Source organism: Etheostoma spectabile, chromosome 11, assembly GCF_008692095.1.
Source record: "Etheostoma spectabile isolate EspeVRDwgs_2016 chromosome 11, UIUC_Espe_1.0, whole genome shotgun sequence".
NCBI classification, from domain to species: Eukaryota; Metazoa; Chordata; class Actinopteri; order Perciformes; family Percidae; genus Etheostoma; species Etheostoma spectabile.
The window spans coordinates 2,577,241-2,634,115 of NC_045743.1; the positions used below are offsets into that span (position 1 = coordinate 2,577,241).

Sequence of the window (56,875 nt, forward strand, 5' to 3'; positions counted from 1 at the left end):
CACTCTGTGTGTGATGAATGAATATAATATGTAAATTTTACTTTTTGAATGGAATTACTGACATAAAACAACTTTTTCATGATATTCTAATTATATGACCAGCACCTGTAGATACCCTGGTCCAGGCGACTCGACTGAGGTATTTTTTAAGCCTTGGCCTGTGTCAAAGTAGGATTCTACTAGCCCCACTGGACACTCCTTTTCAGCAAGTGTCACAGGGTGAGTACAGTGGGGTACCTTCTGCTTCAATTTTAATGATCTAATTGCCTTAGCCCCTCATATAATACTATAATGAATTGCTTAAGAGTTAAGCTAGTTACTATAGCCTAAAGAAAGAAACATTAAACACAAGATGGATGACTCATCCTCAAACACACACTGACCCAACACCACATTTTTGCAAAGGGGGACACTTTAAACCCATTCAATTGTTACTGATTTAACAAACTGGATGCCAAATATAACCCATTCAAGTATTGTTAACAACAAAAATAATAAAGATTTAATTTTTGGAAGTAGGCCTATAGGTGCAGAGAATACAGATTTTGTTCTCTGCCTTGTTGGGATCATTTTCATCGCCATACCTGGTTTTGCAAATATTGCAAATGACATGGCCATCTGAGCTTGTACCCTCCTAAGATAAAAACGATGAAGCTTAACTGTCCCACTTTACCACTATTCACCGTACTGTAGATGCTTTCACTGCTGCCTCCACATTACTGTTGATTGTTTTCTCCTGCTTGGTTCCGCGATGCCCAGCTTCCAGGCCTTGCTGAGGGAATGACTTACAAAAACCTGACTGCCCACCTCCCGTTCTTGCGTCAATTCTCCACCTGGTATTTCATCCTCTTCCTCTCTTCTCCTCATCCATCCTCTCCTTTCAGGGCACTGTTAGTTCCAGCAAGATGAGCCGGCTTGTGGCCTTTAGAGACCAAAATGATGTCGGGTCTTAACTAAGACTGGGTGATATTTGGTGTAACTTTTAGCTCCAGGTAGAACTTGGTAGCCTTGATGGATGGATTTGTGTCCTTCAGGCAACAGCTGAAGACCTTCCTGAGTCTCTTCACTGGTTTTTCCCTGAAGGACAGGACATGGTCTTCTTCCACCCTGAAGTGGAACTTGTTAAAAAGTCTCCCTCTATTCAGAACCAAGCGCTGGCATTTTGCGTGTTTGAAACTCATGCGTGACTTTAATGCATCCTTGACCAGCTTGTGGGGTATTGTGCCATAGGTGTTGATAGGATCTAGATACCGTACAGTCAGGTCCCCTTTTGCCCTCTCTTGCCTCTCTGAGCTGGGTCACCACGCCTGTGTGTTCAAGGCATCCAGGAGTTTTAATGGGTAACATACTGTATATTGTTTAATATAGCATTTAGTGATTCATTTTGTCATGGGCCGTTTGTCTTTTTTTTTTAATTCGTTACATGGACCTACTCATACTCAGTCATATGCAGTCATGGAAACTAAGTAGGCTACATTTACTACTTCTACTGCACTACATTTCAGAGGGAAATGTACATTTATTTGATACAGTTAGTTTACAGATTCAGATTTTGAATACAAAATGTAACCAACAAACAAAATATTTTATGTATTAAGCAACACAGCAATATATAGGCTAAAGTAATTGAAATTAGTCCCACCTTTACCAGTTGCAACATAAAGCGAAACCTACATCATCCGTCAATGATTATAATCCCAAAATATCATAGCCCCTTCTGAAATAGCTCTGAAATAGGTTATTCTGCACTATGCTAGCCTACCTTTTTTGTACTTTAATTGTAGTTTTGATGCTAATAATACTTTTGTACTTTTTACTTAATTTGAGTATTCTTCCACCACTGGCCATCTGTTACCAGGGCAACGGATTAGAGAAGGGGTTAATGAATAAATGATGGACTGATTGAAGCTATCAAGCTTAGCTAACCCTGTAAACACACAAGCACATTTCTGGCATTGTAAACCGGACATACAACAAATTGTTTGGTAAGTTACCCCAGTCGGGGAACCAGTTACGTTGATGTCAAACACAATAATGAGGAGACATCACATTCATGACTCTCATTCCTCAGGGCTCTTGTCTGGGTTTTCTTTCCCACCGGACCCATTCCCGACAGCAAAGATGGCGGCTGAGCGGCGTTGAGCCTTCTCCGTAATGTGTTACCAAATTTGGTGCATTTGTTGAGTTTTCTGCCGAACAAGGAAACCAAGTCCATGTGGAAAAACTCGTCCCGTGAAAGAAATGTTGTGAGACTGCGAAGAAAATCTTTTCATAAGGAATTAGCTAGCTAATACAACTTGATAGTTTCCAGTTGTAGCGCTTGGTGTTCATCACCGTAACGTTAGCTAACTAGCCCGAATCGTCATTGTAAAATGGCTCCGGTGCAGATTGGGTCAGATGGGCAGCTCGTCCCACTCGGGGGTCCGGTAGTTTCGGGTCCACAGCCACCACCACCGGGGGCACCGGCCACACAGGGGGTCCGACTGAGTCTGCTAATTGAATTTCTTCTCCAGAGGACCTACCATGAAATTACCCTGCTGGCAGAACTGTAAGTAGCGTTGTAGGCCTTAAAGCTAAGTAACTGGCGGGCTAATCAGCTAACATAAGTAAACTCGGAGGATGTACTTCTTTCAGCCACTATAATAAAAACCAAGGTGGTACCAATCTAGATGTTAGGTTAAGCTTTCATGTTTTGAGCACTAACAAAGTGGATAGCACATATATGTGAGGGGGCGTAACGTTACCGGGTAAACATCACATCAGCATATGTCTGCAGATCCTTAAGTTAGAGCCATTGTTTTATTATTTAAGGTAAGTGTTTGTGTGGAGCGGTACATATGTGGGTTTATGATTGATGACTTGAATCAGTCCGTTGTCCAAGATCCAGTTTTTTCTTGTCTTGGTGCCCAACTACTAACTGAAAAGATTAACATTTCCATTTGCTATCAAAGCAGACTCATACCAGGGATGCAGTTTAGGCAGGTGATATGTTGGACTGTTGCTTTACTTTCACAATAAGGACCATAACAGTAATTCAAGTTTTAATGTTTTTTTACTAGACTTCCCAGAAAAACGGACATGGAGAGGTATGTTTATATGAATTCTATTCACAACTTATTTATCCCTTTACTTCATTAGTTACTCATTCTGTTAAGCTATTGTATTTAAATTTTTGCCTAAACCTATATCCCCTGTTTGTTTGTTTGTTTTCAGGAAAATTGAGATTGTACAGTTTGCCAGTCGTACCAGACAGCTATTTGTGCGTTTGCTAGCCCTGGTGAAGTGGGCAAGCAATGCAGGGAAAGTTGAGAAGTGTGCGGTATGTTGTGTGGAATTTATGTTGTGGATTTTGACAATACACTGCAAATGTGTGCGTCTGCAAACTTATGTCCATTGGAATACAAATCAACTGACTCTTACCTCTCTTTATGATATCAATGGTCACAGATGATTTCCAGCTTCTTGGATCAGCAGACCATCCTATTTGTGGATACAGCTGATAGGCTTGCATCGCTGGCCAGAGATGCCCTGGTACATGCTCGTTTGCCCAGCTTTGCAATCCCCTTTGCCATTGATGTTCTCACAACAGGGTCATACCCGCGCTTGCCCACATGTATACGAGTAAGTCGGTTGAACTTCCTCCTCTGCATGCTAAAACTGCTAATCTATATGAAAAGATGTAAGGAGATCAAACTTGTGGTTTGGCATGTCATCATCAATTGTTTCTGTGTCCCTTTCTGTAGGATAAGATCATTCCTCCAGACCCCATCACTAAGGTTGAGAAGCAGACCACCCTGAGCCAACTAAATCAGATTCTACGACACCGCCTGGTCACCACAGACTTACCCCCCCAGCTAGCAAACCTCACAGTCGGTAAGCAGCTTGCGTAAACCCACTTTGGTATACTTTAACTGATAGCCATTCCAACATATTTAGCCATTTGTTTTCCTTCATATTGGTTAAGAAAATATCTTGCTTGTATGTAAATATTGTAGCTAATGGGCGAGTAAAGTTTCGTGTGGAAGGAGAGTTTGAGGCCACTTTGACAGTGATGGGAGATGACCCTGATATTCCCTGGAGGCTGCTGAAGTTGGAGATTCTGGTAGAGGACAAAGAAACTGGAGGTAAGGCATACACTCCTTCAGCTATGCAGCGATACTTCATTGTCATGCTGATTAACAATGTACATCATTGCTAATGTGTTTCTTTTTTCTATTTCTTCTCAACTGGTTTGTCTGTTCCCCCATTTCCACGCTCCTCCTCTTCTCCCTCCACATTGACAGATGGCCGAACCCTAGTTCACAGTTTGCAGGTGAACTTCATCCACGAGTTGGTCCAGGCACGTCTGTGTGCTGATGAAAAACCCCTACAGGACATGTACAACTGCTTGCGTATCCTTTCTTGGCCTCTTGCATTTTGTGTTTGGCCTGCACAAAACCACTTGGCTTAAGTCCCACACCGATGTGAACTACTGCAGTAGGGAGGGAGGGAGCGAGGGTGTGTCAGAGCATATAGAGTATTGACTGGTCAAGCAGACACTTGCAGCATTCCAATGAGAAACACAGCTGCAGAATTGCACCCTTTTTAACCCCTCTAACAACACAACCACCTTTTATTACTGACATGGAAGAAGCAGTGCTGTTCTCACTACATCCTGTCACCCAGTCAGGTCATATGAGGTGTAATTAATTTATGATGGAGATGTGTGTTGCTAACACCTGTTGATACTGTACTAAGAAACTGATAATTTTTATGTTTACAGGCTTTTGTGAATTAAAGCTAAAAAAAAAAATTGTTGTATAGTCAGGCAGTGATAATTGTACCATCCATAATGTAACCCATACATATATAGGAAGGAAAGGATTTGTTATGCTCACACAGTCACAGGCCTGTTACACTTGTGGTTAAAAAATATAGAGAGAAACAACTGTTGTTAGCATTCATGCTAATAACAAAGACCCTAATCAAGCATGCGAGATAAGCAGGACTGTGCTAATCACAATGCTAATCAGTACATCTCAGCTCTGCCTTTCCCCCACCATCACCACCAAGTGCAGCTCACCGTGTCAAAGAGCAGTCTGTGTTGGGCACAGATACCCCCTTTTACCAACAGAGTGTATGTGTCTTGAAGATATCTGTACAAGTGTGTTTTGAATTTTAATGGAGAAGTGTGTAGTACTTTTTTATCTCTATTAACCTGGACTTGGTATTTTCCCACATTCCCCTTTGTGTTCTCTTTAACTGCATTGTTTCCAGACTCCTTCTGTCTGTCACTGCAGCTAGAGGTGCTCCACTCTCAGACTCTGATGCTGATTAGAGAGCGATGGGGAGACCTAGTGCAGGAGGAGAGATATGTGCCCGCAAAATACCTCACACTCACTGTCTGGAAGTAAGACTCACATACTGTATTTATAATTTTTAAACATAATTTTTCTCTTTTGAAGCACTTTGTGACTTTGCCTGGGACAGGTGCTATATTAAATAAACTTATTATTATTATTATTATTATTATATATTGATGACACACTTCTAAAAATAAGAAAAAGGGAAAAAAAGCTATACCATTATGTAGTTTTTATTCCTTCTCTCTGTTTTCCCTTTTCTTTGTTTCTCCAGCCAACAGGTTTTGGGTAGGAAAACAGGTACAGCCTCAGTTCACAAAGTCACTATCAAGATTGACGAATCAGATGGATCTAAGCCATTGCAAATATCTCATGAGCCTCCTCTTCCTGCCTGTGACTCCAAATTAATGGAGAGAGCCATGAAGGTAAGGTGGACATGTGAACTCAGTGTATAATATAATAGATAGTGTAATATAAAGAATGGAGATGTGTGGCATACTGTACAAATATATCTCTCTACAATTTAATAATGTTTGTCTCATTCTTTAGATTGACCATCTGTCGGTGGAGAAACTTTTGATCGACAGTGTGCATGCCCGGTCCAATCAAAAGTTACAGGAACTGAAGGCCATTCTAAAGACCAGCAATCCCAGTGACAACTGTATGTATATACTCTATTTTGTTGTCAGTTAAATACATTTTGTAAGTGAATATTAAACAAATTACCAGAGACCAGTTTTTCCTACCTACAGCAGATGCAGTCATGTGCTAATCATTCATAACACTTGATAAAAGAGACATGGTTTAGGATAGAGTCATTGTAGCTCTGGAAAAACTCTTTTTAAAACTCTAATTATAATGAATTGCATTTCCAATGTTCCCATTAGCTCATAGATATGTGCTCTCTCACACATGCCTCATTCCCCTTCTGGCAATTGATGTACTGTAACCATGGTTTTGTGTCCTCTGCAATAGAAATACTTAATCATGTTTGCTTATTTCAGCGTTCATCGAGACTGCTTTACCCACACTAGTTATTCCAATACTCGAGCCCTGTGGTCGTTCAGAGTGCTTACACGTTTTTGTAGACCTGCACTCTGGCATGTTCCAACCCATGCTCTATGGATTAGGTAAGTAATAGGCAACCATTAACTCCTGACTAGTTTCTGATTTATGTTTTTCCATTGTGTTGGTCCTAAGAAAGTGTTGTGTTCAGGTTGAGTTTATATAATGGTTTGTTTTAGTGTAACAATAAAGGAATCCACAATTTGTTTCTCTGTGATTCTAGTTTATTATTTTGTATGCTCAGCTCTGTGAAAATATTACCCAGGTCTGTTCTCTCCCTAGATCAGTCCATGCTGGATGACATTGAAAAGACCATCAATGACGATATGAAGCGCATCATATCTTGGCTTCAGCAACTGAAGTGAGTCCACCTTCTCAATTTTTAAATGGCTATGGGCATTAAATAATGTATATTTTGGAACAGGCGAAAGATAACAGAGTCAACAGTAGACGCCAGAGTCTAACGCCTGCTTATAGCTTGTCAAAATTTGCTAATTGCTGTCAATAGCAACACTGGCTTGGCAGGTGCCAAGATGGGTGTTGAGAAGGATTACCACAGTTGTGTATTGAGTTGATTTTGGGTTTTGCACTAGTGAAGAGTGTGAATGCCGTGAGTGACAGAATGGGCTGTGAATCTGGGACTTTTTGTAATTTTGACTGGGACTTTTTGAATTTGAAATTTCATTGAGTCACCAAATCTTTCTTTTTTCTGGTAAGGTTCTGGTTGGGGGAACAACGCTGTCGACAGTCTGTGAAACACCTTCCCACTGTGTGTACTGATGTCCTTCACCTGTCCAACTCAGCTTCTCACCCTTTTGGCAACCTGTCCAAACACAAGCTCTTCATTAAGCTCACACGTCTTCCACAGTACTACATTGTAAGTTTCTCTAACAATATGTTGCTGGATAGTGCTAAACCAAAATTGCTTAAAGAAAATGCATCCATAAAGTTATGATCTACTTTCATTTTTAAAAACATCCTCATAGTCTCTTTTTTTCCTACTCCTATTCTCCTTTTTGTAGGTGGTGGAAATGCTTGAAGTGCCTAAAAGTCCCACAGCGTTGCAGTACAAGTACTCTTTCCTGTCAGTGTCTCAGTTGGAAGGGGATGATGGACCCGTTTGCGCTCAGCTCTTGCAGCATTTTAAACCCAACCTAGAACATCTTGCCCAGGACACAACAGGCAGAGCGGCCCGACCTGCGACTAAGAGAAAGGTAGTCAGTGCTAGAGTAGTTATACACCAAATGTTTTTTTGTGTATGGTGAAACACAGTATTTTTCATCATACACAAATGAAGGTTTTGACAGATGTGGTGCTGGCCTTGAGGTTAGAACTAGACAGGAACAGTAAATGCTCTCTACCCACCATCAAAAACAGCTGACAAAGACATATCACACATAGATAACGTTCCATATGCATTTTTATTTTGTTTTTGCTGCTTTTTAGATAATTGGTGACCAGGGGGACCCAGAGCCAAAGAAGCCTAAGCGGTCTGGAGAAATGTGTGCCTTCAACAAGGAGCTGGCTCACCTAGTAGCTATGTGCGACACCAACATGCCCTTCATTGGCCTCAGAACAGAGGTAAGTCACAGTGCTCAGACAGTTTGAATCTTTCCTGCCAGTCATAGATGTGTCAACATCAAGCATGGCAATCTCAGTGTTGTTTGCTGGCTAATTCTGTGTGTCTGTCTGTTTGTCTGTCTTTGAGTAGCTGTCCAACATGGAGATCCCAAACCAGGGTGTCCAAGTGGAGGGAGATGGCAGCAGTCACGCAATACGTCTACTAAAGTAATACACTCAGTTGCAAGCACACATGCATACATTTATGCACACAGTGGGATGATAAACTTTGCCAAAACTATTGTGACTATACAGTGTAATTGTTTCATCTTGTAGGATTCCTCCTTGTAAAGGTGTAGGAGAGGAGACTAGGAAAGCTTTAGACCGGTCTCTACTGGACTGCACCTTCCGACTGCAGGGCAGGAACAACCGAACCTGGGTAGCTGAACTGATGCTGGCCAACTGCCCTCTAAACAGCACACACAGCAAGGAGCAAGGTAGACATCACATACGGAGTGTTCCAAGTTCATCACTACAAGTTTACAACATGGCCCAGTGTATAAACAAACCCACCTGTCCCCCTGTATTAGCCTCCACGCGGCATATATATTTGACTTATGAAAACCCTCTGTCGGAGCCAGTGGGCGGGCGGAAGGTGGTTGAGATGTTCCTTAATGACTGGAACGCTATCAGTCAGCTCTACCAGTGTGTCCTCAACTTCTCACGAGCAATGCCAGGTACGTTCATGGTCATCTGTGAAGCAAACATTGCTACGTTCATTCTCAAAGTAAAACAAACATTGTTTTATTGGCCTGGTTTAACCAGAGTAATCAGATTTGCTTTTGTAAGTTTGAGTCGTGTGTGTTTGTGTGTGAAAATCTGCACATAGTTAAAGTTACAGTTAGTTCATGCTTGCATTCATCAGTGTTACCCACACTGTTGAAATAATACTTGGCAAAAGAAACACACATATTTAATACAGCTGCACATTGTGACTGCTTCCCTCCAGAGATGCCATCTTACCTGAGCCTGTTTTCAGAGGTTCGGCTGTACAACTACCGTAAGCTGGTGCTGTGCTACGGTACCACCAAGGGCAGCTCTGTCACAATCCAGTGGAACTCCAACAGCCAGCGTTTCCACCTCGCTCTTGGCACTGTGGGGCCCAACTCTGGCTGCTCCAACTGCCACAATATCATCCTCCATCAGCTACAAGAGATGTTCAACAAGAGTCCAAATGTGATGCAGCTGCTGCAGGTACACAGAAGCACAGTTATGAAAATGCCTATGTTTGTGTGAAATTGTTATATCTGTTTCAAATGATAATTTCAAGTGACCTTTTGAGGTACCTTTCAATGTACTTTCCTGGGTAATGTTACTATTTATCCTTTTCTCAGGTGCTCTCTGACACACAGGCCCCTTTGAATGCAATCAACAAGCTACCAACAGTGCCCATGCTGGGCCTTACCCAGCGCACCAACACTGCCTACCAGTGCTTCTCCATCTTACCCCAGTCCCCCACACACATCCGCCTGGCATTCAGAAATATGTACTGCATCGACATCTACTGCCGCAGCCGTGGTGTGGTGGCCATCAGAGATGGAGCCTACAGTCTGTTTGACAACACTAAGATTGTAGAGGGCTTCTACCCTGCTCCTGGACTCAAGGTATAGAAGTCTTATTGTCATGGTAGTGGTGTCAATAGGCTTAATCTGAGAAAGAGAATGTGTTTCTAAACTACCTAACAAGAAAAACTGCCACATTAAGTTCTAATGGACATGAAGCCGAGAGTGTAAGTATACTAATCAGGGTCTGTCCAAACCAATAATTGTGACCTGTTATGAGTTAAAGGAATAGTTGAAATACACTTATTTGCTTTGTTTTTGCCAAGGGTTAGATGAGACGTGAAGTCACTTTGTCTGGCCAAGAAATAGTCTGGCACATAACCCTCCATAAAACCATAAAGTTTTAATTAGTTAGCTTTAGAGGTGCTTTGGGTGTCAGATTTGATTATCTTTGGACCACCAGGCCGGCTGTTTCCCCCTGTATCCAGTGCTAAGCTTATTGCCTTTTTCCCTTGCCATCACTCCAGCATGGAAAGCTTTTTGTCGAGAACTGGAAGGTGTTTTTATAATCAGCACAACCAAAGAATCCTACTTGATTAGGAAATAAATAATAATAAAATTCTGTCCTCTTCTTGCCCCTGTCTAGACGTTCCTAAATATGTTTGTGGACAGTAATCAAGATGCTCGCAGACGCTCTGTCAATGAGGATGATAACCCACCCTCGCCGGTGGGTGTAGATGTGATGGACAGTCTGATGAACCACTTACAAGCTCAACAGCAGCAACAAACAATAAGGGGGGGTGCAGGAGGTGTCTATCCTCCTCTCACTTCACCACCACCAAATTACCATGCCAACGTAACTCCCTCACCATCCATGATGCCCACCCAGTCGCCAGGTAATAGCAAGCTTAGTGTTTGTCTGTATGTGTACTAGGAGTGGCACGGTTCACAAAACCAACAGTTTGGTTCGTATCACGGTTTTAGGGTCATGGTTTTCGGTTCTTGTTATTTTTTTTTTAAATCTTTAACACTCCAGAAATATACTTTAGCATATGATATATATATAGCTTAATGATCCACAATGTAGGATATAGTAGTAAAAAATTGTTCATATCATGTAATCGTGTACAAACTGAATTTAACTGATGTTAAGCACATTATTGGAACCATCTCTGAGGAAAGCTAGGTGAGATTTTGATAGAGTAAGAGGAAAGTCATTGATAATTTCAACAAGCTTTTCAGTTATTCGGCAAAAAAAGGAGACTGTGCATTGCCGTCTACAGGAACGTATGTGCCTTTTTAGCACACGAAGATTGAAATATTACAATATATCAATTGAAATAACTTGTATTCATCAAACTGCCAACTTCAGTGTAGCTCTTACAAAAATGTACAAAAAAATAGAACTCTTAAAGCTTTGAATAAGTAAAAATATGTTACACATAAAAGTTGCAATTTTGTTTGTATAGTTCCTTTAAAAATAAAAAGGAAACTTGTTTTGGGGAGAATAAAATTACTCTAGCCTGAGTTTTCCTAGTAACCTTACCATAAAGCCTCTGGATGCTGCAAATGTTGGTATATTATAAAAATGGCTGGTGAATTTAAGACAAAAAATAATAATAATTTATTGAATGAATCAAATTTGAACATGTCTGTCAGTCGCTTGTTGATCTTTACAATGTTAGTTAATTTCCTCTACTGTCCTGGGCTGGGACACACATTCATACAGTTTGATAAAGGACTTATTGGACTTTAACTTATTGCACTTACAATAACAAGCATAGCTGTCCCAAATTTAGGTCATCCTGTACGTCTCATCTCTGTTTTTTCTGGACGGTCTGAAATGTTTTGCATCGTCTTTTGCTGTACGTTTTGATGATAACTTGTCAACACCTCTAACCCTGAGGTCACATAAGGGCACAAGGCTACATTACGCATGTGTCGAACCGTGCTACGCGCACACACACACACTGAGCAAACTGAACGGTTCAGATATTTTTTTCATGAACCGTGCCACCCCTAATGTGTACGTGTACACGTACGTGTAACTTAATGATATCCTTTGTTTGTGTCTGAGCTTTGTGTCAAGCTGCCATACAGGGTTATGACCACAACAAATCATTGTTTTTGAATATTTCACATTGCTGTCATCAACCTCCCTGCTGACTTATGTATTTTTATGTAAGAGCAAATTGTTTGAATGGGACGGAGAACGAGGAAAAGCAACCATGTGTGCCCATTTTGATTTTGTAAAACCATGAGATCAGTTGTGTTTCTCATGCAACATACACATATCTCACAGCTGAGAGGAAACAAAGCATGCATTTAGTCCTGCTCCTTCCATTCCTCTCCATCTCAGCCCAGCCAGAGACTACAGCCCTTCCGCCCTGCTTTAGCACGTGTACATGAGTGAGTGAGTGAGTGAGTGTGTGTTTGTAAGGAGAAGTTGTCAACCTCAAAGTCTGATGTGTGTGCGTGTGTGCAGGGAACATCCATGCCTCTGGCTCCCCTAGTGGAGCTCTGAGGGCACCTTCTCCTTTCGGGCCCACCCCGTCTCCGTCTTCTCTGGGCATAGCCATGGGCCAGACCAGCTTTGCCAGTCCCCACGGTAAGCAGCAGGGTGGCCGTAAGTTCTGGTCTGCTGGACGAGGGCTGGAATGGGCTGAACTGAACATCTTAACTTGGGACTTCTATGCTGCAGAAAATAAAAAGCATACGACAAACGGCTTGTAGTTAGTGGGCACACAGTGGTGTATTCATTAAAGTGTTTATTGTTGAACATTAAGTGTTGTTTTGTTAATGATGGCTGTCTCTCCTTCACCCTAGGTGCTCTGGATCCCAGCTCTCCATATGCCATGGTGTCTCCCAGCCATAGGGGCCAGTGGCCAGGTTCACCCCAGGTCTCGGGGCCTTCTCCTGGGGCAAGGATCCATGGCATGTCCCCTGGTAACCCATCTCTGCACTCACCTATCCCCGACCCGCATTCTCCACGTGCTGGGACAAGTAAGTACTGCTTTCTCTGTGTTGTTGCACGTTTTTTTGTTTGTGTGTGCGTGCGTGTGTGTGTGACCTATCCGTGCTCTGTGCTGCAAAACACAAACTAGGTGTTTCTAAATAATCTCAAACCTAGTTCATCGGCTGCAAAACACAGATACCGATATATCTTCAATAAAACAAATATTTGTTGATATAGTAGTCTAGCGCTATTAAATTAATTGATTATTTCACTAAAACCTCTCTCCCTCTCTGTCTGTGGTTTAGGTTCACAAGTCATGCCTACCAGTATGCCTCCACCCCGCAAGCTACCTCAACGCCCCTGGGCTGCCTCCATTCCTACCATCCTTACCCACAATGCCTTGCATGTGCTTTTGCTCCCTTCACCCACTCCCTGCCTGGTGCCAGGCCTGGCAGGAAGCTACCTCTGCTCGCCACTTGAGCGTTTTCTAGGTTCAGTTATCATGAGACGGCACCTACAGAGAATCATCCAGCAGGAGGCCAACGTAAGTGTTGCACAAATCAACCTGATTTTAGAAAGATAATTCTTTGGTGTTTATTACCTCAAATTACATTTGGTGTTCTGCTCTCTCCTAACTTCTCTAAATCTATCAACTCTTCTCCAGTTATCTATTGTGAATTCTAATGAGCCGGGTGTGATCATGTTCAAGACGGAAGTACTCAAGTGCCGCGTGGCTCTCAACCCAAAGAACTACCAGACACTGCAGCTCAAAGTCACTCCAGAAAATACAGGTCCCTGGTCCCAGGAGGAGCTTCAGGTGCTGGAGAAGTTCTTTGAGACAAGGGTAAGGAGAAGGAAAAGCCATTTAAAGTCTAATTCATAAATCATACAAACGCATACATTTAAGGCATGTGAACATTAGGGCTGTAACGATGTGGAAAACAAAACTGAAATTGTGACACTCAGCGCCACGATCCTGTGTCGCGGTGGTCCAGTGCTACCACATCTTTAACTTACTAGTAATCCTTTTGGTGCCTTATTCCTGTTTTGTCTGGTAAATTTAGCTAACTGTACAGACGGCTAAAAGCGAAAGAGGAGGCACCGGTAACGCTAACGGAGGTAACATTATGAGTGGCCACTGTTCTGAGTTGGGTGCCTGGGTCTGTTTCCCGACGGATCAGTAAACTGACGTTAGCGTCCTTAACGTCAGAGTTAAGGGCTGACTGGGATTGTTGCTAGCTGGCTTGGGACTGACTGTGGAATGGATGTGTCCCCGGGGCTGTTGTCAGCTCTCATACCGACTGAAGCCTCGCAGCGCCAGGAGACTGAGGCAGAAGACAGAGGTGTGCTAGCTAGATAAATTACTATTAGATTAGTTGTCTATCCATACAGTTAACGTTACTGATGACTTTGTGGGTTAGCCCAGAGTTGTTAACCGTGGTCAAAACAATCATACTAACAATAAATGAGCGTGTTGGACATTGTCGTACTTTGACGTTACCCACCACATTAGCATTAGCTACTTGTCAACCAGCAGCTTTACAGTAGGCATCAAAGCACTTTTACTCTTCGTTCCCTCTACAGGTTGGGAGGGGAATTGTTACCATTATTCTTATGTCTCATTCCAACGAGTTAATAAACCACTGAAACAATTTTGGAGACTTTATTTTTAGGTACAATAGAATCTTTGGTGTTGGATCAATCAACATTGAAATCAATCAGTATCAATAAATAAGGTATATTTTGTATTACTGTGTTGCAAACTGGGATGTAATCAATGACAGAACGATGTGGCAGAAAAATTTTTGTATTACCCCCCCCAAAAAAAATAAATAAATAAAAATAAATAAAAAATTTGAATCGAATTGTGGGGCAAAATTCGTGAACTGAATCAAACCAAAGTTTGGTGTATCATTACAGCCCTAATGTACATTCATAGTTATTTGACCTATGCATGAAAGAAATGTATTTTGTGTATGTCTGTATTGATCATAATTTTGAATATTGTGTTTAAAACTTAATTGAAGTGTTGTGCTTCATTTAAAAGACTTGTCAATTCATTCAATAGGGATACGCTCTAAGGACACTCATAGGAACACATGAGTGCACTAATGTTATTATTCCATTGATCCATCTTCTATTGTCCTCTTTTCTAGGTTGCTGGTCCTCCCTTCAAATACAACACTCTGAATGCCTTCACAAAGCTGCTTGGGGCACCCACCAACATTCTTAGGGACTGTGTGCGCATCATGAAGCTTGAACTGGTGGGTAGCGGTTTCTTTTTTTAAGAGGGTTTGTTGGTTGTATTCAACCATGATTGGGAATGCTACCCAGAAAATATCGGAATTTATGAATATGCAAACTGAATGAGACTTTTTGTTTTACTAGCTGTCAAATAATAGAACCATTGCAACAAGTACACCATATGCCCTGATAAAACTGTCTATTTCACTGCAGTGTGACTTGTGTGTCCACATTACACATGTTCTAGTTGTGAAAAATGTATTGTTGTGTACTTAATGGCAGTTTAGACATCCTTCTTATATCTTGATGCATGTCTTTACCTTCATTCAAAGCACTTGGAATAGCCTCTGTGTTTTATATTATATATTGCCTTTCTCTAAAGTTTCCTGACCAGGCTGCACAGCTGAAGTGGAATGTCCAGTTCTGTCTCACCATCCCTCCCAGTGCTCCCCCGATAGCCCCTCCTGGGACCATCGCTGTGGTGCTAAAGTCCAAGATGCTTTTCTTTGTAAGTCTTAGCAGAGACTCACCATTAGCTCTACATAACTAGGACGCAAGTCGTATACCGGCGTAGCATCATTTGAAACAACCTGACCCTGTGTGTTTTTCCTCACAGTTGCAACTGACCCAGCGTATCCCCGTGCCCCAGGAGCCAGTGAGCATTATAGTGCCCATTGTGTACGACATGGCAACAGGCCTCACTCAGCAGGCCGATATCCCCAGACAGCACAGCTCCTCTGGGGCCGCAGCGCTCATGGTTTCTAATATCCTTAAGAGGTTCAATGAACTGCACCCCGCCAGACCGGGTAAGACCTTACACACTTACGACCACTGAATAATTTACTAAACAGAAAAAGTGAAACGGGTATCAACTGAATATTAGTGTTGTACTGTATAGTGTTGTTATCTATACTTGACGCAAAATGCCTTTGCTAAGACTGGGTATTTGCCATCTTTCTTTCAGGTGAGTGTACAATATTTGCTTCTGTTCACGAGCTGATGGCAAACCTCGCTCTACCCCCCGGCACTCGTCAGTAGAAACAACAAATTCAGTCTGGAACTTAACTGGAGTCCCTTTGAGACCGAGGATGGGTCTATCTCTGAGCTAAGAAGAAAAAGGAGAGTAACAACTGTGGTCCCAAGATGTCAAAATTATGTCTTTTTTTGCGTCAGCCCCTGGACAATTGCTGTAATGGCAGGGTGTTAAATATGCACAGTTGTGGACCCCAGTCTTTGATCTTAATAGAAGCTCAGAAACCAGATTTGCGAGGGGGGTGTTTGATGCAAAAGGATATAAATGTTATTTTTTCCTCCAGGTGCACTTGTAAACAAGATTATCTATTGAAATTAAGGTTGTTTACGAAAATATGTATATTGTTGTATATTTGAGTATTGAAAAGAATCAGGTGAGTTAGATTTTTGCTAGAGAATTGTATTCAGTTTCTTTTTTTATAACGCCAGACTGATATTATAGTATCAGGAGATATATTCCTTAGCACACTATTTAAATGTTTTCTTGCCTTTACTTTGTCAAGACCTCTGCATTTTTATTTCAAACGTTCACTTTGGATACTGTAAAACAAACTTTGTAAGCCAGTTGTATTTTATTAAGACCTATTTTGAGTCCTGATTGAAGGATTTGAGAATTCCTGTCTGAATTTGCTATTTAATAAACCAAGCCCAAAGTTGGTTTGTGCTCTGAGAATCTTCCACTGGCAGTACTAAACTAATCAGAATATTTACTAAAGTAAAAAACAGCCATAATACTAAGTCAATGTACTGCTTAGAAATGTTTACTCAAGCAAACCTCCAGTTTAGTGGCAACAAAATGTACGTAAAGAATCAAAAGAAAACACTGCAGAACGGTCCTTTCCAGAGTGTCGTATATCATTATTTTCATAAAGTGACATGCTGCTTTTTATATCCACTCCTTTCAGCACTTTTACCTCAACTGATACTCGAACTTCACTAAGTGCACACAGCTATGGGATTAAAACAAATAAGAAAACCCTGTAAAAAAAAAACTTGAGTAAAAAGCACAAAATGTCCCTTTCAAATGCAGTAGTAGTATAACCTATGATACAAGTATAAAGTAGTACAAAATGAAGATACAAGTAGCTGAAAGTTGTACGTGACTAAATGCACTTTAGTTAATGTTTAACATTAAATCCGGTGTGTCTTTGTTAGTCCTGTATTAAACCTGTAGAAAACCGTTTTCCATCCTCATCCCCTAAAACATGACATCATTCAGAAAGGCTGTGTACGGAGGGTTGAGGAGGCGTTCAAGACTGCAAATCACGGTTGACTGCACGGCTGTTGTTGCAAAGGGCGTGGGCATTGTCTTTTGTATTATTGCATAGCTACATGGATCCTCCGGTTGTGAAGGATGAATTTGTCACCTCGCAGCTATGTGTGAGCATCGACACCTTCAAGAAAATGGCCATTTACGGATGAAGACACACTGTCGGCTTTTATTCACCCTGACTGAACGTATGACATTTGAACGCACCCTGTGCGATACTTCCGACAAAATGCCGAAGGATAAATAAATAGACTGAGCCGTATCTATTTTTGTCTATAGCCTCAACAAAGCTGCTGCCTCTGCTTTCATTAGGCTCTTATGGCTTTTATCAGTGCTACCAATTTAGGAGAATAGTGCGATAATCACAGCCGGTTCAAGTCCGATATGGCTGTGAGCACATCCGAGCCGCTCTGTCAGCCGTGCGGTTACCATGAAGCTTTTAAAGGTAAGTCCCAGAATTACACACTCGATTTTATTTCGGTTTGTAGCTGCGATACGTTGATATCATAATAGTGTTTGAGTTGGATATTGGAGGAGTCTTTATCTCATTTAAATACATTGACCACTCCCCTTCAGTCCCCATACATCTCCATCCTGCCGGGGACTTGTAAAATAGATTACACATGCACGTTGGTTCAAAGGCAGTGATGGTGCCCCCTGTGAGTTTGTGTTTGTTGTTAAGGGAATGAAGAAAAAAAAAAGGGGGGGGGGGGGGGGGGGGGGGGGAGATGTCAGACAGGCCTATTGATTTGATTGCTGTGTGGTCAGTGGAGCTACAGGTGAAGAGACCTCTGATGCCTGTCCAGCTGAGTCCAGATCAGGTGGGCCTGGAGATGTTGTGTCTTTGTGGGCAGCTGGACCTCCTCATCAGGGCACAGATGCAGCAGGTAGGGTGACCTGGGCGCCAAATGCGTTACTTCCACCATTGCTGAGTCCGATCAAAGATAATGTTTATCTCCTCCACTTTCTCCTTAGTTTTCATCAGCTGAACCAAAGCAATTAAACAAGTAGGCCCAAGTAGGTGTTCAGCGTGTTAATAATACAACTTGTTGCAAACATCAAGCATTTGACAAAGGGCTGATGTACAGATATTTGTCATCTTTGATTTTTCCTTCAGTTTTAAACATAATAAAGCCTATCTTTACATTTGATACATAATTTACATTTACATTATACTTCTTGAATGGAAACCCATCAATAAAAAAATCCCAATTCAGCAAAACTAAAGGATTTGTCTCTGCATTTACTGTTCTTAAAGCCAGGAGCAAAAATCTAGAAAATGCACAATAAGGTCCTCAAATTTCAATGTTACATTTTTCCCTTTTATTAAATCATGAGCAATAGTCCTCTGCACACACACGCGCACACAAGCTTTGGGCTCTGTCAAATTCACATTATTATGGATCTATTTACATCTTATGATACTGTCCCATATTGTAACTCTTTGATTTAAGAGCACTCACATGTATAGACTTGAGGAAGTTTAAGCATGACAATGTCCCAACGGATAGGGCTACATTCAGGGTCCAAACCTGCCAACTGGTTCGAGGTCAATTGTGCGGCCTATACTGTTCACAAGCATTTCACATCATTCTGTCTAGACGCTCTTCTTTTTAACCAGTGACATTATTATTATTATTATTCATATTTTCTATGTTCCAGTTCCAGGAGCAGTTAGGACAAGGCTGTAGCCCGGAGGAGTCAGACACTTTCCAGGCTCAAGGATCAGAGATTCTTGACCAGATGCTGCAGTGCCTTGAACATCTACCAAAGCCTATGCCACAGCTGGAGGTATCACGTCTTCTAATAATGGAAAAAAGGACTTTTATGACATACCGTGGAATACAAGCGCGTTCACTTTGCATACTTTTTTTTTTTTTACATGCTGTACCAAAGATCAGTGGGTTAATGTGTTTCCTCAGGACTACCTGGACATGGTGGGTCTGTCAGTAATGTTTCCTCGTGTAGAGGTGTTCCTTATTCAAGGGAGCCCAGTGGACATGCTAGACAGGCCGCCAATGGAAGGTGAGAAAATACACATTCATCCCCAGCCAGGAGGAAGAAACAAATTTCAATCTGTTATTGTTTTTTGAAGACAGATTATGCATATTTTGCAGATTTAGAAAGACTTTTGAACGATTTTTATTCCATCTGGAATTCAGTTCAATTAATGTAAAAAAAAAAAAAAATCACAAAGTTGGCAAAAAGCAGCTAGGGGACAATACATATTAATGAACATTTTCACAAATGTAAATATGCCAGATTGTAGCCTTAGGCTAATTTCCATTTGCAGACCCCCTGGCAGGTTGATGGTACACAAAAAATAATAAATGCATACAAATACACTATACACATGCAGGCTAAATACAGAGAAACAAGGACAAGAACAGTGATCACTTGTTTCTAATAAAAAAAAAATAGCATATTACACAACCTGTTTGGTATTAATTTAAGCTAGGACGTCCAGCACAGATACTTGTTATAACCAATGGTGGGAAGTACATTTACTCAAGTAGAAATTGAAGTTTACTTAAGTATTTCCATTTTACTAGTTACTTTATTATATTTTCAGAGTAAGATACAAAACACAAGATGGGTTTATAGAATTAGATGCCTTGTTATAGATGAAACTACCCAGTAGGTTTTAAAATATTTAACATTGGCTCCACCTTTCAACATGTAATAAAACACTCACAGGGGCCGTTATTCTGCATATAGATATTTTGCTGATGATACTTCTGTACTTGAACTTAAATAAGATTTGTAATTAGGTGGACTTGTAATTGAGTATTTTTACACTGTGGTAATGTTATCTTTTTCTCAATTAAGGAGCTACATTTTCCTACACCCCTTGTTGTGGCAAGGTGAAAACAGCTGTTCTCTCTCTTCTTTTATATTCACAGATGCCTTGTAGTTCCAGCAATACAGATGATTCGTTCTAATCACGCCACTTCATCTAAACTGGATGTTCACACACGATTGAAACACATTCCTAACGTCATCTGATGCTTCTTCTGCAGAATACTTCTTACACATTGCCAAACTGAACCAGCTCCTGGTGCTGAGTCAACAGCTAGAGGAAGATATCAGGCACCTTGGAAGTCACAAATACATTGCCCACCAGCTCTCGGTTATATATGTAAGAGGAATAAATCACAACCATCACTTTTTAGCAGTTTTTTTCCCTGCTATGCTTTCCACTTTAAGTTGTGTGCTTTTCAACATTGTTTTTTTTCAGCAAGTCGTCAGCTCTTTCAGAGGAATTCAGGCTTTCTCTGAAGTGAAGAAAGACATTGAGGCCAACTTCAAACAGATGAAACAGTCTCTGGTGGTCAAGGAAGGCTCCAGGCATGAACCTCAGCTGGCTGCCCACTACATCAACTGGTAAGTTAAAATCCAAATGGGAATTTGATGATAACTAATAAGGCAACAATCTGATTACAACCATATACTATTCTCTGTGTAGGATATTAGAAGTAACTCAAAGCTTAACCTCAGTGGTGTTGATGCTACCGGAGGAGCTGACAGAAGACCTTCACCCGGCCGTTAGCTTCATGTCACAGTTCCTGTCCTGACTCACCCACCCCAACCAACGCCTCTGTAACTAGGAATCCTGACGCCCTGATGCATCAGATCTCTCCAGGAGCTTCTAAATGAACTGATGTTGTTATGACTGTAAAAAGGTGCTACACAATTTGATTCAACGGAATAAAGGTGGGATTGGATAGCTTACTTTATTTACAAATCATGTTGGTTGTTATATTTTCCTTCTCAATGCGTACCTCCATATTAGTCCCCATAGTGAGTCAGCTGTTTGGAAATTAATGTAAGCTTGTTGAATCCTGGCTTGCACTACTGTTATAAACACTATTGACATTTCCTTTTTTTTTTAAACCTAAAGTGGAATAATAATATTTAATGCTATAGGGAAATGCATTTGGTTTCTCCCTGTCATGTGATCATAAGTGTAACTTCTATCAAAGGCTCCTCATCCCTTATTACTTGTGTAGGTGCACAGCTATGCAGTGAGACAAACGCACTTCCAATAAAGGTTGATGGTATTGTAAAAGTGGATTGTTGAAGTAACATGAAAACTGCATTTACAGATAACAGATTATCAGTTTGATTAGTTAATGTTACATTTTCCCTCATAAAAACATAGTATAATTAGTGAAAGGTAAACTGGTACATTTGAAAACCTATTTTCTAATGAGCAACACAAGATTTTCTGCAACAATTTTGTTCATTGACATGAGAGATTTGTGTATTTGTGTTTTTGTCTGAGCTCTCCTCACTGGTTTGAAGTGAGTGGGACTCACTCTGTTGGAAAAGGTGATGTCATGATGTCAGGGCTCCTGGGGTCCCTGGTGGAAGAAGGTGATTGTTTGGTAGGTGATCAAACACAGTTAGTGGCGGAAAGAAGTACATCTACCAAAGGACTGAACTTAAGTGCAAATCAGATGTATATTACCTGAGTATTTCTTTTTTTCGTCATATTTCTATATTTAAGAGAGAATTACTGTGCTTTTAACTTCACTACATTTATCTGACAGGTGGAGTTACTATATAAGTATACGTTTCTTTTAGAGGAAGATTTTACAAAACATATAATCAGTTGAAAAATTACATGATGCCTTGTCATAGATTAAACAACCCACAAGTATATAAGGCAAAAGCTCATCTCAAAAACACTGGTGTCTGTGTTAATGAAGATTTTTCAGATTGCATTAGGAAGGAGAAGGCCGAACTGCTTCCAGCTATGAAGGAGGCCAGGGAGAGGGGAAACTTTGCTGTTATTAGCTATAATCAACTCATAGTTAAACCCCGTCAACAACATCAACTACCAATGGAGTTTAAATAATTCTTCTCATCGTACATCCATGAGGATTTCTTCTGATCCACTTCACATCATGATGATTTCTTCTGATCCAGTTCACATGCATGATGATTTCTCCTGATCCAGTTCACATGCATGATGATTTCTCCTGATCCAGTTCACATGCATGATGATTTCTCCTGATCCAGACCAACTACAACAGAATTATTTTGACTCCTCTGAATACTGTTGTGAAAGTACGTTTAAAACTTTGATAAATTCTCTTAGAACTTGAAATGATCTTTCTTTCCTTCATATTAATGTCCGCAGCTTGTCCAAAAACTTTGTGGGTTTATCCTCTTGCCTTGAAAATCTGAATTACACCTTTAATGTGATAGGGCTTACTGAAACAGGACGGACTGACAACACAGCTGGGAATTTTCACCCAGAAGATTACAGACATATTTTCAGATGTAGAGAGGGAAGGGTGGGTGGAGGGCTTTCTCTGTTTATCAATTCTAGTCTATATTGTAAAGAAAGGTGTGACATTGAAAAGCTTTTTGATTTGTATTCAGAAGTAGTAGCTTTAGAAACTAATTTAGCAATAATTGTATGTATCTATAGACTACCTAATTGTGACCTCTGCATTCATTATGGACATCTCAAATGCTCTGGATATCATTTCTAATGAAAGGAAAAACTGTTACATAATGGGTGACTTTAACATAAATATTGAAAAACGTCAGGGAAATATGTTAATCAAGGAATGTACTGACACTATGTAATCCTATAGCTTTAATCCTATCATTTCAGTCCCCACCAAATATAGATAACCATATAGATAATATTTTTACTAATGTATATAACAAGAATATGAAATCCGGTGTCCTGTGCATTGATGTGGCAGATCACTGTCCCATATTTCTAGTCACTGGTAACAAGGGTTAAAATTGACCCCCCTTTACAAAATATTAAATATAGACAAATTTTCAGTGAAAGAAATGTTATAAATTTCAGACACGTAAGTCATTTATCATGGAGGGAAATCTATCAAACAGTAGATACTCAGAAGGCCTTTTTATTGATTATTAAAATGTTACGCAGGTTTACAACTCATGTTTTCCTCTCCAATCAGTGCATTTGAAACACAAATTGTCCAAACCGTGGATAACTCCAGCTATCATAAAGTCATTAAAAAACAAAAATAGATTATATAAAAAAATACCTTCTTTGTCCTACCCCATTAAATCTGTTGCAATTTAAAAAATATAGAAACAGACTAAATCAGGCCTTTCTTTATTCATTTATAGCTCTATAAAAAAGTTATTTCCCCAGCACTTTTGTAATGTTTTTACTTTAATAATGAATTTCAGTATCCGACTCGTAGTGGTCTTATTAGCCCTCCCTACTCTCTTACGACTCAAACACAGTTTAGTGTATTAACAGTCTTCCCACATCACTCATTGAGGTTTCTAAAGAACAGGTCCAACAGAGGGTAGAATTCTTGCTCCTTAGTTGTCTGAATTTACCACATGGGTTTGTGCTCTAAATGAAAATTCTGCTCTTTTTTTAAAATAACAATACATAAATGTTTTTAAATTGTTAAATGTAAATTGTTTCTATGGAGATTGACACTTATTAAGCCCCTTGAGGGTTTTTCGGCAATTGTCCATCGCATCTTTTTGTGAAACATATAATACTGTTTTAATGTTGAAATGATTTTAATCCAAATCAAATAAATCAAAATCAGTAAAAAGTTATATCTCAACCAACAGCCTTTATGTACTGCTTATGCATCAGTAATAATGAATGATATAAGTACTTTAACCTTAGATACTTTAAGTATATTTTGTTGCTTGTACATATTGTATGTGCACTTAATTATAATTTGAATGCTGAACTTTTGAAATTTGAGCATATTTTTAGTGTAGTATTTCTATCTAATACTACTTTTTAGGCAGTGGTGAAAAGTAAATAGTATCCTACTATTTGTTTGAGGTATTTGTACTTTTTATTTGTATTTCTTTAGGATTAACCATCACCTATGATGAGTAAATGGCGCCTCCTGCTGTTCAATAGGCTACCTGCAAAATGTTAAACAATAAAATGCCACAACAGCTCCCCTCTGAATTAACAACTCCTAGTGTGGTTAATTAAAATAAACGGCTCAAACGAGGCAACGTTAAGAAATGGTGACACAATACGGTGTGCTGTAATGTTATTAAAGCAATACATGACTCGTGTCTGCAGAGTGCAGACTACCTCCTGTCTCGTGCGTCCTACATGTGTTTACAGCGTTGAGGAATGCAGAAAGCAGAGACGGTTTGCAGCATAGACAGCACAAAAAAAGCCCAAACTAGACCGTCTGGCTGTCACTCCCGCCGGGGGAGGGACTAAAGTGTGAGTGACGGTTTACGATAACCAACCACGTATGTTCAATTTGGTTTGCCGACCAATCTGGAATGCGGTTAGGCTGTCCGTCAACTTGACTGTGAGAGTAAGGTGAAAACAGGGACGATTTTCGTGGTGGAAATGTTTTGTATCAATCTGACAGCTTTCGGATTTAAAATAACACATCAACGAGCATCGAGGAAGGATGAATCAGCGTGGAGAGGGTAAGTTTGAAAAGTTTAGGATAGGTGACCGACCTTTACCTGTCAGTCATCTTACAACGTTGCACACAACAGGGATACTCCAGGAAATTAGAACTGATGTTTTAGTTTTTAGGAACAAAAAAGTGTTCGCAGCAGTGTCGCAGGATAGCAGAGAGCTGTCGATATAATTTAAATCCCTGCCAGCTCCTCCCTGTGCACTGTGGGGGGGGGGGGGGGGGGGGGGGGGGATCTTTTTCATGTAAACAGAGTAGCCACCCTAGAACCCTTCACTGGGGATAGGGATCGAGCCGGATATCATAAATATAACAACCTGCTCTCTAGATGTTTAATATTATATCTAGCATGTATCAAGTATCCATACGTTTTGTTGCACAAACTGTCCGCAACATCTCTGTTTGTACTCTACTTTATCAAACTGTATTTCCAGATGCACAGACACACACCTGAGCCCTGTGTAAAGATCTGAGGAGATGATACCAGAGGCCTCAGCTACAGCTGCATCCAGAGCCTCAGCACAGATGTAAGAGAGAGAGAGAGAGAGAGGAGAGAGTAGAGTGAGTGAGTGAGTGAGTGAGTGAGTGAGTGAGTGTGTGAGTGTGTGTGCGCGCGTGAAAGTGAATGTTTTACAGTGGTGAACGAAGCACTGAGTTCCTTTACTTAAGTAAAAATAACAATATCCTGCATTCAACATTCTACTTGAGTAGAAGTGCATGAGTATTACCTGCAGTGCCCTTGAGCAAGGCACGTTACCCTAACTGCTCAGGGAGCCGGACCATGGGCATCACCCTAACATCTCTTCACAACAACTGCATGTCTATGGGTCCTGGCAATGCACAGCACTTATTAATAATTAGGCAATGGGGATTAATTCAAGAGTTTTTTCTTCAAAATGTACTTAAAGTATCAAAAGTAAAATTACTCACGGTGCACAATTCCCTAATATAGAATTAAATTATGGAGCCTTCAAGGTCCCGAAAGATATTAATGTTTTGTTTTTTTGTTGAATATTTTGCACACAAGTTGTTAATTGGTACAGACTTCTTTTTTCCCCTTAATATATGAAAGCAGGTGTAATAAGCAACACAACTAAAAAAACACCTGAGGGTATGTGGGGCCCTTGAACTACAACAACGCATCCTATTTTAATAGGTTGATCATATTACGTACTGTATGTAAAACCAAGGTAACTATAGCGGTTCCATAAATGTAGTGGAGTAAAAGTATAAACTGACATAAATTGGATAAGTAAAGTACAGTATGTGTGTAAATGTACTTAGTTACTTCCATCAGTGGTCCTTGAATGCTCATTTGTTTTTCTGTTCTTGTAAATGTAAATTCCTTTTTTTTTTCTTTTCTAGTAGGAACTCTCATGATGAGGCAAATTCCTCCGGTGCTGTCAATCACTCAGAGGACGAGTCGGGGAATGAGAACAGACAAAAGAGTGTGGTAGGTATTGTGTTATTTATCATTTAGCATGCATGGTCCAAGGCCTAGTAGCAGTAGAAAAGCAAAGAATGGTGATATAAAGAAAGTACACAACATATGAAGCATACATGCACAACCATACGATGCCTTCTTGGTAATTTAAAAGCACAACAATGTAAATAGTAAAATAGAATGATGAATTCCATTTAGGCTGCTTCAGTTTTAGGGTTTGATATTGTGCATGCTGGCTCACTCAATACGGGGCTAGCTGTCAAACTGTCATGACTTGGATAGAACAGATCCATTGTTAATGTTATTAGTCACACCTGTGCTTTTCTTACTTTCATAAGTCACTCTCTGCTGGAAAAAAAGGCCTATTGTAGGGGTTTATTGGATATTTTAAAAGCTGAAACAACTATTGACTGACAACTATTTGGAATCATTTTTTCAAGCAAAAATGCCAAATTTGAGGATTTGTTGCTTTTCTTTGTCATACATGATAGTCTTTGGGTATTGGACTGTTGGTCATTTGAAGATGTCATGTTGGGCTCTGGGAAATTATAATGAGATTTTTTTCACGTTATTTATGACATTTCTAAGTAAATAAATATATAATTGCTAGATTAATAATCATGAAAGTAATTTTTTTTGTCGCCCTTGATATTTGAATATTTATCTAAACTGTTATTTTCTTAATCGTAAAGCTGACACTTTCCTTTAATCATTAATAAAAGATTAAAAAAAAATAGACAAGGTATTCATTAGTAGTGTTACTGAGGCTTGTTAGTGCCCAGCTGGAGGAGTGAAGCGTCTGACTGACTCATCAAGGACTTGAATCATCAAGGTACTTTAATGGTAACACAGAGGAGTTTGTCTGCTTATATAACAAAACACTGGTTATATAAACTCATATATATTTTCTCTCTTATCTGCCACTTTTACAAAACCCACAGAGACGAAGAAAAAGGCCGCACAAGGGCTCAGAGAATGTCAAACGCAAAAGTGCCAAAGCCAGTTGCAGCAGTGTTAGCAGAGCCGGAGGCAGCCGCGGTAAACGGGGGCATGTGGAGGCCGTCACCCTGTTCGAAGTGGTCACCATGGGCAGGAGTGCCATGCAGGTAAGATTAGCTAAACCTCACCTGTCATGTATGTGCTCCTGCTCTTGATTGTCTTTTATTCTGTAACTTGAAAGTCAAAACTTTCTTGTTTTTCTCAGAAGTTGTGCGAGAGACGTGCACACATGAGTTCACCTTTGATTTATGATAAGAGAATGATCATTCTTGTGGTAGGTTTACATACATTAATATTCCAGATATATTCAGCCGAGGAGCAGTTGCATGCAGACAATGTTTACAAAAGTCTTCATATCTTGATTATGAAAACACCTGAAAATGATAACCTATCATATACAGTATGTACAGTATATATTAATATACAGTAAACACTAATTCAGGGGTCTTCAATATTTTTAGGCCAATCACCCTTTAGCTGAAAGAGAGACAGTGCAGGAACCCCCCCCCCCCCATATTGTGTAGGGTGGCCCTTTTGTGGTGCATACAACACTAACCCAATAAAACAATTATTGGCATATATTTATATATCATGTTTTAATGTTAAACAGCATCCATGAAGCACAGTTTTTTTGTTTGGAAGATTGTTTTATTTGGGCTTTTCCGCCTTTACTGGATAGGGCAGCTAGGTGAGAAAGGGGGAAGACATGCAGGAAATTGTCACAGCTTGGACTGGAACCCTAGACCTCTGCGCCGAGGCGTAAACCTCCAAGTACATGTGCGCCTGCTCTACCAACTGAGCCAACCCGGCGGCCAGCATTCAGCTTAACTGTATCTGTGGATGGCTACCTTACCTCACAGGCTGATAAGCCAGTCATCAATGTTGTGTACATGAAAAACAAATCACAAATAGGCCAATATAGCTTTTTGCTAATGATATGTTGGACTCATGTTTATGTATATTCTTAGACATATTAACTTTAATTTATGATTAAACAATAACTTGCCCCCCCCCCCTGCAGTAACATTGAAGATCTCTACTCTAGTTGACTCTTGTGTGATGATGTCTGAGCAGGTGGTGATTGATGACTGGATTGAGGCTTATGTGACGGACAGAGACTCTTCTCTCCTCGATCTAATCAGCTTCTTCATCCAATGCTCGGGGTGTAAAGGCAAGCACGCATGCACGCACGCATGCACGCACACATGGACGCACACACGCACGCGGTCAATACACACAATCAGTACACACAATCAGGTCTATGTGTCCTCCCTGTCTCTTCCAGGTGTGGTCACAGCAGAGATGTGTCAGAGTAAAGAGGACAGTGAAATCATGAGTAAGATGGTGGAGGAGCTGGATGAGGTAAGACGTCTTTAATCTGTGTTTCTTTTTGTTTCATTACTGGTTTTTAACACTTACAACTGAAACTCTTTGGCTGTGTGTGTTCCAGGTCTCTGGTCTGCAGTATAAGAAGTTCCTGGCCTTCCCGTGGATCCTCACAGTCACGTGGCCCATGGATACTGTCAGTAGTACCGCCCTCCTTCATTGATTTGTTCTGACATTTACATCTTCCACCTTCCTGTATTAGAGGGTCTCTATTAAATCATCTTCTTGCCCCACCCTATCTCCAATCAGATTTATAAGAGTGATCAACATGTCCGTTAAATGCATTATTATATTCAACAAAAATTGTTAGTATATAATGATTAAATTTGCACCACATTTACCCATCTAAAATGACTCCAAATCATTACCTCATGAAAATATTTACTATTCCCTTTCCATTAAAAACTCAATAGAGAGCCTGATAGTGAGTAGTAATTTGAGTGTCTTTTGAACCTTTTTGTTTGTCCGGCGTGACTCCTGTTTTGCTGGAACACCCTGTTAGATGTTTCACAATTACTCTCATTCACACCTAGAAGCTGTACATAGTCTGAATGTAATATATATAATAATAATAATAATGATAATAATGTTAATCAGAGTAGTGGGTTGGTGGTGGTGGGGGTATGTTACCGTCATGAAATAAGGTCCCCTGACAATCTTAGCATGAGTTGTATGTTGCATGTGTTTTTTTCTTACCTGTTTGTTTCTTTATTGGCTATGCCGGTTTCTCTCCCTTGTTCAGCACTTGACCTCACTTTGGTGACCTTTGAGGAGGACCAACTTCTTTCTTTTTTTCCTTCTAACTGAACTGATATCCAATTGGTTTAAGCTGCAGAGTGATCCCTCACCCGTCCAAACATACTCTTCACATCAGGAAAGTGAAGATTCCAAATATTTGAGCCTGTAAGTGACTCTCCTCTCCAACATTCAAGTAATGGCTGCCTCTCAAAGTGTGTTCTCTCCCTTTCTTCTCCTCCCTCTCCTTCACTGTAGGATAGTGTGGAGTATCCTCTGATACAATCTGGACCGTACGGACGCTGGTTCCACTCTGAGTTCTGCGAGTTTGTGTCCGTGCTGGTGGCTCAGTGTCAGCACAGCGTCATATTTGACGGTTATCTGATGAACACCCTCATCTCACTGCTCACCGAGCTGTCGGACTCTTACGTACGGGCTTTCAGACACACCTGCACGCTAGCAGGTAAGGAATAGAAAACAACACACACACACACACACACACACACACAGATATACGTTTAATAAACTAATTGGTACTGTTGATCTGGACGGTTCTGTTAAGCGGTGAAGCTGCTGAGCTCTCTGGTGGGCGTGGCTCTGAGCCTGAGCGTCGGCATTGAAAACAGTCAGAAACTACACGAGGTGCAGAAGACGAAGACGAGACAGAAAAGCACACTGCAACAGGAGAGAATACAGAAGAAGATCACCGAGGTAAGACCAGTGTCAATTGGTATCTGGCTGAGGATTTTATCTTTGCTGAGTAATGTCTGACTCATTGTCTGGCTACTGTATGCCTTTCCTCGTGCTCTTCAAGCTGCAAGAGAAGAGGGCGGAGATAGAGAGCATGATGGACATCATCTTCAAAGGAATTTTTCTAAAAAGATATCGGTAAGTGTTTCTCTGGCACTGTCGTGCATTAGACACTATCTCGTCGAGTGTGGAGCTGATTTTGTGTGTGTGCCTGTGCAGCGATGTGCTTCCAGAAATCCGCTGTATCTGTATGGAGGAGTTGGGTTTGTGGATGAAGCTCTACAGTTCTGCATTTCTCACTGACAGCTACCTCAAATACATGGGCTGGATGATGCACGACAAGGTAAACAACAGCAAACATGTCATGTAAGATAATGTGATGTAACGCAAAGATAATACAAAAAATAGATTTGATATTTTTGTTCATAACAAATCTTTTGGGATGACGACAGACTGCCATCTATTGCTATGAAGCTGACATGCATTCCATGTTTCAGATGCCAGATGTGCGTCTGAAGTGTGTGTTAGGTCTACAGGGTTTGTATGGAGATCCCCCTCTCCTCCCTAAACTTGACCTGTTCACCAACCGCTTCAAGGTAAACTATTCTGCTTAAAGCTGCATTAATGGATGATAACCACTGTGGGTCAGAACATATTTACAACAAGCTGACAAATCATTCAATGTCAATGGTTTATAAAGTTGTATGGTGAATGTTAGCAAAAATTTGTACAGTATTTATTTACACATTCAGCAGACACAGTTGGAAGTTCATGATTTAACCTCCAATAATTCCGGCTATAATCAATATATTTATTATAACAATAATGTATCAAATGTTAATGTAAATAGACTGTGACGATGTGAAAAGGGTTGGTTTTGCGGTGCTTCATAGTGAGTTTCAGCTCAATACTAAGCCGTCCGTCCTTAAACTTGACTGTTTTGGTTCCCTCTCACCATGTAGATTTTTTCTACCTGCTCAGCACCAAACCACCGTCAGACACAGTTATCGCCTAACTGGATGAACATAGTGGAGCATTTAGCAGTAAAAGAGATATTAGAAGAACCTTTTTAAGACCTAAAAATGAGCATAAAATAGTTAAGATTGGACTTAACGTTCATATCGACATGTTTGTATAAGCATGTGCGCTAATGCATGATGTCTACTGTTTGTGTTCCAGGACCGGATGATCTCCATGACTCTGGATAAGGACAATGAAGTGGCAGTGCAGACCATGAAACTGCTGCTTCTTATCTCCAAGTGAGTTTGTTGTTCTCATCCTTTTCCGCATTGTTTTTCTACTATTTTTCTTTGTATCAAACTACTTCTGACTCCTCAGAACGTCTGATGTGCTTAGTCCAAAGGACTACAAGCAGCTGCTCCAGTTTGTTTACTCTTCTCAGCGCCCTTTAGCGGCCACTGCAGGGGAGCTGCTCTTTTCACGGTACGTTCACCTCCATCACTGGAACAAAAACAAAGAGACAATAAAACAAACAAAAAAAATGTTCATTAACGCTTGCCTGGACGTTGTTGGTCTCTGTTAGGCTTCTCAACACTGTAGCCCCTGCATCTGATACTCAGGATGAAATAAATGAGGAGGAGGCCCATAAACAACAAACATCTGCCAGACTGAAGGCTCTGCTGCAGTTCTACCAGGAGTCTAAGGTGAAAACACACAGGCTGTTTCAAATCAAGGCTCTGTTTTAATTTAGGAACATGACCAGGGATGGACTAACATGTCTGTCGGTGTATGCTTTCAGCTGCACAAGCATGTGGTGTACCTAGTGGACAGTCTGTGGGACTGTGGTGGAGCCCTGCTGAAGGACTGGCACACACTCACATCTATACTGCTGCAGGACTCTTCCTCACACTTACCAGGTAACTGATGTGCGTGTGCGTGGTGTGTGTGTGTGGTGTGTGTGTGTGTGTGTGTGTGTGTGTGTGTGTGTGTGTGTGTGTGTGTGTGTGTGTGTGTGTGTGTGTGTGTGTGTGTGTGTTGTGTGTGTGTGTGTGTGTGTGTGTGTGTGTGTGTGTGGTGTGTGTGGTGTGTGGTGTGTGTGGTGTGTGTGGTGTGTGTGTGGTGTTTTGCAGGCAGGATTGTAGTGTAGTGTAGTTGAAATTCTTAAACCACCAGAGCATTAGTTTAACTAATAACTTTGTTGTTGGGATTCAAAATAATTTTCTTTTGCATTACGAATGAATATGGTCATTGAATCCAGTGCTTATTGATGATGAAAGCATATTTTTGAATATAATTGTGCTGCTCCAGATGTGTTTTACACCGTAGCAAGCCACCATTTTATGAAAATATTTTCAGCAGCCAACACCCTTATTCTATACTTAAAATAATGTTCGTATTTTTGTCAGTGGATGCTTAACACATCAGTGTTCAGTGAATTTGCAATTGACTGAAGTAATAAGTTACTTATTTCAGGACATCATTTTGGGTTGCTTTGTGTCATGTGTTTAGGATTATAGCAAAGCGTGTAGTTTTTTGTGCTGACTGTATTAAGTATGTGAGGTATTGTTTTTTTGTGGGTGTTTAAATGAGTAGTGTGAACATGCTTAAATCAACCGTGCATTAATTCTAATAATTTGGTTTGGGATTCAATTTTTTTTGCATCGCAAATATGATCAGAATCATATGAATGAAAGCAGATTTTTGAATTAATGCGCCCAATTTTTTACACCGTAGAAGCACATTTTATGACATTTTCAGCCCAAAACCTTATCTATAAAAATGTTGAATTTGTCTATTGGATGAAACACACAAAGCTTCACTGTTAATGAAGATATTTATTAAGAAAAACATTTCGAGTTGCTTTTATTATGTTTAAGGCAGTACTCAGTACCAGCGTAGCACCTTATTTGTATTACAAATAGTTGTGTATTTATTTTAATGTAATTGAATCTTTTAAAGGGATGCAAACATCTACTTTTTTATTATACTTCATTTTTGTTAAAAGATTTTTGTAATACAGCATCTGCTTATTGTTGAGTTGGTTGGTCGGTCTCAGCCTTTTACAGCCAAATATGCTTTGTGTGCAGTAATGTGTGTTGTGGTGTGTGTGTGTGGTGTGTGTGTGTGTGTGTGTGTGTGTGTGTGTGTGTGTGTGTGTGTGTGTGTGTGTGTGTGTGTGTGTGTGGTGTGGTGTGTGTGTGTGTGTGTGTGTGTGTGTGTGTGTGTGTGGTGTGTGTGTGTGTGTGTGTGTGTGTGTGTGTGTGTGTACCCTGTCTGTCTGTCTGTGGGTGGGTGTGCATGCATGCATGTAGGTCTTACTCAGGCAGAACAAGCAGTGCTTGTAGAGCTTCTGTAGCATCGGTGCGCCAGGCTGCAGAGGGCCCAGCGCTGGCAGGAAGGAGCGGAGCCAAGAAGGTTAGTGCGAGAGTAATCCCCATTCATGAGCAGAGATGTATTAAGATATCAAATCAAAGTATCAATATAAGAATGTGAAAATTGTAAAAGCATGTTTTATCCAGTGGTGTCTGTCTGCTTCACAAATTCGTATTCTTCTTTTAGAATTTTCTCAAATCTTGCACCACTACAGCACTTTTAATTGAATCTGTGTGTTTTGTTGGTGTTATGTATTGTTTTATGGCTTTGTTGTAAAGCACTTTGGGTACCTTTCGGCTATTGTAAAGGGCTATACAAAATAAACTTGATTGATTGACATACGAACCATTAAGTTTAGAAAACACTGGATTAATTTAAATTTTATTGTATTTTCTAATATTATATGGTTTTGAATGTCAAATCGTAATCTGAAAGTATTAATAAGTAACCAAAGTGGGTCAAAATGTAGTGGAATCAAAGTACTACTTTTAATGACATTTTGAACATGTTTAGAGGCTAAAAACATGTTTTAAAACTTGCCCTGTTCAAGCCTGTTGGGTGCTAACTCTAGCAGGAAGATAACACGGTGTAGGCAGCACCGATTGGTTTAGTTTTTCTCTCTACTGACGGCACTCCAAATTTACAGACAACAGAGCGTTGTGTTGGAATTGACCAGAATTCTCCTTTAAGTACAGTTCTTGAGTGAATGTACTTAGTTTTGTTCCACTGGTGTTTGTGAGACAGATCTGGTGGCATTGATAACTATAGCAATATACTATATATAACTATATAAATGACTATATAAATCTGATGTCATAGAAGTACTGAAACATGTTTAATTATATTTTAATTAACATGTATGTTTGTTTTAATGTGTCAGGTAATGAATGCCAGAGAAAAGAAAATTCAGATTGATGACTGCACTAAGCTCACTGGTCATCTCCTCGTGGTGCTTCCTAAGTTACTGTCCAAGGTATTTATTCCACATGTAACTGTCAATATATTTAGTCAATTTCAATTTCCTCGCGGGAGTCATCCCAAAAGGATTAATAAAGAGAAGTCTAAGTCTAAGATCTCCATGCTGCAGATTCTGGGCTTTATATTATGATTAGGTGTTGATGATGATGATGATGATGTTGTGTTGTTGTTGTGTGCAGTTTTCAGGTAGTTGTGACATTGTTGCCTCCCTGATGAAGATTCCTCAGCACTTCCTCTTTGAATGTCTTGAGGCTGACAACACACAGGTCTGCATCCCAGCCTTTCACCCAACTCAAACAATGTCATGAATAAGGAAATGAAAACAGGAGTGGGTTGACAGTTTCTTCACCTTTTTGTCTGAATAGTTTTTTGTTGCTATTAACAGAGTTGTGTTAACCAAAGTATTGGAGTTTTTCTTGTCCTCTTCCTCAGGCTGTATCCGGCCTGACGGCAGAGATAGGGGCTGTGTTGGAGCGCCACTCGGGCCCCCCTGTTCTGGAGGCTGCAGCCCGTACGTTCCTTAGTCTGTGTGGGGCGGAGACGGCCTGCTGCTCCGTGGCCCGGGCCGCCAGAGACTCTCTGGTCCAGCGCTGGGTGGATCAACTGACAGCACTGCTGGGGGACACCCTATCACTTAAGGTGATAAAAGCTTTAGTGCCTAACTATTTTCTATTAGTGAACTGGCTTATTGATAATCAGATGTGTGCACATCAGACTACTGACTGCCTGTGACTCTTGCTGCCGGCCTGCAGATCAGGCCTGTTTTGTTGCTTGCTGTCTGATGTGTTGTGTTTGTTACTTGTTGTTTTGTTACTTTTGCTGCATTGTGCCTGCTTGATTATTGGTCTGTGTACGTTTCTTTTACGTGCTGACTGTATTAAATCATTTCAAGGTATATTATTTTTTTTAGGATGCTATTTTAAAACTAGCCAGGGACAACATGAAAATTAACCTGTTGAGCAAACTCTGGCTCATTTACGGTTAGTTTGCTGTTTATTAATGAGCACTGTCAAATAAACAAATAAATGAAATGAAATGCAGTTAGTTTATATGTAAACCCTATTTTTCTATTTGAAGTATTACATTATTTTGCTTCTTCAGGCCTCTAAAAACCTTAAATCAAACAGAATAAAAATCATTCATTGGTTGAACTGATGTCCACACAAAGGCCTTAACCTGTAATAACATGCATATTTTCAAAGAATAAAGAGCCTTCACAAGATGTCTCATTGTTATTATGTTTGTGTTGGCAGTAGCTCAGTCCGTAGGCAGTTGGGTTGGGAACTGGAGGGTTGCTGGTTCAAGTCCCCTGTTCAATCCAGGGTATGGAGTGTGGACTGGTAGCTCAACAGCTGGGAGGGGTCCGGCACTGGCAGCCCACTCACTCTGACAACTCTCCATTAGTGCATGTATAGGAGCTGAGCGTGTGTGTGTAATTCAGGCCTGTGTGTGTGATAACAACAGAGTTTAAATTGTAATTTCCCCATAGGATCTCAATAAAGAGTATGAATTAAATTCTTTCCTATTCCTTTGTTGTAGGGTGAGAGTCAAAGTTTCTCTGCTGACGAGGAGAAAACTGGAGAGATTTTAGCCACACTGAAGAAACTCCGAGCTTTCCACAAGTAAGATTTGAGTGCCGTTTGTGCCCACAATATTCTGCTAGCGATGTGTATTTATTGGCTGAGCATATACGTATTTCTTCTTGTTTTGTTAGCTGTCATGACCTCCTCAAGTGGAACGTGTTTGAGCTTTTGTCTCCTCTCCTGTCAGTGGAGAGCAGCGAGGGAGGAGCACCGCCTGAGGTACCAACTCTGCTTCTTTCAAATCAAGAATGTGCAAGGGTTTTGGACTTATTTATTCAGCGCCCTTTCTAAGTGTCCTCACATTTCCTCCCTCTTCATTTTTGTCTGAAGGTGCTACTGGAGGTGCTGCAGTGTCTGTGTTACTGCATGCTCTGGTCTCTCAACACCAGTACTGAAACGTTAACCTCCAGAGTGAGTTCCATCTGCTTCACTTTTCGGGCGTTAAGCTGGTGCTTTTAACTAGAATGAATATAAAGATGTAGAACTAAGACAATGAGAAATCTGGATGAACAGCAGAAGTAGTGGAATGACTAATCAGCAGCTATTTCAATAATAGATATTTTCGTTAGGTGGTCTTTTAAAGCAAAGTTTCACTGGTTTTAGCTATTCGAATGTGAATATTTTTTTACTTTATTGGTCCTCTGTGATAGTTTAATAAATATCTTTAGGTTTTAGACTGTTGGTCGGACAAAACAAGACATTTTAAGAAGCCATCATAGGCTCTGGGAGCTTGTGATGGGCATTTTTGAGCAAATTGCTGACATTCTATAGTCCAAACAACATCAGTAGATTAGTAAATTATGAAAATAATTGTTAGTTGCAGTCCTACAGAGAATGATTTAAAAAAAAAGAATACAGTGTGTGACAATATGCAAATTGTAGCAAGTGGGACTGTGCTTCTAGAAAGGCCCATAGTAAGTGAGTTCTTTTTGACACATCGCTTCCAAATTAAATTTTGCAGTTAAATACTGCACTATTTATCGCTATCAGTGAGCCTTGTTCTGAAACCGGGTGTGTGTGTGGGTGTGTGTGTGTGTGTGTGTGTGTGTGTGTGTGTGTGTGTGTGTGTGTGTGTGTGGGTGTGTGTGTGTGTGTGTTTTGGGGTTTTTGGTGTGGGTGGTTGTGTGTTTTGTGTGGCGTTCTTTTCCTGGGGGTCCCTCCCCGCATTGACTCACCCTGGGGCCCGGTTTTTTTTCCCCGGGGGACGACCCCCGGCCCCCAGGGGCACGCGGGGAATCAAAAAAACCCACCCCCCCCGGGGCCCTGTGCTTTCTTGAAAAAAAAAGGCCCACCTTTTTTACAAAAGTTTTTGGGGCCCCTAGGGTCGGGGGGTTTCGTGTGTGAAAGCTGTGGGGTCTTTACCCCCCGGGAAAGTGTGCATCAAAAAAAGCTTATTTTTTGGTTCTTTGGTTATTCCCTTTTTGTCAGAACTTTTTAAAATTTAAGTTTCCCATTTTCTCCGCCTTTTGAAAAGGTTTTTTTAAAAAAACCCCCTTCCCTTCAAAAAAATTTTATTTTGTTTTTTTTTTCTTTTTTTTTTGGTCAATTTTGGTTTATATTTACTATAAACATATATTTGGCTTTTTTTTTGAAAAAAACCGCTTCAAAAAATTTTTTAAAAAAAAACATTTTTTATAGGTTTCCTTATTTGTTTACTCCAATGTGTTCATTAAATAATAGTTTTTTTGTTTATTTTACTAGTTCTTTTTCTCTTAAGACCTCCGGTTTCTGGAGAGCAGAAATTTAAAAACCTTTAACATAGGATCTTGGACCTGGTTAGTGACGGGGTATAAAAAATTAAAAAAAACCAAATTTTTTTTTTTTGGGGGGAACGGTCCCCACGTGACATTTTTAAAATTATTTCCCGAAAGATGACGGAAAGATCCCCCTCCGTGTTGGCGTCTGGTTGACCCGTCCCAACCCTAGGTTCCCCGGGCAAAAATGGGGTAAACCAAACCCTGCAACCTTAGTAGATCCTACGAGGGTCCCATTTTTTCTCTCAACTTAAAAATATTACAAAAAGGTTTAGAGATAAGTCTTTTTCTTTTAGTTTGTTATAACATTTTATTTTTAAGGTTTTAATCCGTTTAGGGACTAATCCAATACCCCCCCCGGGATTTAAAACACCATTTTTGCACTCCAAACTCTCAGCAGTTTCCCTTCTTCACCCTTCTGAAATGTAGTTTAAAACTTTTACAGCCAATTTTTTAAAAATGAAAAATGGGCCAGAAAACTAAAAGTTCATTATCAACAATATCCCAGTTTACCCTTTATAAAGATTGATGGATCAGACGAAACAAGGGGGTGCCAACCAGACCGATAAAATTTTCAGGGCCCTTTCCAGCAGTGTGGCCCTTCCAGCAGTGGGCCCCTTTCACGCGGGGGCCCCTTTCACACAGGGGGCCCCAATGGTTTAAAACCCCTGGGGACTGCAGACAAGGGCTAAAACTGCCCCTAATATTAGAGGGGTTTAATGCTAAAAAAATTCCTTGTAGCTGTACAGTAAAAATATTATATATGTTTAAACTTTTTTAACAAATAAATACTATTTGCACTTTAAAATATCTCAAGCCCAATTTCGCCCAAACCTAAAAAGTGAAAACAAAACTAAAACTATAATTCTATATCCAACGCGGATCCCCAATACTCGGGCAGCAAAAATTTTTTTGAAAGGCTCCCCAAAAAAAAAAAACGTCAGGTTTTCCCCTGTTGGGTTTTCACTCTCTCCGTTTGTCTTCTTAGCTTTCTCAGTTCTTCCCCTTTTTCTCCCAGTTCTCCCATGACTTGAGGGTTTCTAACCCGGGGTTGTGATGCCCGCTCGCAGGGGTCTTGGTTCTGGCATGAATGAGGATTTTTTGAATCAGCATTATTTCCCCCCCACCCCCCTGGCCCAAAAAAACCTTTCCCCTAGCTGTGCTAGGGGGAAAACACCAAATTTCCCCCCGGTGTTCAACCTCTCAATCCGGCGCGGGGCTAACGGGCTAACTAGTGAGGTAGCAGATTTTACGTTTCATTGCAAAAAGAAAAGCTTTCGTCCCCCAGGAAATCGGGAATCAGAGAGCCGAGGGAAAGAAATGGAGGCATAATATCCCAAATTGACTGTTTGATCCACGGGAAAAAAACAAAACTGAGGCTGCAATAGCAGTGCTTTTACCTATACAAATGAGTCTGCATTTAGCGGGCTTTTAGCCATAAAAAGTTTTCTGCAGGCTGTTCCTTAGCCTATACAATGAGTCGCTTAGCGTGCCTGTTGCCTATACAAAGGAGTCTGCAGTTGCGTGTCTTTTACCAAACGTGAGGAGCATTTAGCATGCTCTTTTACCAACAAAGGGTCTGATTTAATGTTGTTACCCTATAAAAAGGAGGCAGAGTTAGCAGTCCGTTAGCTAAGAAAGTGGGCTGCATTTTAGCAGGTTTTTACCATACAAAGTGGCAGCAGTTACGTGCTTTTTACCTTAAAAAGGGGATTCTGCTTTAGCGGCTTGTTACCTATAAAAAGGAGGCAGCAGTTAGCAGTGTCTGTTAGCCTAACAAAGGGGTCGCGGGGCATGCCGTTAGCCATCAAAGGAGGACAGTTAGCATGCCTGTTAGCCATCAAAGTGAGTCTGCAGTTAGCAGGCTTGTTACCTATAAAAGTAGGCACAGTAGCGGCTCTGTTACCTAAAAGTGGGGGCTGAGTTAGCATGTCTGAGCCAACAAAGTGAGGAGCAGTAGCAGTGCTCGTTAGCTATACAAAGTGATTCGGCAGTTAGCAGTGCTTGTTACCCTTTATCAAAGTGAGGCAGCATTTAGCGGCCTTTAGTATCAAAGTGTTTCTGCAGTTAGCAGTGCTCTCTTAGCCTATACAAAGGAGGCAGCAGTTACGTGCTCTTAGCCTATACAAGTGGCGATTTGCGGCTCTTTTACCCTATAAAAAGTGAGGCAGCATTAGCAGGCTCTTTTAAATAAAAAAAAGGAGGCGCATTTAGCAGTGCTCTGTTAGCTAAAAAAAGTGGGCAGCATTTGCAGTGCCTGTATATACAAAGTGTTCTGCAGTTAGCAGGTTGTTACCAAACAAAGTGAGGGCAGTTAGCAGTGTTTTTCCCCTATACAAGTGTTTCTGCAGTTACATGCTCTTGCCTATACAAAGTGTTTCAGCGAGCAGTCTTTTTAGCCTATACAAAAGCATTCTGCTTTAGCAGGGCTCTTTTCCCTTAAAAAGGAGTCGCAGTTGCATGCCTTTAGCCTATCAAGGAGCTGCATTTGCAGGTTTTTTAGCTAAAAAAGGGAGGCTGCTTAAACAGTGCTTTTTTACCCTATACAAATGAGGGCATAGCATGCTAAAAAAGTACGGGGAAACCCGGCGGTTCAAAAGCTTGCGGGCCCTTTTTAATGCTCAGCTGCTCCCTAACACCGAAAGGAGAGCAGTGTCCACCTGAATAAACTTGGTTCTGTCACACCTGCCGTACTGTGCCAAAAGGTGGAGGCACACTTTTTTTGGTTCTCTCTCTTGTTTTGGGGTTGTTTTTGCTCTGGGAATTATTGAAAATAAAATCTTTTAAATCCCGGGCAATAACATTACGAAATTGCACCAGTAATTTATTCTAATTTTTCGTTAGCTGACAGAGACAGGTAGGGCTTCGCTGCTGCAATTTATAACTAAAACGTGAAAATTAAAACTACAATTACAGAGTTAGTTTATTTGGGGGTTTTGTCCCTTGCATGCCAGATTTTGGGTCAAATTTGGCAACCTAAATTCCCCTTTTAGGAGAACAGAAAGGGGCAAGCCCCATGGTGCTCACGGCCTGCTCCTCTCCAACCTCCTGTGCAGCTGTTTCAGCCCAGTTCCAAAAACCGCAGACCCCACCAATCCTTTTACCCCGCACCAACTTTACCCCCGGGGCAGTTTTCGGGGTGCAGCAGTAAATCCAGTAGCAACGACAAAAAGTTTTTAAAGCAAGGGTAACGTTGGTCAGACCCCAAATTAGACGTAATATGACAAAAAAGTGGTGGGCAAAGCCCAACGCAATTCAATTTTATATTAAAAAAAAAATACCCTAAATAAAATGGCCCCAGGGCGACGCCGCACTATAAAGGAGTTGGAGGGCCAGCACGGGAATTCTTTTTCCCAGCAGCGCTCAAAACCACTTACTTTTGTTTAACTTAAGAAAGCCAAAAATTTTAAAAAAAAAACCCACTTGGGGCAGAGATAAAGCTGCAATCGTGTTTTTTAGAAAAATAATTTTTTTGTCAAAAAAGACTCTGGCTTAAAAAGAGAGCAAATAAGGCCATTTTTTGTAAACTTGGGGCATCAAATCTGAAAATTTAAAGTATGGGGGATAATATGTTTTTAAAAAATCTGCTCTGTGTCATCCCCGGTTTGAAATAAAGGGCTTCCGTTGTCCCCCCAGTATCAGTTTATTAGTTTTTTTTCATTTTTTGTGTAAAAGGAAGAATTTTACTGGTCAAAAGCTTTAAATATAAAAAACGGGCCGAATGAAACACCGTCAATTAAAAAATTCCCAAAATGTAAACTCTGCAAAACCATTAACCCATAAAAAAGGATTTTAAAGTGTTACAACTATTTTTTTTTTTGGTAAAATTAAATTTATGAAAACCAATCCAGAAAACCAAAAAAATAGATTTGCTACCCACCCCAGGGACAAAGGGTAAGGGAAAAAATACCCCTTTTTGACCCCCCGGTCCCCAGCGTCCCGGGGCGCCCCCCTCCTGTCCCACCCCCGGGATCAGTGCGATCCTCAAACAGGGTTCCCCTGACTCGTCCGGTCCCCCCCTCACCTTCCCCATCCCCCCCCACACGGTCCCTGAGTGGCTGAGGGGGGGGGCCCCACCTGCACGTGCAGTTATAGGAACGAGCAGAGCAACGTGGCGCAGCAAAACAGCGGAGCTACAGAAAAGGACGAAGAAACTGAGGGAAAAATAAGTTGGGAAGTAAGTAACCTGTTTTAGTCTTAAAATTAGACAAGCATGGTTAAGTTTTTGCAGTTATTTTTGCAGTCATTTTTATATTAGCGGGATTTTTCCCAGTGCTAACAAAGTAGTAGCTTTCAGGGGCTATTACGATGCATGAAAATTTTTAAACTTTTAGTAGTTTTTCATCATTTTTTGGTTAGTATGTTTTTCTGCTTTTTACGGCTGGTCTCAACTTTTCTAAGTTATACTATAAGATGAGACACGGGGGTTGGCGGTTTTTAATATTTGAGCGTGGAAGGGATGGGCTGGGTAGCAGACTCAGTGCAACATTTGTCAAATTCCCAGTCAGTCAAATGTGAAGGGGTGGAAACAACTTTTTAGATTTACAGGCTGTTTGGGGGTTTAATTTTCAGCTGGTTGCTGTTATTTTAAATTAGGGGTTTTTCTTTGTAAGATTCTGCTTTCATTTTTCCAAAAATCGCAGTGCTTTGTTTGCACAGGGCCCAATTTAATCGGGTTGTTCTGAGGTAAACGACCATAAGGTCCAAAACGGCTTTTAACCCTAATTTTCATCCTAAAAACCATCTCCTAGAAAGGAATTTTTCCTCTTAAGCATGGATTGATTTTTTATCCCCACAAGCTGCAAACAAACCCTTGTTATTTTGTTACTCAATGAATTAAAGTAAGGGGGGTACTGGGACCCTTAAAAATTAGATTAAAAAATGATGTAAAAACAAGGGGATGAGTGTTCATGAACGTTTTGTTTAACCATTGCGGCAGGTCACCTATGTCGGGCTGAAGGAACGTTCCAAGCCTGGGTGGATATAAGCATTTATTGGGAACAGGAGGACCTACAACCCCAAACGATTAAAGGGGGTTTTTAAATGTGATACAATAGGTAATAAATTTCACCAAACTTAAAAATTCCCCTGTTGTTTCAATGGGGCCTCTTACACTTTAGGTTTTATTTTTAAAAAAGAAAAGGGGGTTGGGGAGGGGGGGCCCTGGCCTTTAGCTTTGGGAAAAAGGGTGAACAGAAACCAGTAGCTGATTAAGGGAGTAGACAATTTTTAAAAATATGCATATGAAGAATAAAACAGCCAAGTTAGGGGGAAAAACCCCTATTTATTGTTTACGTCATTTCTTCTAAAAATTTGATTTTAAACAATTTTGAGTTTAAAACGTATCGATGTTCAAAGGGGCCCGTTATGTTGTACAGAATTTTAAATTTTTAAGGTTGTTTGGACATAAATTTGCATTGGGTCGTTAAGAGGCACAAAGGCTCTAAAACTTGCCCCTTTAACTTCTGTTTAGCCTCTTTAAGCGTGTACACCAGCACGGCCCCGGTTTAGTTTTGGGGGGGCCTTTTAAAAAAAATGTATCAAATCACTTTTAACCTAAACAAATTACTAATTATTTTATTTATCTGTGCTAACATAATAGAGATTTCATAGCTTGATACTCTTTAAATGGTTTTTAAAAAAAGGTACCGACGTTTGGTTGTTAGGGCGACCCCATCCCCCGACCCCCCCTTGTTTGCCCCGGGGAGGCGTTGGAATCCCATTACGCCCCCACCTGGTCGCTATTTGCAAAGCCTATAGACTGGCAGTGGTCAGGGATTTATATTTCCCCAAAAAATAATTTTTTCTCGTAAACAGGAGCTGAATTTTTTTCCCAATTCGTTTTAAATTTTTTTTAAATTTTTAAACCCTACAGATCAACAACGGCGACAGTTTTTTTTCCATAGGGGCCAAAAAGGGTTTTTGAGTCATCTGTCGGTAAAAATCAATTTTTCCCAAAGAGAAAAAAACGTTCTTTAGCGTGTTTATGTTTTAACATATTAAAAAAAAGGAAATAAAAAAATTTAACAAAAGACACAGCGCCCTAAAAGGGGAACCCCCCAGAGGGAAAAAAAACGTAACAAAGCTGATGTAGAAATAGAAAGGGCCTTTATTTGTAAAGGGTTATGAATCGATTATTTTTAAAATATTCCCAAAACGAAAGAGTAGCTTACATACTTTTCCCCCCCTGGTACACATTAAAATCGCTAAAAAAGGCCTAGAAAAGGGGGGGCGAACAGGAAGATCATTTTCCCCTTTTTCTCTCTGCTATTTTTCAACTTTACAGAGCCTCGGATTTACGCATGTTTTTTGGTCGCCTCGCCCCAACACACACACACACAAATCACGCAGTCGGGCGGGGTTTGCTCTTTAAATGAAATTCACGAATCAAGAGTTACGTAAGCTCTCGTATGTCAACGACACAGAGACTGGGGGACGAAGCATGGTGCTCCGTTTGTGTTTTTAAACGATTACACTGGAAAAGACCCTTCAATGTACAGGACGTACGGCAGGGTTTTCAAGCTTTTAGGAAAACTGGGGTATTTGGGGGAAAAGTCCTCAACCAGCGGGCATTTTTACGAAGGTAGGCCAGGACTGCTGTGGGGTCATTTGTTGAAGGCTAAGGGACATCAGGGTGCTGCAGATGCCATGAGGCCTGGTTCATGTGGAATCGAGGTTCAGTTTTTCACTAACTGGGAGTCAGCCCTTTGGAAAAAGTTGCGCAGATCACTGTCACTTTAAAAGACAACAACTTTTTTTTAAATTTAAGTTAAAACTACTAAGTTATATTTAGCCAAATTATGAGATAAGACATTTTAAAAATTTTTTTTAATTAAATTATATTTATTTTTTTTTTTGTTTTAAGAAAATTGTGGGTGGGCCTTTGAAAAGTGGGGGGGAGGCCCGTAGGCCCCCCTGAGCCGTGCCTGGTGTACACATAGCTTAGCCCCAGTGTTGCCTGCACCAATTTGGTCGGGGGGGGGGGGGGGGGGTTAAACAAAAGTTTTTTATATTTATAGAGCAAATAAATAAAAAGTCCCCTCCCCTTTAAGTAAGGGATGAAAAAAGATTTTCCCCATTTAAAATTAATCACCCAAAAAATGTTTTCAAACAAAGCTTTTAAAAAAAGGGTTAAAAAAGTCTGGAAAAAGCCTAATTTTCCCTAAAACTCATTTGGGGTTTTCGTATGAATCCCGTTACTCCTAAAAGGCCCTTTCAAAGGACCACACACAACCTAGAACACCGTGATAGGGAGAGCCCGCGAGAACTACAAAGACCGGAAAAGAAGAGAGCCCTGCGCGCTTCCCCCCAGCACGGGGGGTTCTTCTAAGGTTAGTTTTTCATTCTCAGATTAGGGCCCCTTGGGGAATTGTTTTACATTTATAAGATTTAAATAGTTGGGGGGAGTAAATTTTCAGAACAATCTTTCCATATCTGCGCTTCCTGGTTTTCCCCCCAGTGGAAAACCTAATCGTTTCATTTCATAAAATTTTTTTTCTTTAGGAACCCCCAAAATCCAACGAGGACAGCGGACTTGGGGGCCTGGTGTTTGAAAACCCGCTTTCCCCAGGTAACCCACAGACTAAACCAGACACCTGATTGGCACAGCCCGCTTTTGGAGTATTTTTCACCCAAACTAACAACATAGGGTTGGGGAAAATGAAAGCCCATTTGGGGGGTTCAACCCTTTGGGCTGCAGCTTTTTTTCCGCGAGAGGGGGTTTTTTTATCTAAAGTTTTGATACGACAATCCAAAAAGGAAGAAAATTTTTTTTTCAAGGGAGATCCCACACGGGTTTAAAAGTCTGATTTCCCCCAGAGACGGGGGGCCCCGGTCTAACCCTTCCCTTCCGGGAACCCAGATTTCCCCCTATAAACCAAATGGGGAGCTTTTTGTAAAAATTATTTCCCAAAAAAAAGCGATGGGCCCAAAAAAAAGGTATTTCTTTCAAAGGCGTGGAATTGACCCCAAAAATTTTTACAATTTTGGGCCCCGTTTTAAAAAAATTTTTTTGTAGTTGTTTCATAGTATTATGCAAAGTGTAAACAAACGGGGCTAAAAAAGGAGCGAAAAATACCAAATAATGACAAAGCAGCCAAAAGAAATTATTGGGATTAACGTCATTTTTTTCCCTTGATATTTTTCACTATAAATTTTTCAGAACCCCCAACATCAAAAAGAAAAAAAAGGGAAATGCTTTTGACAGGGCTTTTAAAGCTCCCCCTAGCCCCCCTTTCCCCAGAACCTGTTGAGAAAAAAGTTTTTTCAATCTCGCCTCTTGATTTTGACCCAAACTTCGTGTAAGCTGTAATTTTAGATTTTTTTTTTGGAATGACAGTCCCCTTTTCTTTTTTAAACCCCGGATGACTGAATTTAAGGCTCGCTGCTACATAAAAAAGAACTCAAATTAGTTTGTATATGAAGAAAAAGGGAACCCCATTTTAGATATATGGGGGGAGAGAAAATGGTGCACAGAAATCATCATACACATGCAATAAAAATTTTAAAATGTCATCACGGGGGGTAGATAAATTTTGGGCACCCCACTACGCCTAATGAACCCTGCCCATTTTTGGTTTTTTTACATTAAGTGCATCATTTAACATTTTAGCAATTTTTTAAAAATTGCTCATTTTGTTTCCCATCCCGTACTATCAAATTTTCTTTTTTTTATTCATTATTTTTGTATTTGATGAGGAATTTTTTTTATTTCATTTTAATCTTTGTGCTTTTGGAGATTTTTCGCGGAAAAACCCCGGAATTTCCCTTTTTTTGGGGGATCAATAAAAACCATCTACTACACACTATCTATCATCTACTACTTTATCATTATCATCATCTATCTAAAAAAGTTTAGCCTTTCTAATTAGCCCTTTTTTCAAGAAAAAGGGGCAAAAAAGTTTTCAAGTTAAAAAATAAACCGGGGGTTTGAAAAATGGGGGGGGGAAAAAAGTTTAAAAAAGGGGGGAGAAAATTTTTTTGGGGAAAAAAAAAAGTAAAACGGGGGAAAAAATTAAGGGGAAAAAAGGGGGGAAAAAAAAGGAAAAGGGGAAAAGGAAAGTCCCATTTAAAGGGGGAGAAAAATAAAAAAAAGGGGGAGGGGGGGGGGGGGTCGGATTTTGGCCCTTTTAGGGAAGGAAAAAAAAAGGGGTTGAATTTTGGTTTTTTGGAGGAAAAAGGACTGGGAAAGGAAACAAGAAGAAGAAGTGCCTATAGGGAAACCTAAGTTTTTTTAAAAAAAATTTAATTAAAGTTTTTGGAAATAAAAAAAAAAAGGGTAAACCCCAAATTTTTGAATTTTTGGGGGCAAAAAAATTATGGGAGGGGGAGGAAAGGGGAGGCCCGAAAATTTTTTTAAAAAGTTAACGGAAAGGTGAAAAGACAAAAAGCAGTAACCCCCAAATTAACCAAAAAAAAATGAGGGGGGGACAGTGGGAAAAGGGTTTTTGGTTCTTTTATTTTATAGTTTGGGGATAAATTATGTCCCCAAAATATTGTAAAAAAAACAATCAAAAGGAGAAAATGGTTATCAAATGAGGATGAGACTTATTGCAGATTTTTTGTTTTTGGGATTGTAATTTGGTTTCCCCACATAAAGATATTTCCACTGGGAAAAACAAGTTAAAATAGGAATTCACCCCGAATTAGAAATGATTTGGCCTTTGGGCCCGTTGATAGGGGTTGGGGGGGTTATTTACCAAAATTTTAAAAGGGGACTAAAATAATTGGTTTAAAAAAGGGGATTTTTGGATTTTTCAGATGTTTTGGTTCTCGGGTAACCCCAAAACTCCCCGAAAACCCCCCTCCCCCACTCGCTGTTTTTTGTTTAAAAAAAAAACAAAAAGGGGGGGGTTTTTTTGGTAGTTGGAACAGTTAGGCCCCGTTAAAATTTTTCACTTAACCTGTAATTGTTGGGGCTGGTTTTTTTTTTTTTGTAGCCCCAAAGCACAAAAACTTAAAATTTTACAAATCATAAAATTGCCCATAGGAAAGACGTCACCAGGGGTTTTTTTTTTGCCCTTTTATTTGCCAATTTTTTTTTTTAATTTGTAAAATTTTGCTAATTTAAGGGTTATTTTAAATTAAACTAAAAAATCCCCTTTATTCCTAAATTTTTTTTTTTTGTCTGTTTTATAGAAACCCAAGAAAGGATTGGGCAATTGGAAAAGTCCCCAAATTGGAAAGAAGGGGCGGGTGCTTGCCGGGGTATTAAACCACAAAAGGGGACTAAAAAATCAAGATGGTTTTTTCCACGGGGGCCCCAGGGGTCTGGTTGGGGAAAAGCTTCAAAGATTGTTCCCGCGTTGGTACACTTTTGTGTAGAGGGCTTTTCCGTGGGATTCCAAAAGGGGGCCACGTCAATAAATGTATAAAATACTTCCCCTTTGCAAAATTCCAATTTTATATTTTCCTTGTTTTTTTGGCAAAACAGCCCGGCTCATTTCACTTTCAAAAAAGTGGGGCCCTAGTCTACCAGGTTTTTAAACGGTTTACGGGGCCCAATTTTACAAAAGAAGACTTTTTCTTTTCCTTTTTTAAAAAAATTTTTAACTTTTCCCTCCATTTTTAAAGCCCCAAGTTTTTTGGCAAAGAAAACACAAAGACTTGTTACCCCAGAGTAGGGGAAAAACAAATAAGTTGGGGGTTTCCTAAAGGGCTAAAATCCCGGCTTTTTTATCCCCACCCAAAGGGTTCGGAGATTTTCTCAAGAGCAGGAAAGGACATTGGCTAGGGGAAAAAAACTACAGGAAACCCGTTAGCTTGGCCAAAAAAAGGTTAATCAAAAAAATTCAACCCCAAACAAAAGGTTCTGTACCAAAAAAAAAACAATGCCCTTTCCGAACCTTAAGCCCCCCCCCCAACAGGGGGGGGGGGGACGGTTTTACATACTATTTTGAAAGTTTGGGGGTTTTACAGAACCCCCGGTTTGCTCCAAGAATTTTGGGGTTTCCTTTATTTTGAAAGTTTAAATTTTAGGCAAATATTTTAAAACTTTTTTAAAAAAAAAAAAAATGAAAGGTGTGAAAAATTTTTTGAAAAAAGAAACAACATACGAAAACAGCTTTGTAAACAATTTGTTTTTCTCAGGGCGGGGAACCATTTCATTTAGAAAAATGATTTTTTTGTATGGGGTTCAACAACTGATAAAGGGACAGGAAAAAAAAAAGGGAAAAACGTTTTTTAAAGTTTGAATAAAAACCTTTAAAAGGGTGGTTCCAAAAAAATGGGTTTTTTAATTTAACCCCAAATGCGTTGATTTTTTCCAAACAAAAACAGTGGTCCCAGGGGGAACCCCAAAATTAGGGTAGTTCCCGGGGGGAACCAAAAAGGGTTTAAAATTTATTTGAGGTTTTTGTTTTAAATGTTTTTGTTTAAAAAAAATAAAAAAAATTTTGGTTAAATATGTTTTTAGACCTTTAGAAAAGGGGGACCCCGGTGCTGCCTTATTGGAAAAAAGTAAAAAAACGGGATGTTGGTTTTGGGTGTTTGGTGTTTGGTTGTGTTTTGGGTGTGTTTTTTTTGTGTTTTTTTGTTGGTGTTTTATAGGAGAAACGTACCCGGATCCCCGCTTTTTGGAGAGGGGAATCGAGTCTCTCCCCTCACAAGCTGCGGGCCCCCAGGAAATTGTTTTTCAATAGGGCCCCAAACTTTTGGGGTTTAAAATTTTTAGTTTAAATTTATTTTTATTTAGGTTTTTTTTTGTGGTTTAAATTTAAAAATTGGGATTTCTACGTTCCTCTAAAACCCCCAGTCCCAAACTGCAGAGGGCGCTGTTGACCTTTGTGTGCATGCACATCTTTGTTGGACCGGACTGTGACAGCCAGAGCAGCGGTGAGACATCGGCCTGTTTACATGAAAATATGTTTTGCTTTTTGTTACTCTACTTGGATGTTTGAGCTTCTCTGTGCACAATAATTTAATGTGCAGTTAGACATCCAAATTTTTTTTTTGTCACATTCATCTGCTGAAGTTGAGTTTTTCTCTGCTCACCTTAAATCGGAGTTTAAATAAACGGGTATAGATTTTTGCATATCTATACATTCTGTACATTTGGTGATGAGGTAAATAGGGTAGATGTAATTTAATGAAATTTTAACAAGCTAATGGATAATTGACCTCTTTTGGGTGTTGAACGGTTCTTTAAATTAAACCATGTGAGTAGTTTAGAGGGAAAAGTCTGTTTGGCGGAGCAGCTAACAGCTCATAGACAACTTAAATGTGACAACACCACTTTTTTATGGGCCACAAAGATAAAAATGTTTGGAAACCCTTGGTTTATTTCTTAATACATCGCATTTACAACATATTTGGTACGAGGTTATAACAAAGATCATATCAGAGATCATTAGAAATTCTTTTTATGCTAAATCTCTATCTGACAAGCAATCATAACTGCAGATAAACAACTGTAACAGTAAAAAATGCAATATTTCCCTCTGAAATGTAGAAGGGTAAAAACTTAGCTCTGCTATGCAAGTAAGACACACAGCTGCTTCGCAACTGTGTGTTTGACAAACATGTAGCCAGGCAGTGTGCGGGACACCCAGGAGTGAACACAGTGCAGTATTTACACAGTAGATGGCACTCTCACCCCGTCACAGCTCAGCAACTTTTCTCAGCCCTGCGCTGCTCAAAGTGAAGCATTGATTCAGTGAGCGGCTCAACGTGGTTAAAACATGCAGATATTAAAAGCATTGCCACACATTTGGCTTAATAACTCACTAATGCGAAGCTGCCCACTGACTGTAAATGGGGTTTGATTTCTAACCTGACCTGACAATTGACCCTCAATTACAAAGGCGGCCCTGTTAATATCCTCCGACCGAAACTGGCAGGGCTAATTTGTGTGAAAGGATGTTAGGCTTTGTAATGCAAAGCGATTCAGCTTGTAAATTGATGACGCCATTATGCTCCCGTCTGTTCTAAAATGAGAAAAACAAGATTGACATGTTGGAAATACATAGTGTTTTCTTTGTAAAGTCTTGCGGGTAAACTGATGAATCCATTCATGGCAGACTGTAACTAAAACACTTTATTATATTTACAATAGCTTCTATGTTCAGAAACATATTGCATCCAAATATGGGATAGTCCAGAGAAGTCAATAGCGGTCCTGGTGGGAATCTCTTAAATGTTCAAACAAATACAATACAGGATTATTGGTTTTTGAACATGTAATAAAAAGCTATTGTTTTATTGGATTTGCCTGGTAACAATTTTTTTTTTTTTTATACAGACAGTGTTTTCTATTAGCTGCTGGATCACAGATCACTCGGAGGGCAAGGGCACTGAGTTAAATCATAAAATCAGGGCAATCTCTTTCCGTGAGAAAATTCCATTAACTCTGGCTCACCTCTGAGCCTATTTTATTAGCCTTGTGAAAGATTGAAGCCACATGGTGTCACAACCATAACTCTAGTCTTATGTTATCTTTGATTTCCACCTGCTAAAGCCATTGTCCTCAAACTAACTAAAACTCTCTGCTTTGTTCTTTTCTTTTCTGCTATATGATTTCTCATGATTAATCACTCTCTTTCACTTCTCTCGCTCTCAACTCCACATCCAACCACATGCTTCAACTCCACCCGACTCCCTCAGTGAGTGAAAACTCTGAAGTGGAGAGGCTGGAGGACCTTCACAAACGAAGAAATCTGCTGGCGGCCTTCTGCAAACTGATAGTTCATGGAGTGCTGGAGACGAGCATGGCAGCTGAGGTCTTCATGTACTATGTGAAGGTAAAGGTTAATTCCACAAAGACACAGTTTAATATCGTGTTTATCAGCTTTCCTGCCAAAAGTGAGATGAAAAGATAGATACCACTCTTCTGTACAGTAGATATAAAGCTACAGCCAGAAGCCAGTTAGCTTAGCTCAGAATAAATACTGGAAGCAGGAAGAAACGGCTAGCCTGGCTCGGTCCAAAAGTAACAAATCTCCCTGGGGCCCTCTCGGATAGCTCAGTAGGTAGAGCGGGCACCCATATATAGAGATTTATTCCTCAACGCAGCGGGTCCGGGTTTGACTCCGACCTGTGGCCCTTTGCTGCATGTCCCCCCCCCCCCCTTTCATGACTTTAGCTGTCCTGTCAAAATAAAGGCTGAAAATGCCCCCCAGAAAACTCTTACTGCCAGCAAAAAAATATGTCGTCATAAAACCCCAACTTGCCAACTTGTCCTTTTTACACTTTAGTTTTAAATGGATCAAACCAACAATATATAACGTGTTGATTTGAGAGCTTTAGAGGTGCTGGTAGGCAGATTTTGTTACAGAGCTGGGCTGGCTGTTTCTCCGTTTCCAGTCCTTAAGCTAAACTAAGCTAACCAGCTGTTGGCTGAAGATTATTATTATTAGGGGTCCAAGCCCGAGGATGCGTGCACCGCGGTAATCGCAAGGCGATACGCGGTTCACACAGCAGGGCTGTGGAACCCTATTGTTTTCGCTAGGATTTTCCATTATCCATTATCCATTTTCCATTATTATTATTCCGCGCCGCATAAAAGTGGTGCTGCAGCCTAAACCGTACATGGTGGCGACGCGCCATTTTCAGGACTGGTCCAAAAGTCCGCAAAGACCTCAGCCAAAAAAATTCGCACACTTCCACCACTAGGTGGCGCTATACCAGGACAAAACGCGTTTGGCCCTATAACTCGCAAACCGTGCATCGGAAATTTAAAAACCTTACATCCACGCGTTCCCTGGATCCTACTGAATCTCGTGATATAGGCCACGCCCATTTCCGCCTAGACTTTTATGCGTGAAAAATCGCAATTTATCAAAAACCTACTTTTTCTAACTCCTCCGAGACCGTGCAATGGATCTGCACGAAACTTGGCACATAGCATCTCCAGACCCACCTGACAAAAGTTTGCATAAAGATTTTTTATGGGATAAAAATTGCGTGTGTTACGCGCAAACAAAGTTTAGTTGGTAGCTATGAAAACATTGCCGTTGCCATATCTCGACCAAAATAAATGCTATAAAAGCAAAACTTTACGATATTACTTGCTATGACCCCCTGAGGCTCTGTACCAAATTTCGAGAACATTGGCCCCTAGGGGGCGCTACAAATAAAAAAAGTGTGTTTTTCACGAACGTACTTTGCCATATCTCGGCCAAAATACGTGGTATCAACACCAAACTTGGGGTGATTGTTTGGCATGCCGCCCGGAGGCTTTATATCGAATTTGGTAACGATTCGCCATTAGGGGGCGCTATAATTAACATTTGTTGGTTTTGTCGACAAAGTCAATGCATTTAAATGGGAAATTTGCAATTGCAATATCTCTGCCGCAGTAAATGCTATAAAAACCAAACCGGTAATGATTGTTTCGCCCACCGCCCGGAGGCTCTCTGCCAGATTTGGTAGACAGGCCCTTCGGGGGCGCTCTAATCAACATAGGACATTTCCCCGGGTCGCTGGGGACGACTGGCGCGGGGAGGCTTGGACCCCGTTGAAACTGCGTGCAGTTCTAGTTATTATTATTATTATTATTATCCTTTTTTAACATTATTTTGTGAGGGCATTTTTTAGGCCTTTATTTCCACAGAACAGATGAAGACATGAAAGGAGAGACGGGGGGGGACAGAGGGCTGCAGGTCGCATCGAGCAGTAAACCTCTATATATGTGCGCCTGCTCTACCAACTGAGCTAACCTGGCCACTGTAGATTCATATTAAACAGACGGACAGACGCTTGCGTATTTTCCAAAATTAAAAAAACTATTTCTTTAGATATCTACAGATATCTCACTGGAGCGTCCCATTTTAATTTCCCTGTTTGTCCCCAGTACTATAACGACTTCGGAGACATCATCAAGGAGATGATGTACAGGACCAGGCAGATGGATAGAATAGAGAGTGCTCGGACACTGGTGCTCTGTTTGCAGCAGGTATAGTTGCTTCATACACATCCTGATAAACGTTAGCCTCAGCTACACACTGCAAGCTGCTGACGTGTTTTTCTTCTCTTTCCTCAGCTGTTTGTCCGTCTGAAGCGAGAGCAGGAGAGCGGCACTAGGGCTCACCCAGGGGTCCAGACCTTCACCTGCATCAAGGAGCTCGCCAGGCGGTTCGCCCTCACCTTCGGGGACCTCGTCAAGTTTCGTGAGTGTGTCGTCATGATCCACAGGTCAGCACGGGCTCTTGTTTCACTCCTGTTTTAATTGGAAGCAATTGTAAAAACTGTAAAAACAGCAGTCGATAAAACACAAGACATTAATGATAGTGATTACAAAACTGGAAAATACAAGATACCATGAACAGTAATCAGTCCAAAGGTATCATAAAAATAAAATACGATTTACAGTAACAAAAGTAGCGGTCACAGAAGGCTTGTATCATGTGGACTCGCCGACAGTCTTGTTGTCAAGTTGTTGTCTTGTACAACAGAAACTATGCACTATAGCTGTAAATCTAAATAGTAAGTACAACACCATTTTTAATTGTTTTTTAAGAATCAGAATCAGATTTTTGCGCGTGTCCAGACTCTAAAGTTTGTGTGTTAATACCTGCAGGAACGGCATAGAGTTTGTTTTCCAAGAGTTTAGTCAGACCCCAGAAACACCTACGCCACCGTACCTCTCCTACCTGACCATCCTCAGTGAGTTCTCCAGCAAACTCCTCAAACCGGACAAGAAAACAGTGTAAGTGCCGCAAGAAACATACAGGTTTCTTTCTAATGCCGTCAACTTAGCTTTCTGAAAGTCTTCTCGTCTCTCGTTCTCGTCCTGTGCAGGTTCTCCTACCTGCAGAAGCACACTGTGGAGCATATTATTGACCTCAGGGAGGAGTGCTGGCAGCCTCTCATCTACTACCGTGTTTCCCTGTTGGCTGTGGTTGAAGGAGAAGATGCCATGTCCTACGTTAGCTCCGACAGAAAGCTGCACCTGCCAAATCGCTCTCCCTTCTCCAGACAAAAGCTAGAAGGTGCTACACCGGAACCTTGAAATCAAGCACAGAAGTTGTACTGCATTGGCTGCATCATGTATTTCTCTTTTCTTCTCTTTTTTTTTAGGAAGCAAGTCCCCCTGCGCATTCAGCCCTGTCGACTCCAAAGTTAGTAAAGTTCCCAAGTCCAGCTTCAGTCTAAGGTGAACAATTCTTATTCATTTCATAAACCAGTTACACAGCAAATCTTCTCCACCTCGATCATACTAATAACCAGGGCTTTGATGCCAACATTGCTAGTCGATTTTTAAAGTTACCAGCCAATCAGATTTTTTTACTAGCCACATGTTTGTTTTTGTTTTTCTCCTAACTAACTTTACTACTTAAAGCAACACTATTACTTACTTTTAGCTGCGGCTGTAGTTCCAATGAGACAACCTGTAGGGGGACCGAAGTGGGAAAAGTGACATAGTGTTGCTTTGATTTCAGTTCCTCTGGTTTGTTGCGTACCTCGTAATCAATACCACACACGCTAGGCAAGTAGCCTACGGTTCTATGACACGTCACAACCCAGTGTTCATGGGAAATGTAGGATTAGTGCTACAAGCAGGGTGTATCAGATACGGTGACGTCCTAATTGTTGGCGGAAAACCGTGACAACACTGACTTGTTGTTTGCAGCCAACCTATTTAACCCTTGTGTTGTCTCCCTGTCATGAAAATCAACACTTTTGTTGACGCTTTTAATCAATGTTTTTAACTTTCTTGCAATTTTGTCCCTTTTTTCAACACTTTTGATGCTTTTTTTTCCAATGTTTGTCACTCTTTTGACGTTTTCAACACTATGTAACACTAACTTATTAACTTCAATTTTAAAGTATTTTATGGTCAACAAACCTCATTTATAGGAAATGATACCTAATGTTTGAGTTAGAAAAGCTGAAATTAGGAATTATTTAGACTTAAATTAAAGGAATGGATGTTGATGGATAATCACAGACTGGAAAATGTCAACTTTTACTCTGGTTTTCAAAACCACTTCAATTTGTTTTTCAAATGCTATAAAATTGAATAAGACTTGTTTATTTGTACATGCCAAAGAGCGTTGTGTGGAATCCATCATGTTATTTTGGGTAATTTAAAAAGAACATTGATGTAGGAAAACGGGTCAATTTGACCTGAGGACAACATGAGGGTTAAAGAGATGTAGTGTTGTTTTGCTTGATTCATCACCAGCCAAATTGGCTATTGTCTTTACTATGTTACCCGCCAAAATACATTTTTAACTGCATTTGGCGGTTGTCAATTTGAAGCCCTGCTAATAACTGTAACCTCATCTAACTCCTCAGCAATCAGGAAAGGACAACTGACATGGATCCCTTTTCTGTCCCGGTGGAACCTCCTGCAAAAAGACTGAGCATCGAGGGATCTGTCCTCAGCACCGGAAACGAGGCGGATAACGACACTGTGGAAGTCGAACTGTAACAATTAGGAAGTTGTAGGAGAATCGGTGCTGCTGTCTAGATGACGAAAACCTCACACTGGACATCACAATATTTGGAGCGAGACGTTTTCCTTTTTTTGTGTCTTCTCTGTGCTGATGTGCAGACTTCCCATTTTTGCTGTACATCATGTGTTATATGAGGACATAGTTTTAAAGGTGCCCTGCCACACCTATTTCATTACTTTGTGGTAATGTCTGAAGTTCTACCATGAACTCTTTAACATTTTTAAATAGTCCCACAATTCTAGTGTGGGAAGCCTGCAGGAAGACTAGAATTTGTGCCAGTTCTCATTAACATTCAGCGAGCTAAGCTGATTGGCTAACAGCTAGCCAATGAGAGCCTTGCTAGCAGCATCTTTTACCCAGTGCAACTGGGAGAGCTCATGAATAGTAATAGAGCTCAGGCAACATGACGTTCATTTTCCCATTCACCAACATAACACAAACACATATGGACCTATCATATTTCAAAAAATGCAAAACGGTGTTGTGTGGCAGGGCACTTTTTAAAGGATGACTCAACAATATTACATTATATATATTTTTTCATTGTCAACAAATCCCATGAAAAACAAAAACCACAAAGAATTGATTGTACTATTACTTTTGCAGCTAAAGCCTGATACATCTTAATCTTCAGTGCCATAAACCTCAATTGTTGCCCCTAAAGTCATCAATGATCAACATTGTTGCACTAAATCAGCGGTTCTCAATCTTTTGGTACCCCGTCATGTACGTCCCTTGGAATAATTTGACGTTGCTTATTTCTTTACACTTCTATAGCCTTAGTTATGAGAGAGAAATGTATTAGAAAGCTATTAGCCATGTATTATTACCATAATAATACCATACTCTTTGTTTGAGTTGTATATTTGTTAGATTAGAGTGTAATCTATAAACTGTTATAGATTTAAAAATAAAAACATGAAGCTTTTAGTGAAAAAGTAATACAAATTAATATATGATGATAATTTAAATGAATGTAATCTGAAAGCTTTTCCCAGACCTTTGGGGCTCGAAATTTACTGCACTAAATCATGTTATCCTACATGACAAAAAGCATGGGAAC

The 56,875-nt window shown here is 40.3% G+C and overlaps 3 protein-coding genes across 6 annotated transcripts; all 3 read left to right on the forward strand.

The window, feature by feature from the left end:
- The first annotated feature begins 2,083 nt into the window (after positions 1-2,083).
- On the forward strand, positions 2,084-16,419 carry med14 (mediator complex subunit 14). 3 transcript variants are annotated; one of them, XM_032530408.1, is made up of 29 exons: positions 2,084-2,548; positions 3,060-3,086; positions 3,214-3,319; positions 3,448-3,621; positions 3,744-3,873; positions 3,996-4,124; positions 4,284-4,391; positions 5,257-5,389; positions 5,617-5,767; positions 5,892-6,003; positions 6,347-6,472; positions 6,690-6,768; positions 7,125-7,284; positions 7,430-7,621; positions 7,854-7,988; positions 8,119-8,195; positions 8,304-8,464; positions 8,558-8,704; positions 8,977-9,221; positions 9,362-9,631; positions 10,176-10,425; positions 12,015-12,137; positions 12,356-12,532; positions 12,791-13,029; positions 13,150-13,329; positions 14,642-14,749; positions 15,112-15,237; positions 15,346-15,535; positions 15,694-16,419. In XM_032530408.1, the coding sequence occupies exons 1-29, from the start codon at positions 2,373-2,375 to the stop codon at positions 15,765-15,767; spliced, it is 4,305 nt and encodes a 1,434-aa protein (XP_032386299.1). In that variant the 5' UTR covers positions 2,084-2,372; the 3' UTR covers positions 15,768-16,419. The 3 variants fall into 3 exon arrangements, with proteins under 3 accessions (XP_032386299.1, XP_032386300.1, XP_032386301.1); XM_032530409.1 differs by having other exon boundaries at positions 9,007-9,221; XM_032530410.1 differs by lacking the exon at positions 12,015-12,137 and having other exon boundaries at positions 2,085-2,548.
- Positions 16,420-16,976: 557 nt separating this feature from the next.
- Positions 16,977-21,951, forward strand: si:ch211-218d20.15 (uncharacterized). 2 transcript variants are annotated; one of them, XM_032530173.1, is made up of 7 exons: positions 16,978-17,476; positions 17,800-17,918; positions 18,694-18,822; positions 18,954-19,056; positions 20,052-20,170; positions 20,270-20,415; positions 20,498-21,931. In XM_032530173.1, exons 1-7 carry the CDS (start codon positions 17,416-17,418, stop codon positions 20,604-20,606), a joined length of 786 nt encoding a protein of 261 aa, XP_032386064.1. In that variant the 5' UTR covers positions 16,978-17,415; the 3' UTR covers positions 20,607-21,931. The 2 variants fall into 2 exon arrangements, with proteins under 2 accessions (XP_032386065.1, XP_032386064.1); XM_032530174.1 differs by lacking the exon at positions 17,800-17,918 and having other exon boundaries at positions 16,977-17,476; positions 20,498-21,951.
- Positions 21,952-24,307: 2,356 nt separating this feature from the next.
- On the forward strand, positions 24,308-56,477 carry LOC116698378 (cohesin subunit SA-2). The gene is given in 33 exon segments (XM_032530298.1): positions 24,308-24,462; positions 24,890-24,982; positions 25,824-25,908; positions 26,841-27,005; positions 27,973-28,069; positions 28,184-28,260; positions 28,349-28,420; positions 29,278-29,482; positions 29,582-29,730; positions 29,834-29,907; positions 29,989-30,112; positions 30,267-30,365; positions 30,949-31,028; positions 31,108-31,212; positions 31,313-31,433; positions 31,529-31,646; positions 33,042-33,077; positions 33,080-33,144; positions 33,983-34,075; positions 34,260-34,346; positions 34,513-34,719; positions 35,620-35,702; positions 35,795-35,882; positions 35,994-36,074; positions 44,921-44,987; positions 49,145-49,249; positions 51,017-51,153; positions 53,205-53,306; positions 53,394-53,545; positions 53,931-54,059; positions 54,152-54,342; positions 54,431-54,506; positions 55,652-56,477. Coding segments are annotated over 32 exon segments (3,456 nt in total). The 5' UTR covers positions 24,308-24,462; positions 24,890-24,932; the 3' UTR covers positions 55,788-56,477.
- The last annotated feature ends 398 nt before the right edge of the window (positions 56,478-56,875 follow it).

Bases quoted from the DNA above. Each gene is read 5' to 3' on its own strand.
- med14 (XM_032530408.1), top strand. From the start codon at position 2,373: ATGGCTCCGGTGCAGATTGGGTCAGATGGGCAGCTCGTCCCACTCGGG. The intron at 7,285-7,429 runs GTAAGTTTCTCT...TCCTTTTTGTAG, and splicing joins GTCTTCCACAGTACTACATT to GTGGTGGAAATGCTTGAAGT. The intron at 8,196-8,303 runs GTAATACACTCA...TTCATCTTGTAG, and splicing joins CACGCAATACGTCTACTAAA to GATTCCTCCTTGTAAAGGTG.
- si:ch211-218d20.15 (XM_032530173.1), top strand. From the start codon at position 17,416: ATGGCTGTGAGCACATCCGAGCCGCTCTGTCAGCCGTGCGGTTACCAT. The intron at 17,477-17,799 runs GTAAGTCCCAGA...CTGTGTGGTCAG, and splicing joins TTACCATGAAGCTTTTAAAG to TGGAGCTACAGGTGAAGAGA. The intron at 17,919-18,693 runs GTAGGGTGACCT...TCTATGTTCCAG, and splicing joins TCAGGGCACAGATGCAGCAG to TTCCAGGAGCAGTTAGGACA.